The sequence below is a fragment of the Phyllostomus discolor genome, chromosome 8 (genome assembly GCF_004126475.2).
Source record: "Phyllostomus discolor isolate MPI-MPIP mPhyDis1 chromosome 8, mPhyDis1.pri.v3, whole genome shotgun sequence".
Classification (NCBI taxonomy): domain Eukaryota; kingdom Metazoa; phylum Chordata; class Mammalia; order Chiroptera; family Phyllostomidae; genus Phyllostomus; species Phyllostomus discolor.
The window spans coordinates 19,744,756-19,813,241 of NC_040910.2; the positions used below are offsets into that span (position 1 = coordinate 19,744,756).

General features: G+C 52.0%; 1 protein-coding gene across 3 annotated transcripts; it reads left to right on the plus strand.

The window, feature by feature from the left end:
• Positions 1 to 1,527: 1,527 nt before the first annotated feature.
• Positions 1,528 to 39,505, plus strand: FHDC1 (FH2 domain containing 1). 3 transcript variants are annotated; one of them, XM_036031914.1, is made up of 12 exons: positions 1,528 to 2,189; positions 8,608 to 9,239; positions 16,758 to 16,819; positions 17,486 to 17,588; positions 23,002 to 23,087; positions 23,174 to 23,274; positions 25,274 to 25,344; positions 25,444 to 25,551; positions 27,368 to 27,438; positions 29,683 to 29,800; positions 33,259 to 33,423; positions 35,262 to 39,505. In XM_036031914.1, the coding sequence occupies exons 2-12, from the start codon at positions 8,745 to 8,747 to the stop codon at positions 37,320 to 37,322; spliced, it is 3,441 nt and encodes a 1,146-aa protein (XP_035887807.1). In that variant the 5' UTR covers positions 1,528 to 2,189; positions 8,608 to 8,744; the 3' UTR covers positions 37,323 to 39,505. The 3 variants fall into 3 exon arrangements, with proteins under 3 accessions (XP_035887807.1, XP_028377860.1, XP_035887806.1); XM_028522059.2 differs by lacking the exon at positions 1,528 to 2,189 and adding an exon at positions 2,292 to 2,430; XM_036031913.1 differs by lacking the exon at positions 1,528 to 2,189 and adding an exon at positions 3,486 to 3,891.
• The last annotated feature ends 28,981 nt before the right edge of the window (positions 39,506 to 68,486 follow it).

The following is a 68,486-nucleotide window of genomic DNA, read 5'->3' on the forward strand; positions in this document are numbered from 1 at the left end:
AAAATATACATGATGTGCTGCTTGGGTGGAACGGGATGCTCCAGACTGTGGGAGATACAGGTAGGGAGCCGCCTGAGAGACCGAGGAATGCCGCTCTGTCCTGTGGGCACATATGTGAACCTGTAGAAGGTTTTGAGCAGGTAAGTAATGAGATGAAATCACATTTTTAAAGTTACTGAACTGACAACAGAATCAGAATGGGAGAAGAAAGGATGTTGAGGAAGTGGATGCGGGAATTCAGTGTAACTGCTCTAAGCTAGGACACAGAACGTAGGGTTTCTAGGCCCTGTCGTGATGCCCTGACTCATGGCCAGTAGCAAGTAAATAACAGTTTCCCTTTCTTCTAACTGGGGCTGGTGTGGTGGCAGTGAATATAAAGTACAGATGTAGGAGATAGTACTTGATCAGGGAAGGGCTCAACTGTAGCAAGTACTAGCTTGGATACAAGGGATTTACAAGAGAGAACCAGAGGAAGGCTGGGTTTTCAAATTTTAAAAATCAGGTCTTAAGTAAGGGGTGCGAACAGGAAGAGCACTAGTTTTGGGAGAAAAGATGAGTTGATTTTGGACACCGCATTTGGATTTGAGATATTGCAGGGGCAATAGATTCAAGAGTCCCTGACATAGTGGATTTGTCTCAGAGCTCAAACCTTCATGCTCCTGATTTCCCCTGGACACATACCTACTGTTGTGTTTGCAAGCTTTTTTTTTTTTTAATTGTTTCTACTTGAAAAGCTCCCTGAAGAGGTTTACAAGCTTCAGGCCCCCCAAAACCTGGACCTGTCCAGGCTGAAGTCAGAAGGCACTCCCATAGGATGAGAGCTGAAGGGTTGGGAGAATCCAGTGACTGTCCCCCAAGGACAAGAGGGATCAGCAGAGGAGGCCAGAGAGGCAGAGAGGAGGCCTGCAGGCCAGGATGCTGCAGGGAGATGAAAGGAATGTGGGCTGAGGATGGACACTGGACTTGACCTCTCAAAAAGGTGACTGATTTTAGAGCACATACTCAGTATGGGGGGAGGTGGGGGAGGTTCAGGTTGGAGGGGGCTTAAGGAGTGGGCAGTGTGCAGTGGGTAGAGGTGCCTCATCTAGGAGGCTGACGACACAGTAGAAAAGGAGAGGAGGTCATTCTGCTCCTTATTTTTTATAATCTATCATTTAACTGTTGTCTCCATAGTCACACTGACCGCTCCCTGGGATTGATATTAACTCCCTGAGCGTGGCGCTTTCTCTCCTACTACATTTCCCACTGCTGGCGACTTTCTGGGGTCTGAGTAAGATGGATTTCTCTTCCCGGTTAGTGTAAGCCTAGTCAGCCGCTAAGACATGGGCTATTGGCTGGGATGGGCTTTGTCGTGGGGATTTGTTTCTTTTGTTTTTCACTCTCCTAGCTTCTCTTTTTCTACCCACGCAGAGGTCGGAATTCTGCCCTGGGAGTCCAGGGGCTGAGGACCAGGGTGGAGAGGGTGATGTCATCGGGCTGGAGTAAAAGCACGGGTCTGTTATCTGGGCTCACGAGTCAAAGGTAGCAATGACTTCATCCCCGGGGAGGGCGCCTCCCCGCCCTGCAGCTGATTTCCGACCAGCTGGTTTGCCAGAGAGAAGTTTTCCTCGGTCTCCTCCTTTCCCACTGGTTGGCGTCACGAGTCACTTCGAAAAAAGATGCGATTAATCTGTTCCCCCCTTTCCTCCAGGGAAGAGCCTTTCCCAGACGCCGTGTGTTCGCGCGATCAGACTTGAATACAGCCAAAAGGTTCCTGTTTAATAGTCGCCATTGAGGAGTAAAGGGAGCTCCGCCCGGCTGGGCTTAGGCTACGTGGGCAGGGACAGTTCGCCCAAGTGCTGCCTAGCGCTTCGGGGAGAAACGAGCGCGAGGCAGAGTATGGTCTGGTGCACATTTGGGTGTGTGCGCGGAGTGTGTGCGTGCAGCGGTGTGCGCGCGCGAGTACACAGGCGAGAGTGCTGGGGAGGCTACCGCAGAGGCTCCTTGGTGGAAAGGCTCCGGCTTGTTCAGAAGCCAGCTTGGAGCTTCCCCTTTGCTGGTTCCACGAGGACACCTGGCTCTTCGGCAACTGTCCGTACATCTCCGTCCCCCGCCGCCCCTACTTCCTTAGGTGGTGGACCTCCGGGCCCCGCACAGAGCCCGGTGCAGCGAGCCAACCTCCAAGCCCCCGGGGCCCCGCGCAGGTGGAGGTGAGCGGCGCAGCGCCGACGTAGACGTTTGGAGGGTGGGAGGGGGATGGGGCCAAGCAGGAAGGGGCGTGCTGGCCTGGCGGCGGGCTGGGAGCTCGCCGCGTTGTTACCTGAGGCCTCACGGAGCCCCGCCCAGCGCCGTCCTGCCCCCTCGCAGTCCCGGGCAGCGCAGGCTGCAGTGACAGGGGAAGAGGCGGCCGCGCCGGGACCTCGGAGCGCGCGCGGGGAGCGCGGGTCGCGGGTGAGTGTCAGTCGCGCGGCCAAGGCAGAGCCGATTGCTGCTCCGGGAGCCACAAGGACCCGGCGGGTGCCTGCTCGGGAGGGCGGGGGGCGGAGATCACCCAGGACCCCGGGCTCGGGTGCTGAGTCTCGGCTGCCTTCGAGCCTCACTGGGAAGGCTCCGGACGTTAGAGCTCCCTACACACCCAGCCAGGTGACTCTGGCGACTGCATTTCCCGGGCCACTGAGTACAGCCATCGGTCCCTTGAGGCGAAAAAGCGCGTGTCTGGACCCGCGTCTGGAGAACAACTTAGGTTGAGGGCTGCCTCCGGGTTGGACCTGGGAGGGCTGATTTTACATTAGTTGCTAGGTCTTTTGGGTAAACTGCGCCCCCACTGGATTCCCACCTGCCCAAGAGCGCGCAACGGGGGGGCGCCGCGCCGGGTCCCTGGTCGCCGGACTTGCCCCTCTGACATTGGGTGCGGGGCTGGCGAAGACCGAGAACGAGCCGGCTCTCTTGCTCTTGCACACCGCTCTGGCCGTGCGAAGTTCAGGGTAGAAGGTGCGCCCTGCACTTGTAGAAGTTTGGGGGGGAAGCGGGTGGGCTGGCGGGTCACCTCCAGCCGTTGCGGTGCCCCAGCCTGAGGACAGCGGGCTCCCGGTTTAATTCTCCGACCAAACACCAGGAGTCTCCCTCTGCGGGTTTTCTCGCCGGTTGCTCCCGCCACCTTTAGCTGAGCCGCAGTGCGGCGACGAGGCTTTCTTCCCGGTGCCGGGGACCCCAACCTCGGAGGTGAGGGGGTGTCGCCTCCGAGGTGTGAGGAGGGGACGAAGCCCACGTCTAGGAACAAGGTGATCTGCCCTTTAGATTTAAGCACAGACACCCCCCTCCTAGTTAGCCCCCTCCCCCCGGTTCTGGGAGCTTTGTGCCGCTGAGGGGGCGGGCAAGGGGAGGGGTCGGCGGGGGTGGAGAGAGCGCTAAAGCCCGGGCCCCCGGGGTGAGGAGGCGGGGTCTGGCGATTCAGGCGACCCCCGGCCCCCCGCCGGTAGTACAGCCATCCGGTGGGGCTGCGTGGTGCGCCGGCTGCTCCGGTTGCTTCTGCCGGAGATGAGGCTCATGCTCCCGGCAGGCAGAGGATCGAGCCCTTCCCGAGCACCGGCCCCGTAGTCCGCGCTCGTCCCCGCACCGCAGGCGGCGGCCCCTCCCCGGCGCGCGCCCTCCCGGGGCCGCCGCGGACGCCGCGCGGCGCGTGTGGGCGTCTGCCTGCGCCTCTCACCGGCCACCCCGCCCTCCTGCCGCGGGTCCAGATAAGGACACCGCCGAGGGCTCGCGTGCTGTCCGCGGGGACCTCCCATCGTTGCGGTCCTGCTGCCGCCGGACGCGGAACGGGCTCCCCGGGGATTCCGGCGGACGCAGCTGTTGGGCCACCGGGGGCTCGCGGCGCTCTCCGAGGCTTTCGTGCGGCCGCGCCGGGGCGTTTTGGTGAGTGGTCGGGGCGCGCTTGGGGGTCGTGGTGGACTGCTGGCCAACGCAGAGACTTAGGGAACTGCTGTGTATCCAGACTTGTTGAAAGAAGTCTCGCCCCCGAAGTCCCCCACGTGGAATTTCTTCAGGAGTTGGTCATTTTCAGACGTGTGTTGGACAGAAACGGTTCGGCCGTCTGTGACCCCCTCTACTGACCCGCAGTTGTCTGCCTGCCTTTCCTTCCTTCTCTCTGGAGCATCCTTTGGCGCTGGGTGTGTGTGTGTGTGTGTGTGTGTGTGTTTCCTTGGTTTGGGGACACTGAGAGAAACTGAAAATGCACACTCAAAAACAGGCGTTCTTTCTCAGCTCGCAGGGTGTCCCGCTCCCGGGCATCTGCGAAGTGTTTATGTTTTGCCGCAGATTAAACACGCTGGCTGCAAACAGCCTTCGTTGCCAGCTCTGGTTGGGCTGTATGGTTGACACTGTGTGTTTCATAAAGGTATTGAAAGATAGGCGGCGGGGAGGAGCCTTTTCCCAGTGAATTCGTGGGGTGAGAGCAAAAACTCCTTATTTCAGAATTGCCTGTACTCTCCCCAGCCTTTTTTTCCTCTCAAATAAAACAGGGCTGTGAGTTCCTCTGCCTCTTCTCTCCAAATCTGACATGTTCTGCCGCCGACTGTCATCAGAAGGGTGTGGGCCAGCCCTTCCTGCTCCCACCTCCTCTGTGACACATGTCAGGAATCAGGTAGAAGGGATTTCTGGCGTGGCTTTTCCTTGGCGTTTGCTTCTGATGATTGGAGACCTAGGGGTGAGCCACCAACTAGCAACAAGGACCCACTAAACTATCCTTCAGGAAAACTCTAACTAAGCTCTCAACTGACTTTCAGGAACGTGTTTTCCTCCTAAATACACTGGTATAAAGCTTACACGCCACACTCTTTCTCTTCCCTCCCACCCTCTCTGTTCAGGAGAAGAGAGCTTTGGCTATGTTTCTGACTCCCAGAGCAAAGCAATGGGGTTGTTTAGGCAGGAGAGTTTAGGAAGTGGGCAGAGGGCTCCTTTGGAGACCCCAGGAATGTTCTTATTCTAAGACCTTTTGCTTGCCGATGAGCCAAAGGCCAAGTACATGGTCCTCTGTCCCCTTATTAAAAATCCACACAGTTGAAAGATGCTCAGCTGAGCTACAGCCTCCCCAGGAGTGTCCACCATTCAAGGCACACCTGTGCTGGGTCATGATCAGCATGCATGGGACTTAAAGTTCTCATCTTTGGAGCTTTACCGTGGAGTAAGCCTTTCCATTTTGCTCAGAGAGGAGCATTTGTCAGCCTGAGCAGCGACCCTCCCTGCCGCTGAGGCCCCCAGCCCGTAGGTGAGACGTTAAACACAAGCTTGTCTCTGTCCGTCTGCCCAGGGGAGATGGATGGATACTTGACATTTTCCAGACAGAACCAAGGCTAATTCTGTTGTCCCTGCTGGCCGTTGCCAGCCGTGAGAAACAGCCAGAGTCTTCAGATCGCCTGTGTTCTCCTCGCGTGCTTGGGGCGTACACGTTTGCATCTTTACCGGAGATAGTACCGAAGTAAATGAGATGTTCTTTGTGTAGCCTCTGTTTCCATGCCTGCTGAGGCTGTGGAGAGGGTTAGAATGTCCCTCTGCACTCTCTTTCTCCTACCTCTGTCTGACGTGAGAAATCCTGGCCGAGGAGGAAGCCCTGTTGAAGCCTGGTTGAGACCAGTGATAAAATAATTAGCATCTTAGCTAATCGTCGCTGGGCAACTCACTCATCAGAAACTATCCGGGGGGCCTAAGAGTCTTGTATGTTACCCTGGGATAAAATCAGCCAAACAACATGCCAGAAACAATGTTGCACATTTTCTTTTGTTCCTTGAACTTTTTCAAACAACATTTTTTAAAATCCCCACCAGAGGATATATTTATTGACTTTTCTGGTTTTTATTTTTTAGAGAGAAAGGAAGTGTGTGGGGGGTGGAGGGAGAGAAGGAAACATGGATGTGAGAAACATCAATCAATTGCCTCCCATACGTGCCCCGACCTGGGATTGAGCCCACAGCCTAGGCATGTGCCCTGACCAGGAATCAAACCTGCAACCCTTTGGTGTGTGGGGCCATGCTCCAACCAACTGAGCCACCCGGCCAGGGCTCAAATAATATTCTTTCTCAAGATGGGGGGGGGTCGTCGAATCATGCCAATGCATAGTTAACACATGTTACTTACTACTTTGACCAAGCTTTTATTTGGTACTTACCCTTTGTGATGTGTAATACTGCAAAGGGACTTGCATCTTTCCGAGGTTTGGTGCTGGAAGACGGCGCTGCTGCACGGCTCGGGGGTATGCAGTCTTTCCCACTCCTCACTGGGGTCTCTGCCTCTGCTGAGGGAGGTTCAGTGGCACACCTGTGCCTGTATCTACTCAGCACCGAGTGCGGTAGTGCTTTCTAGGATGGAGACTTTTGTTTTTTTAGCTTATCACCATTCTTAACAGGGATAATCTATAAACAAGACAACGCATTTGGAATTGAAGGATTAGCAACTCTTCTATACATAATGAGTGACTTGGAGGACCAGACCTCCTGTATACAGGAGATATTTCATGTACAGAAGTATTTTAAAATATGTGAGGATAAACTGCCAAGATTACCTGTGCTGTCTTGAAAAAAGAAGAGTTCAAATGTAACTATAAACTGTAATTGACAATGAGTCATTTGCTTTAGCGGTGCCAACTATGAAAACAGCCTAGTTATGCCCCTAATGATAATTATGAAAACTCCTTTTAAAAGCCAGTTGCATCCCAAGTAAGCTGCAAGCTGGCTTGGATAAATATTTTCCCTTTTACCTTTAAAAATATTATCTAGTGGTGATGGCTACATAACACTGTGTGTAAATTACTTAATGTCGCTGATATAACTTAAACATGATAAAAATTGTTAAAAATGTTATTCAATTAGTAATTGGAAATGTGATTTTCTTGCCATATATAATTTTCAGGATTTAAATATTCAAATATTTAATTAATAAAAACATCTGTTCTTGATAGAGATAACAATATACAATCACTGAGTATTAAAAAGGGACAAGTCTCCAAAACCTAGTAGCTTAGAGAGCAGGGAGTGGAAATATTGAAGGTTTCTAGCTCTCTGAGCACTTTATAAACCCAGCACATATCCTGGAGCAAATGTAATGCCTGAGAAAAGAATGCGAAATCATATGTACCCATGACACCAGTTGTTACTAATAGCTAATTATTATATGCAGACACCCTGGTAAGGGCCATGTGTGTGTTAGTTCGTGGGCTCCTATACGAGCCCATGGAACGGAATATCCTTCTATGAAAGAAGAGGGTTGGAACGTAGGGTTAAGAGCCTGCCTCACCTCAGGTGGTACATGCGAGGGTCTGAGGAAAAGCAGTCTGTTTCTGGAATCTGCACTCTCATTTCCAAGGCCGTCTGGCCTTTCATGTGCGGTTCTGTGTAAAACATTTCATAATATTTGAGTTGGTGAGAGCAGACGGTTTACTCCTGGGTAACCCAGTCTTGTCTGGCCACCGTGACTGTGTATGTGTGTGTGTGTGTGTGTGTGCAAGCTCTGGCAGCGATGCTGAAAACGGACAACCACGTTTCACAGTCCAGTGTGAAAAGCCCTTCCGTGTGGCCCTTTACGACCTGGAGGGAACAGCCCCCCTTTCCATTCACCCACATTGTCAGGCGCTCACCCCTCAGCCCGCAGAGGGTCCCTTCTTCCACATTCCCCCCTACCTGGGCTCACACCTGAAGAAATGGAGTTGCTCTAACCCTTCTCCCCGCAACAGGTCCATGCCCCCCCAACACCAGAAACAAACATTTAAAGGTCAGGGAAAATGCAGGCCCCTAAAGCCAGTCAGTGACCATGCGTGTGGATTGGGGGGAGCAAGTAGCAGGATCTAATAGTGTCACGGAAGAGGCAGATGGCTTCCAGAGAGCGGCTTAACTAGAATCCACAGTGATAGCATCGGAAGCGATGGTAGAGGTCAGGTAATGTATCCCAACCTCCTAATTTTACAGACGAGAAACTGAAGTCCAGTGGGGCGAAGTGACTGGTCTGAAATGGTGAGCGGTAGAGCTTGATTCAGAGTTGGAGTCTTTCATCTTCGCGTCCAGTGTTCTCTCCTCTGTTTTGGGGGAAGCCTTGTCACCAAGTAGAGCAGGAACGTGGTGACTCTGTCTCCAGGGAGATGAGTTCGGCCTCTATTTTATTATCTCCAAATCCCTGCCTATTACATGCACGGTGGAAGATGCCACCTGATTGGGAGGGGGCATGTCCATCCCGGAGGAAGGCAGGGTCACTGACACCTAACACTTCAGGCATTTGTGTAATTTCCCCAGGGCCCATGTATCCATTGTCCAGAGACACTGAGCCAGGTCATGAACAAGTAGCTTATTCATAAAGTGAGCAATTCTTGCTGAACCTACAGTGGGTTCTCAGCAGATATGTGTGTTATCGATTAATGGAAGGTTTCCAAGTTGGATTTACTGCTGCTGTGTTGGCACCCTTTCCAGGCAGTCAACCGTGGTTCACGTTTAGAAAAGTATCAGCTCCTTCGCATGCTCCCTAGGATGTACTGTCCAGCATTGATTTTAATGGCCAGTTACTCTGGGAGGACGGCACTGGCTTCCGACGGGAAGGGCTCACGCCAGACTGTTTTCCCAGGCTGGCTATAACATGGTTTTCTCTTTGCAGGTGTGGAAGATGACACACGGCACAGGGGCCGTTTTCTCTGCCTGCACACTAGCGGGTGAGCACGTATGACACAAGTCTGAGGTTTGTGTCTGCTACCCCAGAGTCAAGAAATTACCTCCTTGGAAGGCAACAGTACTATGCATGTTATGAATTGTGTCTCCTTGGTCGGTGATAAAGAAAATGGGACTACTGCCACAGCAGCTGGATTCATGATTGAGCAGACGCCACCCCCCACTCCTCCTCCTCCACCACCCCCTCCGCCTCCACCATGCCCATCATATTCAGCGGAAGGGTTTTCTCCCTCCCCACCTCCCCCTCCCCCACATCCACTCCCCGAGGGGCCTCTGGTCCCTCCTCCGCCTCCAGGACTGCCCCCCACTTCTCACGTGAATGGCTACAGCCACATCGGGAAGAAAAAGCGGATGAGAAGCTTCTTTTGGAAAACCATTCCGGAGGAGCAAGTGCGCGGCAAAACCAACATCTGGACCTTGGCGACCAAGCAGCAGCATCAGTACCAGATCGATGCGAAGACCGTTGAGGAGCTCTTCGGGCAGCAGGAGGATGCCACCAAGCCTTCCGTTTTCCGGAGGGGAGGACCCTTGAATTCGTCCTTCAGGGAAGCGAGAGAGGAGGTAAGACTGGGACATGGTTTTGAGTATGGGAGGGCACGAACCTTTCAAAACTTACTAGAATCACTAAGGAATAACATAATGCGAGGGAACGTGCTCTGGGAATCACTAAAGTGGCCTTAGATGGTGAACTTGAGCTGAGTAGGAATGAGTGTAAGGAGCCTGCATGCCGACCCTCCCAGACATCTCGGCAGATGATGACCTCATGCGGAGAACATGCCGTCTGGGGCCCCCGTCGCGGGCTCCTGAGCTCTGGCCTGTCTCCGCACATCCATCCGCGGCTTCCCCGCTGGAGCACTTGTGCTGGAGCCCAGGGTTGTCTGTCTCCAGTGGGGCGAACAAGCAAAAACCCCAACTAACTCAGTCACCTGTGCTGAACTGGAGCTTTCTGAGACAAAATGCCTTTTGTTAAACAGCATCACTAACTAATACACAGCCTTTGGATCTTATCCTTAGTTTTGCTCTCAGTTTTCCTTGCACAGGTGGTTGGCGGTGGCCTTTATTCCTCTAATATCTGAATTGAATTATGGCCATTGTGGAAAAGTCATTTCCAGAGAGCCAACGTGTGAAGCGATTTTCAGATGGACTTCCTAAGGAAGCGTATTTCCAGTTAAGGCTCAGTGTGTTACTTTGAGAAAAAAAAATAAAGCAACGCGTCATAGGAAGTAAACTGGAAGCTCAGCATCCGATCACTGTATATTAGATACGCTGAGTCCAAAATTGCATTTGTGTAAACTCTCTGTGTAGAGTAACATGAGAGTAAACATTGAAAAGCCTCCACTTGGTAGAAGAAAGAATTAGGAAACTAGGGATTAAAAGGAAAGAATGCTGCCTGCTAAAAAAAGGGGGTGGGGTGGGGTAGGCAGCAGAAATGCCTTGTTTTTTAATCTGTGTGAAGGAGCTGAGAAAATAGGTCAGAGATGGAGCTGGTGAGATAAGAGAGTAGGCAGGGCCCTGGAATGAAGTAGCAGCTCCCTGCATTATTGAATCCTCGAGCCAGCAATATTGACCTCTTTTCTGTCTGGCCCAGGAACGTGTCAGTGCCTCTCCCCGAATTCTCTCTGGGGGTCTTGAAGCCAGGGGGGTGTGGTGCCCCATTGGAACAACAAAGGGTCCAGTGGTGTGGTGCCCCGTCGAAACAGCGAAGGGGGTCTAGTTGTTATAAAATCTGGAGAAGGCTGGGATTAGAATTCACTGTAAACTGTGCCATAAATTTGAGAGGAGTTCTTCAGGACAATCCTTAGTGCTGAGCACACTCTGTCTCTGTCCAAGACTGAGAGTCTTGGAAGGGGCAAGAAGCCGCTTCCTAAGTACCCTGGCCTTCGCCCGGCTCCCAGCAGAGGTTTCTTCTTCTCCAGCAGGGCATGCCTCACCATTGTTTCTGAGCTCTCGAGTGCATTTCAGGAATTTTCAAGGAAAGGGAGGGGATGGGCGCACGTGGGGAAAAAGTGGTGTCTCAGAAAAGCACCGTGCTTCTGGGGAGGTGGCTGGCCTTTGTCAGTTGGGGATATTTATTTTGCCAAATGGCAATTCAGGGGGCGAGGAGGTACTTGCTGCTCTGTGTTGGTGAACGGAAGGGAGGATCGGGACCCCTCAGAGAGGGGAGGACGAAGCAGGGAGTGTGGCATCTTTCCCACCCGTGGCAGAAGCAGAAATGTCCATTTTGAGGCCAGATCTAAAATTCAGGGGGAAAAGAGTCTTTCCCCTCACCTCCCTCCACCCCTGTACTCCAGGTACACCTTTGCTTTTTTTTCCTTTAACTTAAAAAAATACTGAAAGCAAATAATTATGTTTTAAATGGTGGTAAAATAGGCCTGTACCATCTTAACCATTCCTAAGTGTGCAGTTCAGGGCGCTGAAACACGCACGCTCTTGCACGGCCAGCATCACCCTCCGTCCGTAGAAGTCTCATCTTGTAGTCAGCAGTTCTGGACCCATTAAGTGATAACTCCTCTGTTTCCCCCCGCTCCCAGCCCTGGGCAGCCACCCTTCCACTGTCTCTCTCTCTCTCTCTGTTTGACTACTCTGGGTGCTTTAAGTGAGTGTCATCGCACAGCATTTGCCTTTTCGTGACTGCATTATCGCACTTCGCATAACGTCCTCGAGCTGCCTGTGCGTGGTAGCCATCAGTGCGTGGAGGCTGGATGCCGCTCCATCGTCCGTGTGCCACGCTTGTTCGCCAGCCACCCGCCAGCGGGCACTTGGGTTACTTCCGCCTTTTGGCTGTTGCGAGTGCTGCTGTTCTGGACATGGGTTTGCAGTATCTTTACTTTTCACACTGGCAGGTCCTAATCTGAGAGAGAACATTCTAGAGAGAAAAATGAAATCACTGTAACTGTGTAATGGCACAATTTAACTTTTGAATTCTTCAGTAATCAGGTAGGGTAAGTAGTTTAGGTTGATGGATTTAAGTGCGTATTACGTAATATTGTCACACAACAGGGTTATCCAGACTGATTTTCAATTTTGCATGCTATCTCCAACATGGCTAGAAGTATTATATATACTTTTTTTTTTCCAGTAAAGAATACAGGTACTGTATGTACCTACTGATTTCTTCCCTCGGTTAGACTTTCTTCTAAAGCAGTTATAACTCAGCAGAGCAGTAGTCTAACAAGGACCGGGAAGAAGTCTTCCAGCTCACTCCATACAGTGAAGTCCAGGGTTGAGAGCAGCCGTCCTTACCACCTGCCTGTGGACGGGAGACTGTCCTGAGCCGGGAGACCTGGCATTCCCAGCATCCCCACACAGGCCATCATTCTGGAGGTTCACACGTGCCAAGGATCAGATTATGTCCCCTTGAAACATAATAATCTCCTGCAGAAATGGCCCACCATTATGTGGTTGGCTCATACTCTAAAGGGCGTATAAAGCATTACAAATAAGCTCCATTATACTTCAGGGGAAGAAGTTGCTGGTAGATAGGGAGGAGCTAGGTTTGGGAATCACTGACTTTAGGAAGAACAACACTTAAAGCAGTAAATTGGAACATTTAATAAGGGGGAAGAGGTTATGAAATATCACCATCCTCATATCTTTGTTACCTAAAAAGTCACTGCAGGTGTTACAATAATAAAGCTGTAATAAAGCGATTAGAAATACATTTATATAACTGGTAGTAATAATAAAAAGATTCAGCTCAAGCCCTCCACCCTTTCTCCCCCTACGTTGGCCGATCTCACCCCTGAGAAGTTCCCTGTCCAGGTGTTGCAGGCACTGCTCAGCCTCCTCCAGGCCCCGCACTGGTTTGTGGGTCTGTACCTGTCTCCCTCTGGAACCTGAAACGCTCTTAAGGAAGGGACAGCCTTAGCCATTTGGTAGCCTTCAAAGAAATTACAGGTAACCAAGCTGACAAACTGAACCAAGGGAGCAAAGGGACCATCTTACAAGGTGTCAGTCAGTAGGAAAGATCAAAACTGGGATTCACAAAGAAACCACAGTACGATGTACAAGGATCTGAGGATCTAATGTAAAACGTGGGGGCCACAGTTGATCACACTGTACAGTATAATTGAAATTTGCTAAGAGAGTAGAGCTTAAACGTTCTCACAGAGAGAGAGAGAGAGAGAGAGAGAGAGAGAGAGAGAGAGAGAGAGAGAGAATGGAAGTATGGAAGGAATATTGGTTTTTCTAAATTTATAAGAGGTAGTGTTTTATTCTCCTATACTATAATTCAGGCATCAGTCATTCTTTCTCAATGCTTGTGAAGACCCCCATATATTCTAACACTCTGGGACGTGCTCCATGCAGAAGTATAGAACCAGGTAGTAGTGTTTTAAATATATTTGAAAGGAGGAAAAAAAACCCCAAACTTCAACTGGGTTTTCATTTCTCACCCCCTCGTAGTGGGAGGAGGAACGCTTCCCACTTGACAGCCAACCAAAAAGAAAAAAGAAAATGAAGAACCATCAAAACCCAAAAGCTAAGCCCACACCGGGGGATACAGGCTTTTCGGAATTTGACATAGGATTGAAATAACCACTGCTTGCTGTTAAGTAAGGAAGCCCCCCTGACATACTGAAACAAAAGTGGTTTAAAATTTTATACGTTTAGCTGAAGACATTACACTAAGTGAAGTAAGCCAGTCACAAAAGGACAAGTCGTGTATATGATTCCATTTATATGAGGCGCCCAGAGCAGTCAAATTCCTGGGGACAGAAAGTGGAAGGGTGGTTGCCAGGGGTGGGGGAGGGTAGTGGGTGGTGGGGTTTAATGAACGGGTCCAGAGTTTCAGTATTGCAAGACGGAGGGTGCCGTGCATGACGGTGACGGTGGTTGCACAACACGCGGACGTACTGTGTGCCACTGAACTGCATTGTACACTTAAAAATGGTGACGATGGTAAACACGGTTAGGTGTGTTTCACTACAGCAGAAAACAAGCGTTCCCTCTGCCTTTAGAGAGTACGGGAGGCAGATTTGCCATGGATTGGTGCTAGGTGAAAGAGTACACTCATTGTAGTAGAAGGAACCAGGAGAGCTTTGAGGTTTTAACCAGAGAGGTGGCATAGCCATGAGCATCATTTGTGGAGTGCCTAGTGCATACTCTGGTCTCAGTGCCTCCAGGGGTGTTCGAACAGCCCCAGCACCCTGGCCAACTCAGGGGAGACTGTGATTTTATAGCAAATCCCCCTCACATTCTGGTGGGACATCCTCCGAATGGGATGAGTTGAGCACGTACCTGCCATGTTAGTGCAGGTATGGTGGCCAGGGGTGGTGGACTCCTCCACGGGCCTTTATGGAAAGCACAGGAGCTCTGTGGCTCGCTGGCTGAACCCACTGCTGCAGGCCGGGACTTCCATGGGGCCCTGTGTGCAGCTGCATCCAGGAAAGCAGATAAGGATTGACTGGAACTGGTGAGGGGAGGGAGGGGCTGGGCCGAATTATCCCTTTTCTTGGGGCAGTTTGTCTTAGCCTGTGGAGCCCACAAGTCTCATGGGGGCCCGAGTGTCGAGTCCACGGCTCTGAATGGTTGCAGAGCCCCAGCAGTCCCACACGCATTCATTTCTCAGTTGCCGGGCTGGTTGAGCTGGCCAGCATTTGGGAGCAAGATAAGCTAATTTACATGTGTAGTGATAACCCTCTTTGAAGGATTTCAACAAACACTTTATAACACTGCTTTAGAAGGATGGAGTGAGATAACCTCCAAGAAAGAGGCTGCTCGTGCACTAGACACATCTGAGGGTGCCAGAGAGCGGGGCGGCCCCTGCCGTGTTATCAGCTGTCTGGTTTTCTGTTCTTGGGAGGAGGCGCTGGGCTGTTTTCCCTGTGAGGTGCTCGGCCACGGCCAGCCCCGGTTTTCCCCTACGAATGAATATTGACGCATTCTCTCAGTGACCGGTTTCTGAAGCCCTGCCTCGGGCCGTAGAGCCAACAGCTGTCCCAGGCTGTGACTGCCCCTGGGTTGAGCCTGGGTTGAGCGTAAGGAAGCCTCTTAGAGGCTCCAGGAGGCTCTCTTAGCCGGCGAGGTTTCTAGCCCTCATCCCACACATGGAGCTCTGGGTTCCCAGGGCACTGGACCAGCCCTGTGGACGGACGGCTTTCTCCAGGTCTGCCCCCATTTCTTGAGAAACATCCCAATGTGAACACCAGGCTGGTGGGGAACATCGGCCACTTCTCTGGATTCCTGCATCTCAGTGATACCAAAACTCACAGGAACTAGAGGGCAAGGGAAGCAGAGACGCCCAGGCGCATTTCAGTCCTAGTCATGTTGCTTTGGCGAAATCGTAAAAATGGCATCTCGGAGCCTCAGTTTCCTTCTGTGGCAAATGGGAATAAGAGTAAAGTCCCCATCACTTTCCCACCAGCAATCACTATGGATCTTGGCCAAACGCATGGAGTCACAGAGGGCTGGAGGGTGAAGATGATGAGGGTGGAGTTTGGGGGAGTGGGGACCGAGGAAGGTGCTTCTATCGAGGGTTAAATATAACAGGAGGGGGTGATTTCATGACAGCAATTTAAAAGAAGTTATTCCCCCATTCTGGGTAGACGTGAGTGCAGAGAAGGTTCGTTGGGTATGTATGTAGCTGTATCAATATACATGTTCTTACTTGTTAACTTACGAATTGTGATAAACACATAGTTGTCTCAATGACTTTAGATTCCTCTTTTTGGTATGAGCTTTCATTAAAGGGTGATAACTTTGACAGGCTTTTCCCCCCATTCTTTCTTTCCCCCTTCCCACCCCTCCCTTCACACTGAACTTGAACTGCAACCCCAGGGAAAGGATTGCAATGAGGAGCTGGCCCTTTTAACTTGGGACTTTATTTTATGGTTGGCAGGTGATTGTGTTAGCATGAAATAAACCCCTAGGATAGTAAATAATCTGATTGTTTAAGATTAGTCTTCAAACGAAGGCAACCATACTCTTGTAAAAATTTAACCTTGTAGCCAGGAAGTGCCATTAACTTTGGTTAACAGTCTTGCTGGTCTTGCTGTTTCCTATAAACTTCGAAGCAGGCCCAGCGATCAGGAATTTAATCTGAAAGCTGATTCTCTTTTGTTCCCAATGAATCACATACATTTGGAAAGGAAGAGCATTATAACAACATTCCTATTTTAGCTAGTCTCCCCGCACCAAAAACCAGCTGGGAAAAGTGCAGCAGTTGTAAGGTTATCTTTCTGCTACACATCTTGGATATTTATTTCCAGAGAAAGAAGTGGCTTTGTATTTCATTTCCTTGCCAAAAAAAAGTTCTAATTTCTAGCCTGGTAAAACTCTTCCAAATTATGAATTTTGAACAGCTAAAAACCCGTTGGAGCCAAAACCTGGGTTTTGGGAGTACATTGGAATAGCCACCGTATTTCTTTAAATCAAAGATGTCATTCATACATTGTAAGACACATCCGGATTCCAGAGATGTTAAAATGTGGGGAAAAAATGTCTTCAACTTGCTCTGATACAGCACAGGGTTTGTTTTTTTTTTAATTCTGAGTCAACAAAATGTAGGGCACGTTTTTACCTCCTCCTGAAGGGCTGCTGTTGGGTTTATATATTCTTTTTGAATGAAAAGAAATTTTTCTTTTAGAAAAAAAGGAAGAATTTTATTACATTTCTGAAAATAACAGGGTTCCTTCTTTCATATCTCTAAATCAGGGTTGGGACTCACTCTGAAATCGCTTCAGAATTATGTTCTACTTTGTCAGTTCACAGCTCACGTGATTCTTGCTATGTGAAGACGGTTTTTCCAAATGAGGGCTTTTAAATGTGGACTACATTATTTTAAGAGGAAACTGCTAAGTTAAAAAAAATAATAAATATATAATTTATTAAAGATGATATAATGTTAAAGTAGATAGTGTATAATTATTACAGTAAGGGAAATATACCATTGCAGAAAGTTTGGGATAATATTTTCCTGTTTGTAAGACTATATTAGGTATATCACTTAATCATCATATTTACATATTCTTCTCTTATAAATTGGTATTATATTTTGATAGGTCTTAATTTTCTTCTTTCCTCCATTTCTTCTTATTTGTACTTGAATAACCTTCTGTGTCTCTATTTTTTTTTTTCTAGATTACTGTCTTGGATGCAAAACGGAGCATGAACATTGGGATATTTCTTAAGCAATTTAAGAAGTAAGATTTTTGCACACAGTTGCAACTTCAGTCCTCCCCATGCTGGTCAGTGTTAGGGTCCACGGGTGTGAGCTGAAATTCAGAGCCGCATAATCAGAGAAAGTCATCTCTCATGCCTTCAAATCCTTCTCAGACATGTGGCTTTGATGATGAATCCACAAGTGCCACTCTGTGCTCTTTTCCTTCACGAAAATCTAATCTGGTGGCTTGAAATACAGGGAAAACTGTCCTGGGCTGTCATGTCAGGGAATTTATAAATTCATCCGTAGGGTTGTCCCTTGAGTGCAGGTCGGACTGGTGATCCAACAGTGGTGAAGTTCAAGTGTTCCCCAGTGGCCAGGAAGGGGCTCTGCAGGAGCTTTAGGAGACCAAAGGGGGTAGTGTCTCTTCTCCCCAAGAAGACTCCTGTGGTTGCTGCCACGTGGGCCTTTCTGGATGCCCGGGGTGGTTTTCTGGGTGAAGGAGCCTTTGAGTGGGATTTCAGGATCCCCACTGCCTCTGGCAGTGGGTCCGTAGTGATCACTAACACACAAGACTACCCATTAGGTTGGGAAGAAGGCGGGATTGAAAGCAGGGCGGAGGTGATGTGTTTTAATTTCCACTGGCTTGTGTTTCTTTGGCTCTCCAGCGAGCGCGGAATGCAGTCTGACTAATTGTCTTTTCAAGGTCTCCTCAGTCCATTGTAGAAGATATCCATCAAGGAAAGAGTGAGCATTATGGATCAGAGACATTGCGAGAATTTCTTAAACTTTTGCCAGAGTCAGAGGAGGTAAGGAATTTGGCGTGGGAGTTTTAGATGTTAGGGGTGGTGATAAAAGCTTCGTATTTGTAGGAATGTCAAAAATCACATGGGAAGGGAACTCTCCTACCCAGAACCAGAGTTTTCTCACATAAAATTAAGAAGTGACCCAGCAGAAAAGAATGTGTGTTACGGAGTTAGAGAATCTAGGTTTAAATTAGAGCTCCACCCTTAATTGTGCAACATGGGCAAGTTTCTTAACTCCTGCAAACTTGAGTTTTCTCACCTACAAAGTGAGGGTCCGATGCTTATACCTCATTGAATAGTCAAGCTAATGAAACTGCAATTACGTGTCTCACACGGTACTCGGATTCATGGAAGCTCAGTAGATCTTCTTTCTACTTTCTGTCATCTGGCGGTGATCTTTGCCTAGGGTGTACCTGGGCTCTTTTATAATACATATGCTTTAAAAAGAAATAAAGACAAAGAAAACTGCTTTTGGATAAAGATTCTCTGAAATGTAGAGAGGCAGGTAATCTGTTCACGGATGCTCTCTGTGTGATGGACTGAAAGGTGGAGGTTGCTGGGGTCGCCGTCTGGTGCCACCTATAAAGTTCCTTTGGGAGCTTGGTAGGAAAAAACAGGACAACAATTTTGTCAAACCTTCCACAACTGTAATGTTGTCTTTTATTTGTGAAATGGGCTTTGAAAAAAAATTCTGTAAGAAATTACATGAATATCTGTGCTTGTGAACATCTGAGTAATATGAAGTAAAAAAGTATATTACCCTTTTACACATACTGCCCCTTTCTCCCTCCCCATCCTGTTGTTCTTCCCACACATGACCGATGAACTTGACATTATTCCCTTTAATAACAGTAAGAGAGAGAAGTGCATTTGTACTTTACATCAGTGATAAACTCACTATGCAGAATCAAGGGTCTTAGTGTGTATGTGACTAGGTGTTCCAGGTGCATCTAATAACCTTGGCCTCTCTCTCCCTTGGATGTTCTGTTTGCAAACTAGATGTAATTTATTTTAGCCGAGATGAGTGAATAGCATTTATTAATGTTGATAAAAGGGTCTTAAAGTATTGAGGGAAAGGGACATCAAATCATAATTTACCCAGATCTTATTCACTGAACACTCTTTACTTTTTCTTTTATTTAAAGAATGGGAGTTCCCACATTTTTAAATCAGGATGAATGTGGTAGGATTAATTTGGGTTTTAAAAAAATATTTAGTTTTTCCTCAAAATCTTACTGCAGTTTGGGTTGTTTCCACGACTCCTCCTCAGGACTGCTCTGGCCCCCACTCCTAACCGACTTCAGCGTGTTTTTTCAGGGAGGGTCGTATTTGCTGGCACAGGCCGAAGGGCTCTGCAGAGCTCTAAATGTCTCACGAAACAGAAGTCAGGCATGAGGGAGGCTGCCAGCTTCATGCCACAAAGAGGTGGGAGATTAAATGTGGTTTTCTTAATACCTTCATTTCTGATTTAAAATTCAAGGGTGATTCCAGAATGCAAAGGCTGTAGACGACTAAGGGATTTTTCAAAGAGGCAACTTAGCTGTCAATCCTCTCATGTTTTAAAGAACTCTGTTGTTTTTTGACTTGTGTGTGGGATATAATTCGAAGGGAAGTCACTTAAGGGCAAGGTGATTAAAACCCACCCAAGGCTTCCCTGAGTCAGGAGACGCTCTCACCCTCAGACTGCCAGCCAAGCTTGGGATAACGCAAATGTAACCCTAACCCTAACCCTTCCCAGCCCGGAGCCAGGCCCAGCCGTCTCTCGGTCACCCTCGAGCTGCCGGGTCATCCTCAGTCCGAATATCTGGCGAGCCTGGCCACCCTCCCCCTTGTTTACATTACTGACTGTTGGCTTCAGCTCGCCACACCCTGCAAACTGAACTGGGAGCTTCCTTCGGCAGGAACACCCTGACAGTCCCCGGGGCCAGTTGACACCCCTCCCTAAAGCGCTCCCCGTGAAGGCCGGAGCCACCTCGTGTCCCGGGCTGGCTGTGAGCACACACGGGCTGTGTTGTGGGTGCTGTGCAGCCTCTGGCGCCACACAGGCCCAGGGCCGACCCTAGAGTCTTGGGTGGAGGGTGGAGGGTGGAGACGAGGCCAGGAGGCAGCGCCAAGCGAGAGAGGTTTAGGAATGTGGCAGAAATATGCTAGTGAATGCATAAGTGCACAGGTAACCGTATGTGGCTGAGCCTGAGGCATAATGTTCTGAGCTCATTTTTAGCTCAAGATGGGACTGAGCATTAATGTTGAATGCCCCCGTGTTGCAGGTACTGGACAGGGCAGAATTCAACCAAGCGAGACCATGCATTTCAAGTGCTTAGCCCAGTGGCTGGCACATAGAAAGTCAGTCAGTCATTGCTATGATCATTTTGTCTGTTGTTTCCATTGAATCCTCACAGCAACGTAAGATAGTCCTCCTTGTACAAGTGAGAAACCGAGGCTTCCACGGGTTAGATAGACCAGGTCTAGTGTCCCACGACGGATTGGCCGCGGAGGAAGGCGGATGTGAACCCAGGTTTGTCTGACCCCAGAGCAGTCCCTTATGCTGTGCCTGGAGGAAGGAAGGAAGGGCAGAGGTTCTCAAAACTCTCAAAAGTTCTCAGGGGACCTCGCAGCCTTTTCATCACCTCCGCTGTCACAGAGCACTGGTGTGAGTGTCACCCTGATCCCCCCCGCGATCTTATCAGCAGGCGGAAAAATATGGGCGGAAAGAGGCCTTTTCTGCTCTGCGCTCTCAGCTGACAGGCCAGCTCAAGGTTAATTTGTGTTCAGGATCCCTCTTGCCCTTCGCCACAAATCTTTTACCTGGCATGTTTGTTCATCTTGCCTGAAACTCATGCTTAAAACTGGCAGAGGAAAAAGGTAGACCCAGAAATGAAAGAACTGGTATGCGCTCTCTGTCTAGCCTAGTGTTATTCTTGTGCCCCGAGAGGAGGCTGGAGCAGAAGCCAGGTGGGCAGTGGGAGGGCCCCCCGCCGGGCTGGTGAGCCCTTCCCTGGGACGGGACAGTGATACCCCGTCACCATCTCACTGTCAGGGATACAGGGCTGGAAGGTGGTAGAAATGTTCTCCTCTCTCTGGGGGCAGATTGAATTGTTTCCTCTGATGTCTTATCACCTCATTCCTCCCTTTTTCTGTTTGCTTTGCCCCTGGAAGCGGGGTGGGGGGGTGGCAGCAGAGGAGCCCCAGAATCTTCCCTTTGTCTGTGGGTGGGAACTCCTGCTGTTTCAAGGCCATGTGAGCGGAATTAGATGGGATGAAGGGGTCCTGCCCGGAGGAATGTGAGAGTCTGAAGGATCGTGCTGTTTGCGGTTGGGACGGCACCGGCCACAGCCAGGTCATAATGAGAGTCACTTGGCTCAGCCAACAGCACTGTGCCCAGCGATGTTTGATAAATGCTCTCTGACGATGATGAGAACGCATACTAATTATAGGGTTGGTTCGCCTCTCGTTTTGACCTCCCTACCACTGTGAAGTTACAGTAATCCCACTTAATGAACATAAATCCCATTTTGAAATGGAACTAAGAACTGTATACACGGCATTTAAATCAAATACTGTCTTTTCATCACCATTCTCTTGAAATCTAAACATTTTTAGCTCTTTACATAAGTGAAGGAGATTAATCCTTGCTCAGTTACAGTTTTGCACATGTCGAAGTGAAATATCCACCAAGATTCCTTAGCGTGACCTGCTCTCACGCTTCAGACAGAAAACGGCTGTTATTTCCAGCAGTTTTGCACAGGCTGCGTGTATGGTCTCGTAAAAGGTACGGCCTCACTCTGCCCCTGTCCATGTATAGTGCACTGTGAGGCTCGTTCAGGAGGGATCAGCATCCCTCCCCCAGCTTTCTCAGTTCAGAAGCCAGTCTCTGATTGGGGCTTAGCTGAGCCAGAGGTTCTGTCTGCCCCTTAGCAAGACTCAAAATGGTAAAAATCACTTCTGGGTGCCAGAGGTAGGGGGAATAATGCAGGTCTATCAATGGCTGTTTTCCATCCACTGGAAGAAGGAAATACAGTCAGTCATAAGGACCAGATCAAAACTAGGCCGTGCATGTGCACTGTCGTGATCTTTCTATCTTCAGGGAATTGGTGTAGGTACTTCAGTTTGTGGATCTTTAGATCTTTGCAGATACTTCCACCTCTGTGGTTTGGAACATCATTTCCTATTTTTTAAGAGGCTTAAAAACCATATTATTTTTATGGGCAGCCAACATCGCCCCGGGGTGGACGAGAGAAGGCTTTATGAAGAATAATAGAAGGTGGTAAGCGGCAACGGGAGGCTGTCTACTTGACTAGTCGTCTTAGGCCCTACTTCGCATAAATTGTTTTTGTTGGGAGACTCCGTGGACGGAGAAGTGTTTTGGCCATCGGGTTGGCCCAGTTTTCTGCCCATGTGGGGAAGGCATGACCTGCTCGCTCTCTGATGTGGAAGAGAACTTTCTCTTCGCCGCCATGCCCACCTGCTTAGCGGTTTGGCTGCATTCCTACCTCGGAACTCTCAGCTCTGTCCTACACGCGGAGGAATATTTGTGTGTTTGATTACTTTCAGTTTAATGTTTTGTAAGAGTAATGCATGTTCATCGTAGACATTTTAGAAAATAAAAGTAAGCAGCAGAAGGAAATAATTACCACTGGAACCCTATCCCTAGTGGAGGTGGGGCCTTTTTCTGTGTATAATTGTGCATGGGGGCTGGCGGGTCGTCAGCACTTTAAAAATAAAGTGACAGGAATGGGATTTATTTGCTCCGGTGTTACCTGATTTCTTTCATAGGAGGATCTCTTGACACTGATCTTTCTGTTAGGCCATGTCCCTTTTTCTCTTTCTGCTGGAGAACCAGAGGGTACTCACCTCAGCATACAATGGTCCCTCCCTGTAAAGTTAATATATGTGAAGGGGACCTGACCACAGAGAGATCTGCATTAGGCTTTACCCAGTCTAAACATTTTATATCCCAAGTACTAAACACTAATAAGATTTTTTCACTTACGACTTAAGGGCCATGTTATGACGACTGGTCAGTCTCTCTTCTCTTCTCCCAAGCAGTGGCCACCCTTCCGGGTCCTAACGTGCAGAACACGGTACTAGAACGGCCCTTCCTTGGTCTCCCTTCAGTGGCCTCGCCGAGGATCCCAGCTCTCTGGTTGGAGAGGGATTGCTCACGCCCACGCGAGTGACGGGGCTCCTCTCTATCTGTTTTGTTTCTTTGGCGTTTCTGCTTTTACAAACCAAACTACTAGACGCGATGGTTTCCTTTCCTGTCTTTCTTAGGTCCCCACTTTTACTAGTTTGAATTTAGCACTGAACTCCTATTTGCTTACAGGAATTCTAAGAGGAAATGTAAAATCATGGTACATTGTAATCGTAAGTTTGTTTTTTTTTCTCTCTACCCCCTTTTCCCTGCTTGTCTTTTTAGGTACAGAAATTAAAAACATTTAGTGGTGATGTGTCCAAGCTGTCACTGGCGGACTCCTTTCTGCACTGCTTAATTCAGGTGCCAAAGTAAGGACCACGGGTCGTTGTTCTTTACAGACTGAGGCTTTTCAACCAGTGACATCAGAGCTTATCATTTGATTTTTGCTTTTCAGCTATTCGCTTCGGATTGAAGCCATGGTGCTAAAAAAAGAGTTTTTACCCTCTTGTTCGTCTCTGTACAAGGATATAACAGTTCTAAGAACTGCTATAAAAGGTAGGTGAATTCACGATGCTCCACGTGATTGGTTTTTTATTCATGTGGGTAGCAGTTTATTTTTAAAAACTATTCAATTGAAATCAGAAATGCAAAGTCCCATCTCTGATGCACCCTAAAAAGGGAAATGAGATCATTACTAAGGATGGCATTTAAGGTTTGTTTACATTTACTGTTCCCCAATTAGTTAAGTATTGACTAACCAATCGATCAATTAATTAGCATAGTATCCTCCCAAAGAGAAGATTTCTTTCATCTCAAGCTTTGGAATGAGCCTTGCCGTGTGCGGCTCATTCTTGTTCCTCTCGAAGGTTCGCTTCCTGTGTGTGTGGGCAGGTGTCTGTGCGGAGACACGCCCTTGGACCAGCTGCGTCTCTCCTCTGTTGGTGTTTAGGGCCCTGCTCTCCCAGCAGAGCCCCTTTCCTCCTGACCTCTCCTGGGCAGCCAGTGTGACTCTCCAGGGTTGCTAGTGCGCCCGATCCCACCCACCTCCCCTCCAGACTCTTAACACCTGGTGGGCTCACTACGTGTGGGAGGGGTGAGGTGGCCATTTCCACTTCTTTGAACAACTTGCTAAATGTTTTGGCTGACCCAGCTTGGGCAGGCTGCTCAGAGTTGCTCTAATGTCTCAGCTCACGGGGTGGGAGCTGGGCTTTCTGCCATCTGTGACCCTGAGCATGCAGGTCCGGGGCAGGTGCGGTTGCCTCCTTGTCTTCTCTGGGGCAGCCTCTGGCCCTCCCCGACCCTCACACTCACTCCCCAGCGTGCAGCAGCACCACCCGCATTTCCTCTCAGTCGTTTTCTGGATTTCTAGCGATTATGCAGAACTGTCCGCTCCTGTTTGGGTTTTCCCGTTCAGTTGCTCCAGCCTGTGTTGAGATCAAGTTTTTCTCTTCAGCCTGTTACAGTTTTCTTCATTTTAGAAGGGAGACTGAGAATTTAGAACCTTTCTTCTTTCAGTCTAGAGGTCCTTTAAAATTTCTTTCTAGACCCAGGCTTTTGCAGCAACCTCAGAGGGGTGGTTCCTCCTGTCCCAGCGGAGATGGAAGAACATGTTTTGATAGGGAGCGGGCAGACTTGTGTACGCGGCACAGACGTGTCTTATCTGGTTACCCTTCAGAAACTGGCCTCCCTAGATAACACGGTGTAGGCAGTGATCCAAACGTAACTTTTTGAAAGTAATACCAGACTTCGGGGAGAAAATGAACTTAAAAATATGTAATAGGTGACATTTTATATATTATCTATATATACTGCATTTTAATCATCAAACTGTTTCAGCCTTCCAGATACATTAACAGTTTTTGATAATTAATTGTGCATTTAATAATTATTTGTGTAGGTGTAAATATAAGAGATTCTGTAATTAATTAAGGAGGTAATTTACTAATATATTACAATGATGAGTTTCTTTTTCATCCTTTGAGCCAATCCAAATGAAATGCGTAGTTTTAAATAAAATAGGAAGATTCTCTGGGTGCCTGGCCCCTAAGGGTTGGTGCTGTGCAGCTTATTTACATGTCATACCAGCCTGTTTATTTTTTATCTCCTCCGAGCTCATTGACTACGCAAAATGTTTCTCACTAGTAGTTTGCGTATGCCATACATGTAGTCAAAGGCTAGTGAATATAAAGGAAAAAAAAGAAGTAACTGCTGAGAGAAAACTTATTCCCATAATACAGTGTACTGCTTTTTGTAAGGCTTCCTGCATTTTCCACTACTTGAGTAATTTTGTAATTGAAGTATTTTGTGATATTCAGGTGTTGCACATATTTGATTCCCAGTTAAACACCAGGGTGTGGACTGGCAGTAACAAATGCTGCATTAGGAGACACCGTAGATGTGCTGCTCTATTTGGAGTTCTCAGTCTTTGAATGCAGTTCAGGGTCAGAGCTTGCTTCAGACACCCTTGAACTTGGATGTGGTAGCTGGTTTGCTGTCTTTTCTGCATTTAAGCTGAAGGCTTCTCTAAGGTCCTGTGGCGTGTTCTTTTTGACAGAGCTAATGTCTTGTGAGGAGCTGCATTCCATATTACACTTGGTGCTACAGGCGGGAAATATCATGAATGCAGTAAGTAAAACTAAAAATAATTAAAATGTTGTGTTTCCAACTTTATTGGTCTGTCTAAAGATATATGTGTATTTTTTCCTTCTGATTTGTCTTTTTTAGGGAGGATATGCTGGCAACGCAGTAGGATTTAAACTGTCTTCTTTGCTCAAATTGGCTGACACAAAGGCCAACAAACCTGGCATGAACCTTCTGCACTTCGTTGCACAGGTATGGGAGTGATTAACTCAGAGAGAGAAGGTGTGTGAACCCCCATGTGGGCTGCGCAGCTATTCCAAGGCAGAAGGTGGCTATTCCAAGGCAGAAGGTGGCCTCGGAATTAGGAAAGGGCGTGGTGGGCTCCAGGAAGGTTCTTTGTGCAGCTGCACTGTTTGCAAATTGGGGAGCTGAGCTGCATGCCTCAGGCTAGAGGACTGGAGGGGAGTGGGGTGGTGGGGGGAGTGAGGGGGAGGGTTGGTGAAGACAGATCATGCAGGATTCAGATCCATGAGCTAGGGAATTTGAATTTCAGGCTTTAGCAGTGCGGAGCCAACCAGAGTGTGTGTGCAGCGTGGTATGAGTAGGGTTTTTGTTTTTGTTTTTATGAAAACAAGGCCATGAGGAGGGTGCGTTGGACTGGAGAGAGAACTAGAAATCGGGGTTCCCCTTGGTGGCCGTTGGCACTAATGCGTTGGTGAGAGCTGAGAGTCAGAGTAACGGCCGCAGGGACGGCAAGTAGAGGCCTGGGCGTTGAAGCGTTTCTGATGCTGAATTGACTAGATATTTGCCCAGTTGTGTGTAACGAGTGAGTCAGGGCCGTGAAAAAGATCGCTTCTCCCCTTTTCCCTCATGAAGCGTGGGTGAGCGTGCCTCGCGGGGAGCCCAGGGTGTGGGCTCTTGAGCCCCACCCATCACGTCCCTTTTCGACGGGGGTCTGTGTGATGCCCAAGGAGCCAGTCACAGAGTGAAAAATCGGCCACGGACAGTTATTTCTTTGTTGTGAAATGATCTCAAGTGACAAATTGTTCTGGTTTGTTTTTCCTTCGTTGGACCGCTGCGTTGTTTTGACAGCGAATACAAAGACTGGAGCTTTAGTCTGGGGAGGAAGCCGCGTTACGTGCTGGTTTCCGGGGGGAGCTTCAGAGCAGGGCAGAACCGAGGGGTTCTGACTAGTCATTTGCTATCTGGACTTCCTCACCCAAGGCATTTATTTAATCTGCAGATCCTGAATCTCTTCCTCTAGTGATGGGGCAGTGATACTGCGAAACCAGGGAACTGAGAGGGCTAACAGATAATCCCATCGAGTGCTTATTAGCTTGGTGTTCAGCGTATATTACATTCTCCATAAATCAATATGTTCAATTATTACTGTAGTCTTCAGAAGATGGAGGCCATGAGGACCTCAGGACTAATGCAAAAGTTAATTTTCAGGACATTAAAATCAGAAAATATGTTCCCCCTCCCACGTGCCTTGCAGGGAGTCTTCCGGCAGCCCTTTTAGACTTGTGTATCCAGGTGTGCTCTGGGTGACTTGGTCCCTGCCCTTGTGGGGAAGTTTCCAGGCTTGCTAATTGGTCCCTTCATACCTGCCTTCCTCATGCCCCGTGAACAAGTAGAGAATCCAGAATCTCCCTGGCTTGCGCACCTTCTCATTAAACTCAGCTCGCAAACTGGTTTAACAACTGCAGGTATCTCGGTCGTTGTAAGGCACGCTCGTAGGTATGGGTGGTATTTAAGCAGGATGTATTGGATTCTCTGGGAAACAATGGGCGCTGCTAAGCCACCAGCTCCTTCCACTGAGTTTTCAGGCACATTCCTTGTATTTCGTGTCAGAATCAGTTGCTCTTGGAAGTTAAATGTATCTGGAGAGTCATGACTTTCTGGTAAGTCTTACTAAGAATATCAGAGTTCCTGGTTCAGGGAGTTGTTTTGAAAGTATCAAGCATAAGAATGGGAATGTTGATTTTAAGGTTCCTTTAAGCCCTGAGAAAATTATTTCCTTCCAGTGCTATCTGTATAATAAGAGAAAATTCTGGTTTTGTTCCAGGAAGCCCAAAAGAATGATGATGGTCTTCTCCACTTTTCTGAAAAATTACATCATGTTCAGGAGGCTGCTAGGTAAGCTAGGAAGACTGAAAGTGAATTGTGAAGGTTTAAGGGTTTTCTTCTTTATCTACCTTTTTATGAAAACTGATGACTATTTTATAGCATCTGGATTCAAGTGTGAAACTTAAAAAGTGTGTCTTGTTGAACTTTCAGACCTTACTTTCATTTAGTGACAGAGGTGTGTGTGTAAACCTTTGGAAATTAATCCTTATTTTAGCCTAAAAAAGACCTTTTACCGTCTCTTCCAATGAATATCATCAGTGTAAAAAAAATATGGATTAAGAACTTCAGATCCCTCCACACCCAAAAGATAGAGCTCAAACAACACAGCCTGTTACCTCGGGAGCCGGTGCATCATCAGTCCCACCTGCAGGACCGTCCCTCCGTGTTTGCTTCCTTGTAGAATCTGACATGGTCCATTTATTTTCTATCACATTAGAAGTTGGAAGGGTACCAAGGGCTGTGAAGGGATTTTGTTTTAAGTTAGTCACTCAGCTTTACAGAGAAAGTATCCACCGAGCATAAAGCTATACTTGCAACACTTTGATTTGCTTGGATCCTACTACAGGTGTGTATTTTAATGTCTCTGTAATCTGTGGCTGCGTCCCATCTCGAGTTCTGTGTTTTTAAATTTGCAATACACATCCCTGCATCAAAGCAGTAAACATGCAAAAAAACTAGCTTTTCAGGGGAGAACAGAGTTCTGAGTTGTGTTGTTTGCTGATTTCCACGGTGCTACCGAGGCTGATTTTGAGCTGCTGATGTGGCGTTACTAAAGCAGAGTTGGGAAGAGGTGCCTGTGCTTGCAGTCACCTCCTGTGATCTGGCTTCCGCACACCACCAGCCTAGTTCATGGGCTTCGGTGCAATCGAGTTTATTGCATATACTTAATTATCCGAGTGACTGTGTCCAGTTAGGACACAAACCACATGCATAAGCACGTGAACCACCGCTTGTCAGGCCAAGCCCTGTCATTGGCCGGTGTCTCAGTGTTATGGCTATGAACACAGGTCACGTGTGTTTCCCAGAGTGAGGTTATCAGTCTGAAGGTGTGAACAGTTCATAGTTCATGTTTACAGATCACCAGATTATCCCCCCAAGAGAATGAGCACCTTCCTTAATAAGATAAAAGCTGTTTTGGTTTTAAATTACTACAAGAAATTTATGTGGGAATATTTTTTTCCTCTGACTGGTATAGGAGTGTTACCAAGAGACAGAAATAGAGAAATAACCATTACATTTTTGAACTGACATTTCTGGACAGAGTTAGATGGGGAAGTTTAGTGAGCTATGTATTGTCTTAGGAAAAATCCTGGTTGGTGATGTCAGTTTATTTGAATGGAAGGCGAAGCACCAACAGATCGTAGGCAGGTGTCAGCGACCATTGAAGGTGGAAGATTTATTGCATAAAGAAAAGTTAAAATTGACAATGGCAGCCTGAACGCATCCTAATATATGAATTTGCCGATTGACTTCCCCCTGGATCTGGGGGGCTCATCTATTCACTTTTCTGGGTGACAAAAACATCATTTGTGCTCTACTGATGTGGATTTGGCATACATAACAACGGCCTTTGCAGAACTGTTAGTTTTCTCATAAATACAGTGCTCACTCTGGCCGTCAGTGGCGAGCGACGGGACGTCAGCTCAGTATCTCCATGTTACCCTTCACGTCAGGATTATCAACAACGTGGCCTGCCTTGCTGTTCGAGAGTTAGCGCTTTTGTGTTTGTGTCTAGTGGCTACAGGACAGTGTATCTGAGTCCCCTGGTTTTCAGTTTGTAATGCTTCTTGCATAAAGGTGATCAGACGAGGCCCACGGTTTGGGTTGCCGGCGAGGACACAGGGACACGCAGCCTGTTCTCGGACCGGTGTGTGTCTCTAGGACGGCCTCTCCTCTGAGAAACAGCCCAGGAGGAAACGCTGACCACAGGCGTGGGTCAGTGTAGCCGCAGTGGCTCCCCCTCCCCCCTTGTGTTTGGTTTTATTCTCCCCCCCACCCCCACCCCCGGTTTCTTTAATGTCTTAACTTAGTAGAACACAGTGGGACCCTGGTAACTGCTTTTGCATTCAAACCGACATATGACAGCCAGTTTGTGTGTGGATGTTCTTTACATTCGATACTACTTTATATTACGTTCAGGCGCATCTCCCCTTTGCCTTGTAAGGTTGACGGGTGGTTAGACTTGTTTGACGGACCCACGTGGCCCATGGCTTCCCTGTTGCCAACGGCCCGCTGTCCCCTTTCTTCTTCCAGATTATCTCTGGATAACACGGAGGCAGAGCTGCAATCGCTCTTTGTCAGGACGAGATCTCTGAAGGAAAACATCCGGCGGGACGACGAACTCTGTCAGCAGATGCAAGATTTCCTTCAGGTCTGTGGGTGACTCAAGTCCCTTCATTTCGTCTTGCAGCAGCTCCTCCGAGCCTGGTTACATTTGCATGGGCGTGTTTGGGGAAGCAGCAGGTTCCCATTCATATTTTTCCCACCAGTCAGTGGAAGGAACTCCATATTTCAGTGCCCGATCTCTGCTGGATTCACAACAGGCACTGAATGTGGTCTAAACGAACTAAGGTGTTCGTTAGGGAGTGGGCCTCCGTTTGTCCCCTTCCGATGTTCACGATCACGATCGCGCCGTGCTGTAGTGGACCGGTGTCAGTGTGTGGTGACTACTTAACCCTGGCGTCGCGCGTTGTGGTTCTGAACCGTGGCTTAGGCGTTCCCGTCTCCCCATCAATCTTGTGGACGACAGGACAAAGCTCCACAGCAATCGTAAAGACACCTGAGAACCTGGGCTGTTGTTCCTTCGCTTGTGTTTGTTGGAGACACAAGCCGAGTTTTGGCATGTTTTCTGGTGAGAGCAGAAGAACACGATAGCCGTGCCCATCACCACCCAGAATGCCTCAGCCCAGCAGGGCGTGGCAGGAGCTGCCCCGAATAACAACACAGAACCGCAGAGTGGACATGTTTGTGACAGCTCCCTGTGACTCACTGATCACATAGTCTGACATACCTCTTCTGTCTTCCTCGTTAAAAAAAAAGAAGTGGCACCTTTTTGTGCTTTCTGTCCTCGGGGAGGTGGCGTGCCACCTTCAATGTCAGTGCTCGGAGGTGAGCGGTGTGGGGGGCTGTCCTTGGCCCCAGGAAGGAGCCCCGTGCTCCCCAGGCCCTTGCAACCAAAGCCTTTGCTCGTTGACTCGTAATTAGGCTACAGCTATTATGAGCTTCAGCTTCCATCAGTAAGCACTGAATTTTGTCTGGCTCTGTTGGGCTTTTATTTTTATTAGTAAACATGTGTTCTATGCTTTCTTCTACATATAACCAGTCTCTGACTTTCCCCTTAAAGGGCACAGATTTTTCTCAAAGTGCAGCAACGCCAGCACACAGGCACCTAGCAGTAGGTGGGAAAATGCTGAGTGGTGAGCACGTGCACACAAATGAAGCAAGTCCAGAAAGTCGGGGGTTCCAGATGCCTTGAGCCCCCATTCTCACGTTAAAGATTAGTGTCATGTGCTGAGCGGCCGAGCAGAAAGGTTCACGATGAAAAGCAGCTGTGTCTCAGCTGCACCCCTAGGCCGCTCTTCACAGGCACCCCCGTTTTAACGCTCGGCACTTCTTTCTGGCGGGCATTTTTATCTCTGTAAGTAAAAACATCCACCCTGCCATGTAGTTTTCTTCTTCAAGTTCTATGTCTTTAAATAGGAGAGATACAACTTTTAAAAAATCGTTTTTAATTCTCATCTGAGGATATGTTTTCATTGATTTTTAGCGAGAGAGCAAAGAGGGGCAGAGAGAGAGAGAGAGATCCATGTGAGAGAGAAATATCAATTACTTGCCTCCCTTACGTGCCCGGGCCAGGATCAAAGTCACACCTTTTCTGGACTCTGGCCTGAGAGACGGGGCTTCAGTTAACTGAGCGGCCTGGCCAGGGCAAGATACAGTGTTTGAAGGTGGATCAGGGTCAGGCCGGGAAGGGCTCTGAATGCCAGTGTGAAAACTGTGCACTTCGTGCCCTAAGCTGTGGGGAACTGCTACAGGGTTTTGAGCACAAAAACGACAGATCTCTTTCAGTCTTTTGACCGCGTGGGCGAGAAACGCCAAGGAAAGTGGTCTGGACCTTGGGTCTGTGGCAGGCAACTTAGACATGGAAAGCTGAATTTGCTGCCGCACCTGCTCACCTGTTGTCGTTGGTGTGCTGCCCGTGTTGTTGGCCCTGTCGTGACATTATTCAGAAAACAACTTCTGATGAGTGACTCTGAGCGCGGTGACTCGTCGGGTCCACACTCGGGGGTTCCACGTTCCCGAGTCCCAAGGGTGACTGCTGAGCCCCGAGGGTGACCGCGGTGCCTTTAAGTCACTCCTCCCCCTCGTCCCCGCAGCCCCCTCGGACTCGAACAATGAGACACACGAGGTGGAGTAAACGCCTGTGTACTTTCTTGTCAAGAGTCCTGTTTTTCTGCAGTTGAGCTGTTCTTGGCCGGACTCCATCCTTCCTTCTGTGGAAGAATGACAGGCAGCGATCTGGCCTTTCATTAATGCCCTTCTCTCCATAAAGGAAAACACGACGTGAACGCACACACCGCCCTGGGCCACTGACTCAGATGGTTACTTTCTCTGGTATTTGGTTTCCCAAATAGTTTTGGTTCCTGCAACCTCTTGAGTATGTTTGGTGTAAGAAGAGGGCTTTTAAGGGAGAGAGTGGGAGGCGACGCATCTTCTCGGCTCTCTCCTCAGGCTCTGTAGCTCTCCAAGCATGTCGAGCAGCGGTTCGACTCCTTGAGGGAGGGCAGCCTGTAGCTTCACCGTTGCCTAGGCCTGTCCCCCGACTCAAAGGCAGCTTCTCAAATATAAGCCTTCTTTAAAACATGATGTGTGTGATCTCATAAAGCGGTACACTCCATACCTTCCTGTGTTGTATAAGCTCGGTGAGCAGCGGGAGACTTCAGCGGGGTGCCCGTATGCAGGGCCCGTGGGGCCGTGGCCCCTCGAACCACGACGCTGCCGCCTCCTTTCAGCTCAGCATCGGCTGTCCCTGAAGGGCCGGCAGGGAAGCGTGTGCGTGCCCCCCGACCCTGGTAGATCCCATCCTGAGAGGGCTGGCGTGCACTGGAGGAAAGCAAGCTGCTTCCACTTTGTGGCTGAGGCAGTACCCGAACCTGTAGGGGCCGTGGAGACTTTGTCCTAGAAGAATCAGGAGACGGTGAAGAAGTAAAGAGGACAGATTTGCGTAGGGCACTGATTCCTAACCGTGGGTACCTCTCAGAATTTCCTGGGGAGGTTTAGTAAGATACTAAGGATGAGTCCATCTCAGACGGAGCTACTGAAAGGCATGAACTGTAGACAGAGTGCCCCTGCTGACTTAGATAAGCAGCTGGATAAGGAGCCCGGTTGGGGCCTCCGGGCATGAGGCCTTCAGTCCTGCTCCTTCAAGATTAAATCTGACCTCCCTGTGAACCGAACACCTCATCAATAGAGCAGGTGACTTCTGGGATCCTAGAGTTAGCCCTTGGCCGGAGTAGGACCCAATTTCACCTAGGTCACTTGTCCCTTGTCAGTGACGTTAGAGGTGAGCACTCTGTGAGTGGCGCCCTGCAGGCCAGGGCCCGGCCGTGCCTCCTGGTGCTCCCAGGCCCCACACACGAGTTCACCTGGCTTCCCCACAGGTTTGGTTTGGTCTGAACTGCTTTATTTTCCTATTGGTTCTGAGCGCACCGGACTTGCAATAAACCTCCCCTTTTCAGAGACCTGAAATGGAGACCTGAAACTGAGCCCAGGAGCATGCCTGCCGGACCGCTCACCTCCGCGTGTGCTTGTTTGTTTGCTCTCCCACAGTTCTCTCTGGAAAAGCTGTCCGAGCTGGGACGCTGCAAACAAGAGCTCCAGGAGGAGGCCCACACCCTCATAGACTTTTTCTGCGAAGACAAAGAAACCATGAAACTGGATGAATGCCTTCAGATATTTCGAGACTTTTGTATCAGATTCAGCAAAGCGGTCAAGGTACGGCAGGTGGCATCTCTGTATTTTCTGGGTTGTTGGATTTTTAATTTCTTTTTTTTTCTTCCAGACCCAGCCCTCTGCCCATGGCAGAAAGATGGTGGAACTCCACCATTTCTGGGGTTTGGGGCACGTCAGGCCCAGGCAGGGTCGCCAGGCCCTGGGCTGGGATTGGGGGGAAGTGGCTGTGCCATCCCTGCCCACCACGACTCTGAGGCTCACCCCAACCCTCACTTCAGTGCCCTAAAAGCATTTTGTTAGTCAGGTTTATTTATGATGGCAGTCACAATATTAAAAAGTCTCTGTGAAGCTCCTCCCTGGGAGAAAATCCCTCCTCCAGGAGACCTTTGCTGCAGTGGGAGGGGCAGAAGGCCCCTCTCAGTGCTTGGAGCACTGCAGCCATCACCAGGGGTTGCCAGCATGGGAACCCTCTTGTGCTCGGCCACAGCGGACTTGGGGATTCTCAGATGTCCGGGGTGCGTGTGCCGTTGGTGGTCTGAATACAACCATCAGTTCCAATAATCTCTGAGTTCATTGCAGAAGCCAGAAAACTCTCGGGGTTGCTTGGTTTTACAAATAAGACTTTCATTTCAATTAAAAACAAAACCACTCCCCTCCCTTCATTTCTGGTGCTGAAAAGGAGCCTCATTCTTGGGCATCATTTCTGCCTCTGTATTTCAGGAGCAGAGTTGTCCATAACCAGATTTCTTTGAGGGACTGGTCAAGTTCCTCTCCACCCCTAAGTGAGTAGGCCAGAGTCCCTCGAGTTCTTAATTCTTCCTTCCTCTGTGCAGCTAAGAGACGGAGGTTCAGCCTGTGGCCACGTTTACTGTCCCTTGTCCAAGCAGTGAGCTCAGCAGGGGAAGGCGGTGGTGGGCGGGAGATGCCAAATTGGCTCCGGCCAGGATTCTATAGGCTCTCGAGGCCACCTGTGTGATGCTGTCAGCCCTGCTGCCCCGAGAGCCAAGAGCTGCCCCGCCCACCCCGAACAGGCAGCCAGCCAGAGCCAGGGCCTCACAGAAACTTGGACAGGAATGGCCACCGTTTGAGGATATTGATTTTCAAGTAAAAAGTGCTACCCAATAACAGATTCGGGTTGTACTTCCATGACACAAGTTCATTTCAAGTGCGTGGCCAGCGGTAACGTGTACTTCGTTGAGTGCACTTGTTCTGGTTCCGTGTTACTGGTGGAGGGCTGGCTGCGGGCAGCAGGGTGGAAGGTAGAAGGATTTGCAAGGCAAATCCTCTTCTCCGGTTGTGGGGAGGGCATGGGGCCACCCCGGCCTTTCTGGTGGGTTTTGTTATTGTTGTTGTTTTTTACCAGGGAGTAGTCAGAACAGAGATTTGAATGGCCTTTCTTAATATCTTGGGTGTACATTTATACATCCACATCCTTATTATGTAGAAGGCGCTGCACAGGGGCACACATGTGTGCATGTATGTGTGTGTGTATATTGCCGTATCCTGGCACGAACCAGGTCGGGTTTCCTCAGAGTTGAGGTCACAGGCACATGCAGAGTCACAGCCCACACTGAGGGCACAGTGCCTTGGCTACAAAGCTGGGAGTTGGGCCCAGGGGTCCGATGACACCCCTAGACAGACTTTTGGGTTCAGGCGTAGTGGGCTCCTCTGGTCATCCCCACAAAGCTCCGGGAGGACCTAGCCTCCCCCCACGTGCACGTGTAAGCACACACAGTCTCTCTCAGTGACGCCCATGGCCCAGCCCTCTCCTGCACACATGTGTGTGTCTTACTGAGGTCTTGGAGTAGGTGGCTCTGCAGTTGCACACAGGTCCCCTGTGTCTGATGCATCTTTGTGCTTTTTCTCCACTGCTCGTTCAGGACAACCACAACCGGCAGGTGCAGGAGCTGAGGCAGCTGCGGCGGAAGGAGCAGGAGCAGAAGCGGCGTTCCTGGGCGGCTGGGGAGCTCATGGGATTCAGCCGGAGCAGCAGCGAGAATGACGTGGAGCTGCTGTTCAAGAAGGATGCAGAGGACCTGCCCTCCTTCCTGCACCGCAGGCCTGTCAGCCCCTCCCACCGGCCCTCCAGCACCCGCCGCTCCCGCCTCTCCCTGGGCACCACCGCTGACCGGGAGCTGCTGACGTTCCTGGAGAGCTCTGTGGGCAGCCCCGAGGACCCCAACAAGTTCAATAGCTTGCCCTGGAACAGCCCCCGGCAGGCCCGGCCCACGGTGGCCTGGATGGAGTCTAGGGATCCAAGGGACCAGGACTCCAAATGCACACACAGGCCTCCGGCCTCGGAGGGCCGGGCAGGAGCCCCTGACCCACCCTCAGCTGTGTGTGGCCAGCTCCTCGTCCCCCAGGTTGAGGAGCCTGCTCCGGTTTTGCTTCGACCTCGGCGCAGCAGACTCAGCGTGCCCCAAAAGAGGAACAGTGAGCCTGTGGGCCTGGCGTCTCTCTGGTCCCCTCCACTGTCGCCTCTGACTCTGGAAATTAAGGAGCATGAGCTGGTGACTGGGCTGGCCCAGTTTGAGGTTCAGGTTCCCAAGGACCCAGAGGAGACACCCCAGCAGAACCTGTCCGACTTCAGCCCAGTGGAACCGGTGTCTTCAGAGGATGGGGCCCTGCAGCCCCTCGACACCGGTGCTGGGGCTGGCGCTGGTGACGGCAGCCTGATGTTTGCGGACGCGGGGGCCCAGGGTGGTCTCAGTCCAGCCCTGGAGGGTGACGGGCCTGTCCCTGAGGAGCCCAGCATCAATCCAGAGAACAAAGACCCTGGGCCTCTGTCCTGCATCTCTGATATCACCGATTGCTCGCTGACCTTGGACTGCTCGGAGGAAACCAACTCCAGACCCGGCGGTGGGGAGGCAGGGGAGAGGGGCGAGGAGGATGGCTCTGTGTCCTCCGGGGTAGGGGAGACAAGTGGTAGCCAAGTGTCCTCTAACCCCGTCTCCAGCCCCCCTGAGGAGACCCCTGCTCTCGCCTCTGCTAAGAGTGGGCCCGGTGGCAAGGGTGGTCTTTCCAGAGACAGATCCTATAAAGGGAAGGATGGGGTGGCAATAAAGAGGAACTCCCTCAAAGAGGCGTCCCAGGGAGCGCCCAAGCCCGGGACTGCCCCACGAGGCCAGGGGGCGGTGCCCAAGCCCGTGCGCACCCTGACGTCCTCGGAGAGTGAGAGCATGCGCAAAGTCGTGCACATCTCCAAGGCCAGCAGGGGCTCCTCGGGCTGGAAGCAGCCCCCTCGGGAGCCGCCCAGCAGCAGCGGCACAGACGCGCCGTGGTCCCGCCGGAACTCTGTGAAGGGTACCTCGGACACGTCGCCCAAGAGGTCCTCGAAGGGGCCTGGGGAGGTGACCGAGGAGCAGAAGCCGCTGCCGCGAGCGAGGCTGGGCTCCGGCAGCACCCGGCCGGGGAAGGAGCCCACCCCGCAGCCCAGGGGCTCCCTCAAGAAGCCCAGCGCCAAGCCCCTCCGGAACGTCCCCCGGCAGAAGTCCGAAGAAAACAAGATCTGCCGCTCCAGCTCCCCGGGCCCCGAGAGCCCGGAAGAAGAGCCCAAGCCCCCTCTGCCCACGCCTGGCGCGCCCCACGTGCCGAGCTTTGCCCGAAACACAGTGGCCTCCTCGTCTCGGTGCATAAAAACAGACTCCCTCCCTGTGAACAAGGCCCCCGGCCTCACTCGGGCAGTGTCGCACCGGCAGCTGAGGGTGAAGAGCGGCTCCGACGACGCGGGCTCCAAGGAGAGTGGCACCTTGCGGCGAGCCAGCAGCACCCGGGCCAGCAGCACCCGGGCCTCCAGGAAGTGCCCCGAGTCTCCCGAGGGTCCCAGTGCCAACACCGAGTCCCCTCTGAAGGGCAGAGGGGCTGGGGAGAGGGCCTCCTTCAGACAGAAAGACTCCAGCCGGACCACACTGGGGAAAATCCTCAATCCCTTGTGGAAGTGACACGTGCCTGCGCCCTCTCCTCTCGGGGTGTCCACGAGGACTGGCTGCTGTGGGAGGCCAGCACCCCATGCCTCCGTTCCACAGCGCGTGAATCACTGGTGCCACCTGCTAACGCTCATGTCGTTGGCCATACCACCTTCCAGTGGACTGCAGCCTGCTGTCAAGTCCCCGGTCTCGGTGCCCCGTCTTGGAACGCCTTCCTCCGCACACACGCCTCAGGCTGTGCACGCGCACCCTCTCCCCCAGACAAAGGCCCCGTGAAAGACTGGGGCGTGTAAGGTGACATTCTTATGTAATGAGCAAAAAAGGAATTTTGGCCAGTTTTTATAGATCAAAGGCTTATTTTTTAATATAAAAATTCAGTGTTTTAGTTGGTTCCTTTTGCAGAGCGAATGCCTCCTGGAGGGGAAGAAGGCAGAAGAGAGACCCCTTTGTATGAAGATGTTTTTATCTTCCTGTGCACCCCGGCCTCAGGGTTCCACCTGCCCACCCGCCGTCCATTGCTGGCAACTGGACTTCCCCACAAGCCCTTGGTGTTCTGGGGTTGGCACCACGTCCTGGAAGACTCTGCCTTGCTCACCTCTGCCTGCGTGACTCTGGGTGAGGGTTTGTGTGTGAGCGGGAGGGAAAGTGAGACCTCTGGACAGAGCCTGGTGCTCCTGCGAGCCCCGGGGGCTGTGGGACGTGCACTCAAGGGCCCACATGGCTGCAGGGCCAGCCTTCCTGCAGGCAGGTGGCAGCCCCGGGGAGAATGCCGGACCTTTCAGAATTGAGAAGACATCGAGGGCTGTTCAGCCGGTCACACCTTTCCCGTTCCTTGTTTTCCTGTCCGTGTATTATCTGTTGTACAACCGATGAAAGCTGCTATGACTTGTGGTCGCTGCAGGTGCAGGTGAGGATGAACCTGCCTGTCTCCCAGTCCTCTTCGCCGGCTCCCGGCCGTTCCCCCTTTTTGGACATGACCTGGATGCTGGGGGCTCTCCGTCTGTCTGAACCGCGATCCTTTTAAATGTGGGCATCTGTTCTTTGGTGCAGTGGTTTTGAAATCTGGAGAAAAACCAAATCAAGTTTTTAAAAACAGACTAGAAAAATGAAATTACTTTCAGAAGAATTTATATCATCAGGAAAAATGAGGCTTAGGGAAAAAGGCCTCGTTCAAAAGAAAGGGGGAAATGTGTACTTTTTCTACCCAGGGCCCACTTCACAACTTCTCCCTGAGACTAGTAGGGAAGTGGGGGGGGGGGGGGAGTGACTGGAGCTTTTTGGGTTTCTACTCTTGGTCACTTGTTAGTGTAAACCGCATTTCAGATCCAACGGTGGTAGGTGGGTTTGGGCATATTACACTCTTTCCTGTACGACTTTGCCTTCCAACCAAATTAACTGGAAACTCAACTTGGGCGAGTCAGCTAAACTGAAAGGGTAAACTTTATGGTTGAAGAAGAAGGCACCTGACCACACAGCCTCTTGTAAAAATAGCCCCAGTGGGTGTTTCCAGGGCTCTGCCGAGATGGGTGATGGGAACCCCGGGCTGTGTTCCACCATGCAGGCGCCAGCATCCAGAACATAGGGCCCATGGGGGGATGGGGGATGGATAGAAGAGAGAAAAAGCTCGTGGCTCTGTGGGTAATGAGAGTCAGGACTCCTAGGTGAGACCCAAAGGGCCAGGATTCGAGTCCCTGTTCCACCGCTGATACTATGTGACTTGGGCAGGCCACTCCCTCTCTCTGAGCCTGTTGCCCCGCCTGCAGAGGTCCGGGCATGGGCTCCTGACGGGTCTCCAGGGGTCCTAGCTCCAACAGTCCGAGTCATCGTAAACAACCAAGCACCCCTCCCTGCCCTCAGAAGCAGCCCCCAGCACCTCCACAGCAGGGGACTCGCTCAAGGCCTGGTCAGAAGAAAGCACCTCCAGAACAAGTTGTTGCTCTGAAATCTAATAACCTGGGAAGTGGTGTTTTGTTTTGCTTAGCCCTGTGGACAACTTCTGTATTTGCATCTGTGCGAGCAGGTGATCATTCTATTACCTTTTATCGGTAGTAAGCTTGGAAAAATAATTTAAGTATATACTGGAGAAATGTAAATAAGTTTCTATATAAAATTGTTTAAGATGAACTGAATGTATTTAAAGGTCCATTTATACGTTCTTTTACGTAACACGTAGTTGAATAAAGCTCCTGTTTATGGGATTGTGTTTTATCCTGGACTTTTGTGGGTGACATCTGGCAGGAGAGGAAGACGGTGGGGGCGGGGGGAAGGTAGGAGAGGGTTGGCCTACCACAGTCTTGTTCTCAAAAGGTTCAGGAGGCAAAACTAGGCCGTCGGTGTGTCTCGGTAGCCCAGAACCTGCACTTCACCGAGGGCCTTGCGCCAGGCCTGTGGGAACGCAGGCAGGCACGCATCTGACGTGCAGGCCCTCGGTGGAATGTTCGGCGCCTCGTACACACTCACATGACTCCGCGCTGGGGGCCGAGCTTTGTGTAATCTCCACGGGGCCGGCAAGTCTGGATCTGCCGCCGCGTGTCCTCATGCGTTTTGGCTCAGGACACTATTGGGAAATCGCAGCGCACCTCGGAGCTGCCTGAGGAATGAGCAGAGGGAGGAAGGTGGGGTTTTGTTTCCAGTGCAGGGTTGATGCCTCTTTGAAAAGAAAGGTGGGGTGGTGAGTAAGACCCACCTCATACCTTGAGGTTTCATATCAGGTTTTAGTCCTGGCTACTCTCCTGCTTTATCTGGCAATGGGTTAGGCTAAGAGGAATTAGACCTGGGACAGGCACCAGTGGACGACGGTGCAGATGACGCCCTTGTGAGTCGCTGCTGGCCTCGTGACACTGAGAGCCTGGTTGTGCCTGCTAAGACCTTCTGTGTTCACAGCGGGTCTCAAGTAGTTCTCTTCACCTCTTGTGAAACGGCTTTCACAAGGACCCTGTTTGCCAGTCCTCCACCCAAAGATACGTGTGGAGTTTAAAGGGACCAGTTTCCTATTGTGCATTCCAGATTCTGAATGTTCGTGTGTGATGGTGAGAGGCTGTGGAATAAGGTCGGCAGAATCCTTAACCCAACCTCCTGAGGTGTACAGGTTGCCAACTCCCACCTCTGTGGGTGTGGAATCCCTCCATCTCCCCTCTGGCAATGATGCCATTTTGCAATTTCAGAGTTTTCTATGGAAACTTAAGCTTTATTCTGAATTCTTCATGATCGCCTTGCTTCGTGCTTCAGCCCTGCCAAAAAGATTTTTGTTGTTTGGTATGCATCCCCAAACACATACAGGCATGAGGCATGAGTGAGGGACATCGCATCTGGTCCGTGAGCACTTCCTTACACTGTGCCCCGAGCACAAACGAGGCGGGAGACAGTGGGTCTGCGAGTCACGCCGCTCGGCTCCGGGCGGGTGACGGTGCCTGCAACAGGGTTCAACACCCAGAGCAACCTCTCACTGCCGGGCTTTTCGTCTGCAAACATCTCCCAGTAAAGTGTCCCAGGCCTCACAAGGTCACCTGAGTGAGGACAAAAGCAACATCCCCGCAGCTGAAGGTCATGGCTTTTCTGTCTGCCAGTCCAGAGCTCTGCAAGTTGGCACTTGGCTTCCTGGTTTGTAGGCAGGGAAATCGGACCCCACCGGGAGATAGATAGGTCAGGGGCCTGAGCAGCCCTTGCAGTCTCCTCATTCCTGGGCCCTTGGCCGGGGGCCCACCTGGAGCCCCACCCAGAACCTGGCATCACCGCCCATCAGCCTGTGGGGTGAAGACGGCTGAGTCTTTCAGTGAGGACTCTGCTTGAGGCGCACTCATGCCGGACCTTTGGACTCAGGGCCTGGGCTTTGCTCCAGCCTCCTTGGAGACGTGCAAGGGCTGAGTCATACACGCAGTCCCCAACGCAGCAGGCAGATGATGTTCCCGGAGTTTGCCGGCAGTGAGGTTTGAGGAGTTCGGAATACACGTTCCCAGAGCACGATGTCGTGCACCAGAGGCAGGTTCCCAGAACAGCCTGCTGGGGACCCATCCACCCACCCACGGGCAGACTGTGGCACCCGCGTGTCCTCACGTGTAGCAGTGTTTCTAGAGGAACATGGCAGGGTGCCAGGAGCATGCCTCCTGATGCCTCCCCTGCTTTGGGACATCAAGTAGAGGCTACCGCAGTGCCACCTGTTATGTTCACTGTCCTCTGCTGGGTAAAAAATGTCCTGGCCACATTTGAGGTCAGACACGGGGGCTCCCCTCTGCTTGGCCAAGGCCAGTGGGTGCAGACCATTTCTCTGTTAGGAACGACCTGTTGTCTGTTCCCTCTAATAGAGAGCACACTGGCCCCCCAGAAGCGTGCCTGCCCTCTGCTTTCAACTTCCCAGGGGGAAGGCTGCATCAACCCCCTGCCTTAGCCTCCCGAGAACCAGTGAGAAGATGGCAGGGCTGTGGGGCGGCTGCCCAGGTAGCCGGGGCCATGGCCTTCTGAGCCAACGACAGCAGGGGGCTGGGTCAGTGGGCAGCTTCAGGGGCAGCTGGATGTTCACTGCAGGGTGTGAGCTCTGCAGGGTGCCCCAGGCCTCTGACAGTATGGGAGCACCTAACAGCCCCCACTTCCCACAATGGGGTGTGCTCCAGTGCGCAGCAGAATCCCCCGCAGCTGTGGGCGATTCCTGGCCCCTTCCCAGACCTATCCCAAGTCAGAGTCTTTCTGGTAGGGCCCCAAAATTTGCATTGTGAGTAACTCCCCTGTGGTTCATTTTTCACCCTGCTGTTGAGACTGGTGGGCTGGAGAGAGGCCGGAGGCTGGGGTTCTGATGTGGCGCTCAGGAGCTGTTCTCAGGCCCCAGCACCTACCCCTGCAGGCCTGGCGGACAACGCTGCTGTGTTTTCTTCCGGGCGAGTGGTGCAGAGACGATGGGTCTGCCCTCAGCAGCACCCGGTGAGGGGGAGAGCTACCTTAATGGGACCGGGGCAGGTGGTCTGGCTTGCACCTTAAAACAGAAGCGCCTGCAATCATATGCCTGGCCACTCCCATGAGTCTGCGGCAGTCTGTGACGCAGCAGCAGAGCTCTCGGAACCATGGCAGCCGTGGAAGAGAGGAAGTGATGCTTCATGAGTCTTGCATGGCTGTCCTCATTCAGTGTCTATGAAGCAACTTGCTAATGAGTGCTGAACAATGTCACAGCCCTCCGAGTGTCCACCATGAGATTTTGTCAGCAAAGCTGTGCTCTGGAGCCCAGTTCCCTGGGCCCCTTGGGTTCCGGGGCTTTCTACGGCCTTCCAGAGCACGCCTTCAACTCAGTTCCTGGGAGCTTTGCCTGGTGGCTGCGGTTCCTTCTCCCGCTGGGCGCTGGGGCCTGGGCAGGCCAGCATCTGTGCTGACCTCACTGCTCAGGAAGGGGGTGGGGCGCAGCTCTCCAGGGTGCTGACTCAGTGCAGGCTGGGCGCAGTGCGCAAGCTCACTCGCAGCAGTCAGAATGCAGGCAGAAGGAGGAAGGCTGGAAGGCACCCCCCAGCCTCCACCCCCACCCCTCTTGGAGTGTGGAGGTGTTCGGGGAAGGAGCGCTGGGCCCCGGTGCTTTCCAAAGCTGTCAGCATAGATTAATTTACCTTTCACCGCTTCGGGCCATAAACGCCGAATCAGACGGAGAAAGCAGCTGAGACAATCTGGACAGGTCTTACCACTTTCGGGGACAACCATTTTGCCGGTTTGGGCAGGTGCAGTGGAGGGGTTTAAGCAATATTTGGATTCAAACGATGGGTCGGCCTCGGAAGTGGCCCCAGCAGAAAGAACAGTGCCTCCATTCAGCTGTGGCTGAACAGCAGCGTCAGCCTCCCCGGTCAGCGGCGTTTTCCTCTTTCCCAGGACACCAGTGGTTCCCACCAGCTGACTGACTCACCGCCAGGGAGGAGGGGGGAGAGGAGGGCTGCCTGCAGGGGAGGCTTCTTGCCTCGGATGAGAGACAGACAGCAGAACGGCCTCCCCGCCCCCACAGAGCCTCCTGCTCCCCAGTTGAGGTTTGACTCCCATACAGTAGCAGTAAGAGTCACTCGATGAGAACCTGGACAAGATGCCCAATGCTGTCAGCTCTTTCCCAAGTCCCTGCTTTTCTCACCTGGCTCCTAATGGGTTGAACTCTGGCTCGTTACTCTCCCCCAAGAAGCTCACAGCTTTGCAGACGCTTACTCAGTACACACCCCCTGTCCCAGTGACCCAGAACTTGTCATTCCCACTTCTCGGTGGAGGAATTCATCCAGAGACAGGGGAAAGGGAAGGGTGGGAGCCGGTGGTCTCCCATGGCTGCCCAAAGCACCACTTTGGCCACATTCGTGGAGCGATGCCACCCAGCGTGAGGGCCAGCAGGTCGGCCCACAACTGTTCCGTCCTGAGCCCTGGGACAGCTTGCAGGATGGACTTCGATGAGCTGGAGCACACTGGAGAAAAACGACCGGGACAGCCAGGCTCTGGGCCCCGTGGGTGAGGATGAGCAGCCTAAAGGCGAGGCCGCCGAGGTGGGTTAACTGAAAAAGGACAGTGAAAGCCCGGCAATGGGACTGATCTCCTTCTGTGTTGTTCCACAGCAAGACAGAAACAAGTCACCAGGACAGGAGGCCTCACTCCACAGCTACTTATCCACCTCCCTGGGCGGAGGCCTCTGAGTCCTGTCCACATGGAGACCTTGACCCTGCAAGGTGACCTCCCAGACTCCGTGCAGACCCCGAAGGCCACTTTCCCTCATAGAGGTCACCTCTTGGGGGGCTCAGCAGCACCTGGACAAGTCACAAGATGACGCTTCATGACAGTCACTGTCATCATGGCACTCACTGCAGGTCACGTCTCCTTGGCATAGGGCCTGCTGTCGCCATGGCAGCGTTTGTCCATTCCTCCTGGATTTGTCCACAGGGCAGGGCTGGGAGCACGAGGACAGTCGCCTAATGACAGGCGCTCGTGGGCGCTAAAGGAAGGTGTGGGATTCCGGGCCGCTCTGAGTCTGGCACGGGTTCCCAAACGGGGTGCCCAGGCCGAGGAGCCCGGCCGCCCTCCAGGTCCAGGAGGAGTGCCTCCTTCCCTCCATCCGCTCTCCTCGACTTGTGCTGTGGGAAGCGCACTCCCCGCACTGTCCCACTGCCGAACTCTCAGAGCACACGCAGCTATAAACGCTGATCCCCGCCTGCCTTGTGGAGCAGCTGCTTACGTTTGCCTGACTCCTGAACTGGGCTGTGAACTCGGGGTGTGTGTTGGGGGGGTGGGTGTCTCTTCACCCGTGGAGCCCCCCAGGACCCAGCAAGGACCCCCAGGACTCAGCATAACTGCACTGAGGTTATGCTGAGCACGTGTGGGCTGGTGGAATCGGATGGGTGAGGGGAAGACTCAGGGCCCTGTGTCCCAGAGGAAGGGGTGACTGAGGACCACTGCCCACAGCCCCTCCCTCACTGCGGGTCTCTGCCTCCGCCTGGGCGTGGCCTCGGCAGGGGGAGGGGTTGGCACCCAGGGCTCCCCACTGAAGGCAGTTTTGAGCCTAGGCTTTACATCAGGAGCAATGGGAACCTCATGGCCACCCGGCAAACCCTCAGGCCCATTGAAAGGCCGGTCCTTCTGGGGTGGCCAGAGCCCCACTGCAGAGCTGCCATCTTCTGCCCTGGGCACCCTGAGCTACCCGCTTGGGCACTGAGGGCAGGGAGGAGTGGCCACTGGCGTTTCACACGTGAGCGACATCCCGGATTTGCAAAGGACCCCAACATATCCCAGGGGACTCAGGGAGAGGGATGGGCTGGGTGCTTGCCCTCCACTGGCAGCCAGGCTACTTCCTGCCCCACCCTGTATTAGCTGTGTGACCGTGGCAATGTGCTTAACACCTCTGCTTGGGGACCACAGCCCTGTGTGACTTCTGACCAGTTTTGGGGGTTAAATGACTAAATATGTTAAGATAGTGTAAGTATTTGCCATTATCACTCTTCTAGGTCAGAGCCCCCCCTGGCAACTTCTCAGGGGGCTGAGTGAGGTGCTGGAACTCACCAAGAAGTCTTTAAAGGCCACTGTGCGTCAGGCAGGGGGCAGCAGGCTCGGTGGGTCCTCACCCGGAGCCCGTCCCTATCTGGCTGTGTGACCTTGGACAGGTCACTGAACCCAGCTCTACCCCTACTTCTGCTGCTCCTTCCACAGCAGAGCAAGCAAGGCCGGGCTCCCTGGCACCTAACCGCACATCAAGAGTCAGCTGTGTCTGATTTATTGGGTCTATAAAATGCATTTGCTTCTGAGGCCCATGATGTCACCCCCAAGGCCAAAGTCTGCAGAGGGTTCCCTCCTCCCCGACTCCTGATGCCCCTCCTCCTGGAGAATGTTTGCCCAACACCTGCGTGACGGGAAGGTGCTCTCCTCACAGCAGCAGGCTGTGGGTTCGGGGAAAGGCCACGGGCATGCAGTGTGCCCGGAGTTCCCCTCAAGGTCAACAGAGTCCCGTGCAAGAAAGGGGAGCTGGAGGTTCCGTGTCCACAGAACAGCATACCCCTTCCTGACTTCCCCTTGGCACCCCCTACTTCCCTGTGGTCACCTGGGGGGTGTCTTCTGCCCACATAAAACCTTCCACCTGGCTGCAAGGAAGGCAAGACAGAAAAAGGAGGCTGCCAGATGCTGAGGACAGAGTGGAGCCCTGCGTGTCCTGCCCTGGGGGACACTGGGCCGGTCGCATGTCCTTTCTGAATGTCTGTTTCTGAATGTCCAGGGGAGGTGGGGCTCTGGGTCCTCCAAGTTGCCATCAGGGCTGCGGCCTTTGACTGTGACAGCAGGGCCCTTGGCGAGTGTTGGGGCTGCCTGGTATGTACGTAGTCCACCCCTCCCGCTCCCTTCCCTCACATCGCGTGCTGGCGGCCTCAGCCATCTACTCAGAAGGGGCTCTCGGAGCCTGCCCTTCTCAGGTCTCCGGGGTTGCCCCGCAGAGGCTTTCTGGGACCTGGGACCTGGAAAGATGGGTGGGGGAGGGTGTGGGCCTTGGAGACCCCGACTGCTCCGGACCGACTCTGCCTCCCGGGCTCCTGGGGAACGTCTCGTCCCATCTGAGCTCCGTCTCTCGGCTGCGAGACGGCGAGGGGCGGGGAGGGGGGGGGTCACGCCTGCCTTTGGGGCCGCTATTGAAATGGGAGACCCATCCTGATGCCTGGACGGTGCTCCATAGGCGGTCAGTGGGACCGTGGAGGAAGCTGTTCTGCGGACACCTCCCGCATGCTCAGGGGCAGTGGGCGGAGCTGTCTTCCCACAACGCGCGCCCAGCGAGCAGGACGGAGGGTCGGCAGACAGGCCCGTGCCTGCCGCTCCGCACCGCGTGATCAGCGCACCGCGATAAGCCCCGGGACGAAAGAGCGGCGCCTGTCAGATGGCTCCGGAGGAATTTCTACAAGAGAAATTCCGCACTGCTGTGCGCACACCAGACCACCGCGTCTCACTGGCGGCTGCAATGTTCGGCTGTCGCTCACGGGCCCTAAAACGTCTTCAAGGCTCTGGGGCTTGTCACCACCGAGGCCTCTCCAAGGACGAGGAGCTTGTCCCTGTCACCTGCATTGTGTCTCAAGCCCGCACCCCACCAGCAGGACCCAGGGGTCCAGCAGAGAGCTGCAGCCTGTTGCGTGAGGCCCGAGGATGTCACACGGCTCGGGGCGAGCTGGCTGAGTGGCCAGGCGCCTGCTGCCCTGCAGGGCCCGGAGACCGCCCGAGTCACTTGGTTTCCTTGTGACTCAGCCGCCCTGGGATAGAAATACTGCCTGTCACCTGCCTGTCCCACTAGACAACCGTGGGGTCAAGGGAACTAAGATTTTAAAGGGCCTTTTAAGAAAACCACCTATGGCCTCTGTTGCTCATGGGGTCAAAACGGGGACACACAAGTCACCTCTGCTGTCGGAAGTCAGCGTGGCGGGGGCCCCGGGCGGAGGCCGGTGACCGGAGGGGCTCTGTCGTTCGCTCAGGGTGTTGGCTCCGTGGGTGTGTGGGGCCCTCAGGTACAGGCAGTTTTCCCTTGGAAGTGAGTGGTCCTGTGACACTGCAAGCTGGGCCGCTCAGGACGGAGGGGGCGTTGGCAGAGTGAGCCCCCCACGAAGGCTGCTCCTCCGAGAGGCTCCCGCATGCTCAGGGCTCGCTCTGTCTCCCAGGGGCGTTGCTGTCGAGAGCCGGCACCGACTGCCCGCATGAGTGCCCCGGTCAGCCTTCTGGTCCGCAGTGCTGTGGGCCCGCGGGTTCCAGCAGACCTGTTGGCGTCCACACGTCGTGCCCACCCTGTGCAGGGGCTGTGCACATGCCACGGCCAGAGTGCGTGCTAGACAGGCTGCGGGGAAGATGGGTCCTTTAAACACCAGCTCCCGCTGCCCTCAGCGCCACACTGATGTCCCTTCCCCCAAACAGGACTCACTCCCATTCCAGCCCTGTCCAGGTTCTGCACTTACCTGCCCAGGTGAATCGATGAGGTCATCTGAGCTTTGAGGCCGTTGTCCTGGAAAGAGAAAAAAACACTAAACAACAAAGATAAAGTAGTGCCTGAGCCTTCCGGCTCAGCTCATATTGAGGTTTTCACCTTGAACTCTATGAAGGAAGGGCCAGTTAACACCAGTGTGTCATTTCAGACCGGGCCCCCATGTGCTAACAAAAACATGGCCAAGCCCTTTACACAAACACAGAGGGGAGGTTGGGCTGAGCGGTCAGAAAAAAGAACCAGACAGGGGGAGGGACACAGAGCGCCAGCTTAGGGCTGGAACGGGCACCTTGCCACCCAGAAGCTGTGCAATCAGAGCAATGCACATGCCCTCTCTGGGCCTTGGGCTTCTCAGCCTTAACGCGGGGAGTTGGGTTGGAATAGGGCCCCTAAAACAATGGAATGCATCACCGTGCCCCCACGATGCATCCTCAGCCAGGGTTTTTATTGGTTGATCGGTTGGTTTTGTGCTGTCCTGGTCTGTGTTGGACCACAGGGGCAGGCAATAAAGCTGACCGTGCCCAGTTCTTGGCACACAGTTCCTTTCTATCAGTCTGCGTAAAGCCCTTTCATGCTGAGTATTATGCTACCCCTCCCCCATCTCTAATCTCCATTTCCCTTCCCTCTCTCCTCAGTAGGCACCCACTGTATTATATTTGATAACTGCTTGAGATATGTGTGTGTCTATATAGAAATATATCCCTTTAAAATATGTAGCACTGTTTTAGAGTGTATTTTTTTTTGGAGTGTGTTTTTAATTTACATAAGTGATGGTGTTCCGTAATCTCATCCTGTCTCTTCACTCGACGCTATTTTACTGTCCTTTCACGTTGCTACGTGTGCATTGTGCTTGTTGATTCTTACTGATGCGCGACAATTCCTGGGCGCGCGTGTGACCACCGCAGTGCTCGTATCCATTCCCCTGCTGACGGGCACCTAGGCTATTTGTGCGCGTCACCACGCAGGGCACTGCCGTGGACACTGCCACACACATCCGCTTGAGAACCACCGAGAGTTTCTCGGGCACAGCCACCACAGGCCGTCTAAGAGGAGTCACGGTCGCTAGGTGCTGTGGGGGTGGGGACAGAGGAGGCAGCTCCGCAGCGCCGAGGAGGCGGGGCCTGGAGGGGGCCTGTGAGCAGGAATGCGCTGCTTGGCGGGGTTGCCTGGTGCTGGCCGGGGATAGCTCCCTCGGGGGGTAGGGGGGGAACACATCTTTCATTGATTAGAGCCGGTTCTGAGAGCCACGACTCCCCATCCTTCAGACCACGCAGTGGTTTCTAGTGCGATGTGATTTGATTTACTGGTTGATGTCTCCTCCCCTCCTAGCCTGCAAGTCCTGCAAGGGCAGGCATGGGGTGTTTCTCACTCGTGGTGGTATTGCGCCGTGTGCCCGAGACAGAGCTGAGTCAGTAGCCGCCCGGCACACAGCCATTGGATTTGTCGACCAGTGAGAGAGAGCGTGGGCTGGGAGGAAACGAATGGAGCTCGGCAGGGCCAGGAGCAGGGTGCGGGAAGAGAGGTGCGGTGGGCTCACGATTCAAGGAGACCTCACCCTTGGGCGCTGCCCTGCAGGGCACAATCTGAGTGTCAGGGGTCTCCCTTGCCCTATCCTAGACCCTGCCCTGATCTTAGAAACGTTTGCCTTAGGAAAGCTTTTAACCTCAAGTTCAGCATCTAACCTGGTACCTTCCTCTCCTTTCTTCCCTCCATTCCTTTCCCTTTCCGTGAGCATCTCTGTTTGCCGGATGGACCCTGTGTCACGGTGTGGCCTAGAGGAGCTCTCGGCGTCGCTCTGCAGGAGGGGAGGACATGAAAGGTCATCATAATGCAGAAGGATGAGTTTAAAAATAAAAAGGGCCACCCTGGCTGGCATAGCTCAGTGGATTGAGCACGGGCTGCGAACCAAAGTGTCGCAGGTTTGATTCCCAGTCAGGCCACATACCTGGGTTGCAGGCCACGGCCCCCAGCAACCACACATTGATGTCTCTCTCTCTCTTTCTCCCTCCCTTCTCTCTCTAAAAATAAATAAATAAAATCTTAAAAAAATAAAAAATAAAAAGGAAGAAGTTATCCCCAGGGCACTGGAGGCCCGAGAAGAGTGGGTGGGTGACTCTGGCAGCATGGAGGAGGCTATGGAGGGGGGCCAAATTTTGCCGAGAAAGCAGTGGGGGAAGAGCGCCCCAGCAGGGCCCCCTGTGCCAAGGCCCCGAGTCAGAACAACACGATGTGTGTGGTCAGTGAGTGTGTTTCTGGAGCATGAGGTTCAAGGCTGGGGGAGGGTAAGATGTGTCTGCAGAGCAAGGAGGAGAAGCTGCAGTGGGGAGGGAGTAGGGGGGAGACCAGAGGGGTGGGGGGGGGTGGCACAGGGACTGTCAGCAGGGTGGGCAGCAGGAATGGCGCGCCCTGGGGAAGGCCCAGCAGGTTTGTGGACGTGTGTAAAGCCATGGCCCCGGGCACCCAGAGCCCAGCTGAGGCCTCTGGAAGCCAGTGGGTGCAGTGTCCCTGGGGTCATGCAAAGAGAGCCCTGGAGCCAGGGAGACGCCCCTCCTCCAAAACAGGGCCTCACCCAGCACCCCCTCCCTCCGGAGAACTGTCAGCTTTGTCCTGGACGGGCAGGACCGGTCCCTGTCCCACTCAGCCCCTAGGAAAGCCAGTCCCCTTCTCAGGAGGGACAAAATGTGGGCACAGCCCCGGGCAGGGCTCCTTCTCTCAGTCACCACTGCTCGTGGGCCACAGTGGGGAACTCTCCTTCCCTTTCTCCTGAAACTAAAGCCTAACATGCAGCCTTGAGGTCCGTGGGACCATCTGGACCCCACCACCCCGAGGAAGCCCCCTGACCTGAGGGAGAAGTGATTATCTTCCTGCTTGCTTCAACGTTGGCTGCTGGCTCGGCCAAGGGGAGATTTTTGTCTCCCCTCCACCCATTTACCGGACTGGGAACTGGACTTTCAAGGCTCGGCCGCTCTCCGGGAAAGTGTCTGGGGGTTACTTGGGCCTTCAGGTCTCCATTGACCTCCTCCCGTCGCCTCCCTTCCCCCACCCCCCACAGACCAGTGGGTTGGTTCTCTCTCACTTTCCTTTGTCCCTGACCTCGGACCCCATGCCAGGTGGCCGCAGTGGAAAGCTCTGCGGTCCCCCACACCCGGGCCCTGCAGTCCCCAGCAGCTGCAGCAGCGGAGGGCGATGCCCCGAAACCTGTGTCAGCACGGCCCTGTCCCACAGGGAAGACCCAGGGCTGGACCCAGCTTCCTGGCAGAAATGAGCTCCCTGGGCTTAGAAATGGTGCCGAGTTGGCCCCTGACCTCACGGCAATGTTGGTTTCAACCCGCTGTCCTCCTGCTGTCCTCCCGCAGCCCGCCCGCACCTCCCTGCCGTCTGGAAGGAGGTCCAAGCTCCTTCGCTCTCTGTGGAAGCAAGGCCTGGGGACGAGTTGCAGCCCAGATTAGTCAGAGTGACACGTAGCGTTGGCTCTCCTCCTGGGGAGATGTCCAAGTCACCAGGGAGCATTTTCTTTAAAAATTTTTTAAATAATAAATTCAGACGATTTTTATAGAGAGAATTTCAGCCTGTGACAGCTGAGCTGACCCACTCCTTTCCTCCCTCCGCCGTCTCTCCTCTCACTTCCCACCCCACCACCTGGGGCGTCGGGAGGCCTGGGGGTGGGGGCAGTCCTAGAGCGTTCCCTGGGGACTGGATGCGACCCATGGTTTGGGAGGTGCTGTCATTTCACATATTGTCAGTGCCCTGTTTGCTCTAGGAGGGGACAGGGTCATTTAGGTGTTACATGTCCGCCCTGGTCTCCCAGGAATTGAAGGCCTGGGAAAGTGGATGGAAAAAAAAAGAGGCGGTTTTTTTCTTGGTGTTGGAGGGGCAATTTGTGTCCATGGAACCCAGAGAGCTATTTGACCCCATTGGTCCGTGAAAATTTGACCTCATTCCTCAGGGGTCTAAACAAGGAGAGCCAAGACCTTCTTCAGCATCTTGGAGCCCAGCTGTTTTGCTGTAGCATGGCCAGATGTTGCTAGTTCTGCCTACAGCCCAGGCAGAATACAGAGAGAGAAGGAGAAGGTGACAGACAGCACAGCTATTTTGAATTCTCAAGGAGAATATGTTTATTTTTAATTATTTTCAGGAGTTTTTTAAAAAAAAAATTGACACACTCATGCTATACTAATGCATACACACAAAGTCAGAGTCTTCCCCCGGATTACCAGCCCCCAAGCCACTCCCCCCGTCAGGAGTGCCCGCTGTCCGTGGCGCTCCCTGGAATACAAGGCTATCTCAGCCCCTCTCTCTCCGCACGTGTGCACAGGCTGCACAGGTGTGCACTATCTGCAGGGGCTCCGCTCCCAGGACCGTGCTGTCACCACCTCCGCTCCCCACACACTGCCTCTCGCACGTTCCGGGAGAACCTGCAGCTGGCTCCGAGCTCTCCAGCGGGTGAGTCACCCCGGAGCTCCTCCTGCCTTGCAGTAGGTGAGGTCACCTCTGTGGTGCCACAGCAGGAGCCAAGAGAGTGATTCACGGAGCTCTCCCCTCTGTTTGTCCAGTGTGCAGCTCGCCCGGCCCACTTCACGTAAGGGTCTGCTGAGGATAAGCCATGTTATTCACCTGGGTGTCTCCGATGGGAGGTTTCTCCTTAAATGCTTGGTCCCTAGCTGTGGCGAGCGCTCTGGGCTTGTACCGAAGCCCCGCTCAGCACCTGGGTGCTCAGGCACAGGGGAGGGGTGGAGATGAGAACAACAACATCCCAAGAAGCTGATGAGCTGGTGGATGTGTGGGCAGAGGAGACCGGTTATAGTCATGAAAAGGTAGAAGGCATTTTAGACACTCGTTACCGTCATACAGAAAACACGGGAGGGCGAGCTGATGGTGCGTCCAGGGTGGCTGGGAGTCAGCAGACTCGGGGCAGCTCTGGCCCAGCCAGGAAGCCATTGTGGGACCTGGGACAGGGCATGTGCTTCACTGGCCTCCGCTGCACAGCAAAGATGCTGGTCCTGGTCACCTCCTGTCTCTTTCCAGCCATGGAAAGAACACACAGAAGTTTCGAGCACAGTATTCTGTGACCGGTCCCTGAGTCCCCTTTCGGTGGCTGCAGGCTCTGGGGGTAGATCTGTGTTCCATTAATGGCCAGATTTTTAGAGAGCCCAGAACAGCAGGAAGAGGAACCGCCTAGTGGTTCCAGAAACTGATACATTCTGTACAAGTTCAAAGTGTCTCTGTGCCCTCTGGGCCTTCGCTGAGAGCCCAGGAGGGAGGGAGTGCAGCTGGGTTCACAGAGCCATAAACCGCAGGCAGGGCAGAGCGGAGGCACCTGGGGAGGGAGGCGGTGGAAGGCAGCTCTGGAACGGAGGGTGGCAGAAGCTTCGCTGGCCCCTGGGAACCAGAGCCGCAGCAGACCCGAGATCCCACCCTCTGGCTGAAGAGGATCCCGGCGCGCTTGTCCTATCCCGGCCCCACCAAGCAAATCCCCCTTGGCGGGGCTCCACTGCAAACAGGGCGAGCCCATCGGGTTTGCCGAGTGCTCTCAGGGCCAGCCCGAAAGGGGACCGGGGTTCAGGTACCACCAAGAAAATCCTGCTCTGCAGAGAGGACCAGTTTAGCCCTTGGGAACCAGGAGTGGGAGGGAGGAGTGGAGAGATCTCTGCCTTCCCCTCCCTCAAAGCACAGTGACTCATACAATTTTTTTTTTTCTTCTTAAGTTCCAGGTTCACGTGTCATTGGACAGCGGGCCCTGTGCCTGGGGGTCTGGGATGCTGGGCTTTGTGGACCCCAACAGGAGTAGGGCTTCAAGCTTCCATCCATGTCCAGGTTTTCCCAGCTCAGCCAGGCAGGAGGGATGGGCACCTGAGAAGGCAGCCCCGGTGGTGCTTCTACTTCAGGGGAAGAAAGCAGGGCTCCCTGGAAACCTCCTCTGCTCTCTGATTCACGCTCGTTCATAGTCCAGCAGGCTTAGGAGCTGCGAATGACATATTGGTGCCAGAGAGCAAGCCGGTCAAACAGACTCATATATCACCACCGCTCCTGTGAACACAGCTGTTCACCCAGAGAGGCTGCTGAGTCTCCAGGGCGAGCCGGATGGCCAGCGCCCGAGGCAGCCTGGGGTGCGTTGAAACAAACGAAGGGGTTGAAAGTGTCAACCTGCACCACCTTCAGGTTCTGAACCCAGGACTTGTTGTTGGAGGACCATTCCAGATCACAGGTGTTTGCCTATAAAGAGCAGGGCACCTGGCCGCTGTGGGTGAAGCCCCGTGTGTGGTGCTGTTCCAGGGAGTGACAGGAGGGAAAGGGGGAACAGGAAAGCAGTGAGCTCCCAACCTCTGAAATTTCCCTGCCGGGCCAGGAATCTTGGGGATCTGCCCGACCCCACCAACGGCAGAGCTCCAGATGCTCAGCCAAACCTTCCCGACCTTCAGATGGGTGAGCTGGACGGTGCTGCTTTGCCTCTGCTTTTCCACCGAGCTGTTCTCATCTGATGGCAAATTCAGTGGGACTTAAGGGTGGGGGTGGCACCGACAGGTGCCATCGCACTCTTGGGGCTTGGTGGGGGTCTCCAGAGTTGGGCAGAGGGTTAGGTCTCTTCACACTGCCCCCCCTTCCTGCCACCCATGCAGACTCTTCCTGGTTACTGTGGGAAGGCGCATGGTGGGTGCTGTTCGGGCTATGGTCCCAGCGCCCTAGCTCAACTGCCTGTAGACTCCCCCTATGACCAGAGGTGGGAGGGGCCTCAGAGAGGTGGGTGGTGGGCCCCAGGACATCTGACACTTCCCCTCTGCCTGGGGCTAAGTCACAGACTGTGAGAAGCTGGCACATTCATCCTTCCTGATTCTACCCTAAACCTCCACCCCTGCGCCCCCCATCTTGCATTCCTGCTCCCCGTAGCTACTTTGGCAAAACCCTTTCCTACAGCCAGGGAAGGAGAGATAGCTGTGGGAGGGTGAGTGACTGGGGCAAGGAGTCCCTTCCTTCCCATCAGGAGCTACGCCCCACCTCCACCCACCCCGTCTCCAGGCAAAGGAACCTGCCCTCAGTCCGGGACTGGCCCTTCCGCTTCCCTGGCTGCTGAGAGATCCCTGTCACCCTTTAGGGCCCATTCAAGGGTCATCAGCTCTTCTGTGCTGCCCCTCCCAGCAGCAGAACACACCTGCACGCTTGCTGTTACTCAGAGATTAGACAGTCCCTTTACGAGTCCCTTTTGTACCCTGGCAGTGTCCTGTGCTTCTTCGTGCCCCTGGCACTTAAGTCAGCGGGCACCCAAGGTGTGAGGAAATTTGCTCACCTGTGAAGCAAATTTCCCTCAAGGGTTACAAGGAAGGAGTGCTGGCTCGGAGGCAGGAGATCCTGCAGTGTCACTTTCTGGTGGCGTGACCCTGGGAGAGTCGGTGAACCTTCCAGAGCCTCACCTGTTGTGTGAAGAGACGCCCATCTCAGGGTTATGATGAATGTTACGTGAAATAATGTTAAGTACAATCGTAAAACACTGTGACTGAGTGCTGACCACATGACCCGAGGAATCAGGGATCTAAATAAAAGAATAAACGTCAAGACACACATTTATCGCCCATGGGCAGGGCCCTGGCAGGTATGTGCTTGGCCGTGTTCATTTACTGAGTTAAAGGCCTGGGGTCCAGAGGCCCGAGCTGACCCGTGGGCACTAATGGCTGGTGAGGGGCACTAACGGAGTGTTTCAGGGGCAACAGCAAGCCCCCAGGACACTGCCTTTTACTTTTCCCAGCGGCCTAAGGAAATCCTTTCTTGGAATTATAGAAAAGACTAGAGACTCCTCCACTTTACAACTCAGAGAAATGAAATAACATGAAAGAAACGTTTCCCTGAACTTCTAGCAAGGACTAGAGAGGTGTTCATTCTGCAGCCACAAGAGATTAAGAGATATCCTTGGGACATTTTGACCTGAGGTCCTGACCCATCCAGCGACGCCCTTGGCCTACGCTGGTGGGAAGTGTGTTCCCAGCTCCCTAAAAACTTCCCTGTCGGTCAAGCACTGGCACAACCACAGGGAGAGTGAGAAAAATGTGCTTTCACTGGGGGTGCTGAGGCCTTTACTCTGACTTTTAAAGGCTCACAGAGATTTCTTAATGGGCCTTGGACTTGGTCTTTTTTTCAGGGCAACCCCCGTTCCGCTGTATCCAGAGGAGAGCTCAGCGTCGTGTTTCTGAAAAGGCTACACCCAGCTGTCTCAGCCGAGTCCCTGCTAGGGACGAAGGATATGGAATGTGGAGTCGTGACCCAGAGGGAGCTGGAGCCCTGCTCCTGGGAGATTTATGGATCTCAAGGTTTAAATGCATTTGTAGAAGCTCGATAGGATCTCTTCCCCGCCCTTCTGTTTTGAAGAGCCAGGTCTCTCCCGTCGTCCCCCAGCGGTGGTGGGCTGGGGACACGTCAGGGCCACCTGGAGAGCTTTCTAAAAATGCCCTCGCCCCCTCCACCACCTGTCCTGACTCCCTGGGGTGGAGGGGAGTGGCCGAGGCAGATTCTCAGGCCTTACTTTACAATTGTCTAATGACCACCCCCCCAGCACCCCCACTCCCCACACCGCCAAGCCCACACACCCTTTCTGTCACTTACTTTCCAGAACAGGCCCCGGAGTTTGCCTGACCAGGGTTTACATTCAGACTCATCGTGTGTTTGTGGCTCATTGTCCTCATTCCATAACCTTGGCAGGCGGGCCGGTTGGCCAGAGGAGCAGGTGAGACAGTGACATGTGGGTCTGGTCTGGACCAGCTGCTGCAAAAGCCCCCAGGCCAGGATGACAGAGAGGCGTTGGGGGGGGAGCCCCCTGAGTCCCCAAGGAGCTCCCTGGAAAGGGGAGGAGCCTGGGTAACGGGAAGCAAATCCAGTGTGAGAGCTGGCTGTCCCTTGGAGCCTAGGGGAGCCTGCTGAGAAACCCCCGAAGCTAGAGGGGCCCTGAGGAAGCTTTAGGGTGACCCTAAATTGAAGAGATTTCTGGGTTGTGTGACTTTTGTTGCCCCAAACAGGACAGTCCCTGGCCAACTGGACACGGGGGTCCCAGTAGCAGCTCTCGTGTTTTGGGGGATGCTGGGGCCTTGGCCCAAGAAGGGTCAGTCACTGGCTGAGGACGAAGCAATGTGGTTCCTTTGGGCATGCAACACAGCAAACAGGACCCACCTCTCAGCCGGCGTGCCGGAAGGAGCGGTCAGTCAGGCTGCCTCCTCTCCCTGGCACTTCTTCCCTTCCCTTTCCCCTCTTTTTCATTCAAATGGTCACCTCAGTAGAGGCGCCTTCGGCAGCTGTTCCTGGTGAAGCCAAAGAATAGAACGGCTTTGACCCCCACAGTGGGGGTGGGGCGGAGGATTAGGGGGCCACACCTGGCTCCCCCTGGGGGTGGCACACACAGTGGGGAGTAGGCAGCTCTCGTCCTGGGCAGAATCCCAAGGAAGCCCTGTTTGTCCTGCGTTTTTCCTGCCGTGAACACGAGTTGTCTGCAGCCAGAGATTTGGCCTTGGACCTGAGGTTGAGCAGGCCGGCGGCCAGGGACTGAGGCCTCTGCCCTCCGTGTCCACCCTCTCCCTGGCCTCCTCAGGTCTCACGGATCCAATCCTCTCCCCCTGGCTCCCCACCCTGCTTTCTTCTCTTTCTTTTTCCCCTTCTTGCGTCCGTCCAGCACTGTCTCCTGATGGGTAAAGGAAGGTCTTAGAATGTTCTTTGCCCCAGGCTTTCTCCATGCCTCAGAAACAAATCTTTTTCAATTACAGTTGACATACAATATCATATTGGTATCAAGTATACACCCAAGCGATTAAACATTCATACGCCTTATGACATGATCACCATAAGTGTAATAACCAGCTGTCACTGTACATGTCATGATGTTATTGACTATATTCCCCAGGAGAGGCTCTGAAATGTTTAAGGGGAGGCGCCTTCTCACGAGTTAACTGGCGTTCCTTCTCACGGGGCTGTGCGCCTCCCTCGTGCCCCACAGCCCCCTGGAAGCGGCACGCACACCCACAGCAGAAGACTGCTTCTCACAAGGGCCGTGTGTGGCGGCAAGGGGGGCAGAGGGAAGAGAGGAGATGGTCATTATTTGTTTCTGAGTTTCTTCTGTCGAGTTGTGGGTCTGGTCAGGCCCTTTGGTCACATGGAACCCAGGCGTGGGTCCAGGTCCCCTCAAGAGACAGGAGCTGCAAGGAGGACCTGCCTGGCCTCCGGCCCCTGAGAAGTCCTGTTAACCCAGGGAGTGCGATCCGGGAACTGAGAAGCAAGAAAGTGGGACAGAGGCGTAAATGTAGATGGGCTTTCTCTATCACTCCATCGAGCTGGCATCTGTGTTCTGTCTGTCCTGCCTCAAGAAAAGCTACTCTCTACTCTAGAATCCTGAGGAGCGGAGAAGGGAGAGGAGCTGATTTTATTGCACATCTACAGGCACTTTGCATATATTATCTCACTGATTTATAAAAACCTAGTTTGATGATATTGTCCTTCTTGGACAGCATGAAGTTCAATAATTCGCCTAAACTTACCCCCAGGAGTAGAAGCAGGAGCTAACTGACCTTTTGGTTCTTAAGCCTGTGACCCTCTTTGCCTGGTATTATGCTACACTGGTTACTAGTATAAAGAAGAACAAAGCAAGCAGAAGGATCTTTTAAAATCAGAACCATGTTTGTAAATGTGATGGCTTCGCCTGGGCTCTGGGCTCATAGCCGGCGCGTGAAATTTTGGAGTCATTCCCCATGGATGTTTTGAGTCCCAGCTATGCCTCACTTAGGTAAACTCATATTCCAGGATCGAGTCTACGGACTTAAACTTTTCAAACCTATTTATATCATCACCCACCTGCAGTATACCTTGGGCTAATAAATTCTATGTTCACCACCTATTCTAAAAGCTGTACTGTCTTTTATTTGTCCTACTACAGCTTTTTCTAAGTTTCAGGGAAATGCGTGTTCATTCAAGTATTCCAAAATGTTCTCCTCTAAGATGTCCTTGAGCTTTTAAATGTCAAGCATGGTCTCTCTTCAACTTTCATCTTCCAAACCAGAGGTGCCCTCGCTGTCTGGCCCAGAGAATGCTCAGGGCTCATCTGAATGCTTCCCTTCTAGTGTCCTTCAAAGTAACCTTTTGTGTCAGCGATATCTAAGAAGATGCTCGCGCCAATTGGGTGACTCGTTGAGGGCCAGCTGGGCAGGCAGTCTGAATAAAAAGCTTTTTATTCCTGCTCTGTTTCTTGGGATGAGCAGAATCCAGATTTCTGACAGGCCATTCTTCCCCAAGGAAGCTTTGATCCCCTCCGTGTCATGTGTGGGCAGAGGGCAGGAGGCCGTGCGGAGGTGCTCAGGCTGGGTCGCGCTCAGCGAGGCCCGCTCACTGCTCAGTGGCTCCTATTCCAGTCCCACCGGCCGTGTCAAACTCATGACCCCAACCTTGACACATCTGTACATGTCTCTGAGCTTCAGTTCTGCTTGAATTCTGTAAAGTGTGAATGCCCAGGGGCCGCTGAATATCAAGAGAGAACTGATCTTTCTTTCCCCAAGGCAGCAGGCAGTGCTGTAAGTACCGCCTCCTGCCAGTGTCCGGCGCTGGGATGAGAAACAGGCCAGTGCTGGGTGGTCCTGTTTCTCCTCCAAGCTGGGGTTTAGGCTGCCCCTCGTTGAGCCCTGGGGCCTCAAACTGCTCCTGTCGGGGCTGCAGCCTGGTAAGTGGCAAGGGGTGGGAGGTGGGCGGGCGAGGCCCAGAGTCTCTAGTGACACTGAATTTGGGGGAGGCTCAAAGTCAGGGGCTGGTTTTTCCCAGGAGAGTGTGTTCTGGTTCCCCGAGCTATGCCATCCACTCCTTTCTGGAAGGAACAAGCCCAGCTTCAGTGTGGGAAAACCTGGTGCTGTGGGGTGAATCATGCCCCCCCTCAATGCATCTGTTGAAGTTCTACCCTCAGTACATCGGAATGTGGCCTCATATGGACATTGGGTTGTCGCAGAGGTAATCATATAAAATGAGGCGATCGTAGAGTAGGGTGGGCCCCTACTCCAATATGACGGGTGTCCTTATAGAAAGGGGACATTAGGACACACACACACACACACACACACACACACACACGGAGGACGCCATGGGAAGATGAAGGCAGAGATGGGAGCAGTGCTTCTGCGAACCAAGGACACCCAAGATCGGCAACAGACACCAGCTGCCAGGGGAGAGGCCTGGACCAGTCCTCCTCCGGCCTCAGAAGGAGCCGACCCCCGACGCTTTGCTCTCCGACTTCCGGCCTCCAGAACAGTGAGACCACAGACTTCTGTTGTGTAAGCCACCCTCCCCTCCACCGTGTGGGGGCCTTGGTTCCTGCCACCCCAGCAAAAGAATACACCTGGGTTAGACCATTTTCTTGACTTCAGATCTTATCAAAGCCTTTAATATAAATTAAATTTCCAAATGTGACCTTAGGACACATTCCACCCCCTCCCCCACCCCCACTGGGCGCCTGGGAGGGACGGTGTTTACAGAAACACGCTCTGGGAAACAAGTGTTTACTCCCGCGGTGAGTCTTGTCTAGATCAATCAAACCTACTTCTCAGAAGGAGGAGGTGCTGTTTCCAAACCACCGCCCGAGACTTACATCCAGGGTTTGGCACCCAAATAACTGAACTTCTCGGTGGCCCCGTTTCTGCCTGTGTGCAGCCCGATTAGGTGTGGGATGCTCAGAGTCCAGCCCAGGACATGGCGTGCCCCGGGGGGCTCTGCAGGTGTTGGGGGGACTCCTGTAGGGCTCTTTTCAGGCACCGCAAATGGCGCTAGGCTGTGGGGTGTGGTGGAGCTGGGGTCTCCTGTCACTCCTGCTGTGGATCTGGGAACATGGGTGGTGGGGCCGGTAGGGCTGGAGAGGCAGCCCTTGCTGTCTGGCTTAACTCCAACAATAGCAGCGTGAGCCAGACCCCTTTCAGGGAGGCCTCAAGGGCAGCCTGAGACAGGCATTTCCAGAAGCTGGAGTCCCATCGTCCCGATGGAGGTCAGCCCCCATCTGGCCCCTCTGCTTCCCAGCTGCCCTAACTGCTCCCCGTTCACCGAGGGCTCTCCATTATCTGTGCTGCCCACAGCTTCCAGACAGAGACCTTGGCAGTGGGAGCTATAGGAAGGGGCCAGGGTAGGCGGCATGGAAAAGGGTGGCTGAGAAAAACACGCACACACAGCTAGGGAGTGTCACTTCCTAATTCCTAGCTCGGGATGGATCTGGCAGATAAATGGGAGGAGCAGGAGATGTGAGGGCAGAGGGGTGAGGGACTCTAATTGTTGTGCTGCAAATACCCCGCCTCCAAAAGCACCCAACTGCACCGGGGCCCCTGAGTTCGCCTGATAGTGGTTATGAAACCGATGCACGAAAGCTCACACCCAGGGGAGGAGGGGAGAGGGTGGGTGGCAGGGTTTGGCAGCAACCATGCCCAGGAGATAAGTGCAGAACTCAGGTTAATAATCCGCCCCCCGCCCCCACACACACACCTAAAAAAAGCCCCTGAGAAGTGTCAGGGGCAGCTGTTTCTGGCTGGGGCGTGGTGAGGAGGCTGAGGGAGACCAGCTTGGGAAAGCAGGCCAAGGGTCTTTGAAGTTCCTATTTGTTTATCTGTAAAGAGTCTCAGGTCATATTTCTAAGAGATATGGGGAAGGGAAGTTCTCTGCACAAATAAGTGACATAACAGAGCAAGGTTTCCGATGGCTTGGAGCAGTGGAGGCTGGAAGTGAGGACCCAGAAAGCGATGAAGACAGGAAAGTCCTTTGTTGGGCTTGTGAGTTGACTGGACACAGCTGAGGGAAGACTACCTGAGCTTGAGGCCATCTCAGAAGAAACTCCCAGAATCAAAAAGCAAAGAGAAAACAGACTGAAAAAAAAAAAAAAGCCACAACTGCCCAGTGACCTTGGGCCAACTACAAAAGCTGTGGCGTGTGTAATGGGAAACCAAGAGAAGATAGAGAGAAAGAAACAGAAGAAATATCCAAAACAGTGATGATGGAGAATTTCCCCAAATTAATGTCAGACCCCAAACCATGGATCCAGGAAGCTCAGAGAACACCAAAAATACCACACCTAGGCATATCATTTTCAAACTACAGAAAGTCTAAGATAAAATCCTAAAAGAAGCCAGAGGGGAAAGCACCTTACTTAGAGAAGAACACAGGTGAAAATTACGTCTGACTGACTTTTCCTCAGAAGCCATGCAGGCAAAAGGGGAGTGAAGTGCTGAGAGAAATAAACCACCAGCCTAGATTTGTGTATTCCGTGCAATTATCTTCCAAAAGTGAAGGAGAAATAGACTTTCTCAGATGAGCAAAAATGTGTTGCCAGTAAACCAGTCTTGCAAGAAATGTTAAAAGTCCTCCGGAGAACTTCTTGAATCTACATAAAGAAAGAGCATCAGAGAATAAGCAAAGAGGAAGATAAGATTGTATCATAGTTTTAATTTGTATTCCTTTGACTATGTTTAAAATGAAACTTTTCTTTTTCCAAAGTAGAAAAACAAAAGATTTTAAAAGTTCAGCAAGATGAGCTGCGGTCTGAGCTCCTAGCTTCCCCTTGTCCTCCACTGGACCTTAATCAGAGCTGAGTTTGCAGCGTTGAGGGGCTGGAAGACGCCTAGCCCCTTCCTCCCTTCCTCCTTTTCTTGTACAAGCTTTGACCATCTCTCACTTGCTTCCCAAGGAGCCAAGTGAACCACCCAGGAGAGAGGATGTGAAAGACAAAACACAAAGGCTCTATCTGTATGTGCAGGATGTTTTCCCCACTTTATTTCATTTAAGCCGCAAGGCAGGCCCTTGCGGTGGCGGGATAAACATTGCCCCTCTGCTACAGATGGGCGCATTACCCGGAAGTGTCAGAACCTGGACTTGAACCCAGGTGTCCTGACTTCCTGCGGCCCCTTGCACGCAGAAGAGTTACAGCGGCAGTGAGAGCTGTTCATCTCAGTTCCTGAAAAAACGGTGAGTTGCTAGGACACCCGTCCAGGAAAGGGGGTTATTTGCATGCAAACAAATGGGAATTGAGCGAGACAGTGGCCCCCTGAGAGAAGCCATTACAGGCCAGGCCGCCTTCCCTGAGCAGGTTCGAATTGCAGGAGGCTGCCGCTCGGATCCCGCTCTCCTGGGCCGAGTGTGGTGATCGGGGTGGGGACGGCCCAGGTCTGGCAGGCTGCAGCTGGCCGTGCTCCGTGTTCGTGGGACCCTGTTCCTCCCTTTCATGCCTGTTCCTTTGGGAGTCCAGATGGTGGAAGCCAGCACATTCTGGAAGGTGCATTAACTTGGAGTTCTCTGGAGGAGCTAAAAGGGTTCTGGGGAGTGGGCTTTGTTAGAATCAGTCCTGTCCACCAGACAGACAACCGGGTTAATCAGCTCTTTCCACACGGCCGTGGTGCTCTGTGTGGCTCAAAATCCAGTGGGCCGGTGCCCGTGAATACTCACACTCCTGCCTTCCTTCCCATAACCGACTTTGGAAGGTTTTTTCACTCTAATTGCTCACTGAGCAACTGAGGTCTGACGAAGGATCAGGAGCATCCCTCAACCACAGGCCTCCCCGGGAGATGGTCCGGCCCGGCTGCTCTCTATACTTATGCAGGAAGGGGCTTGTCGAGAGCCGGCACCTGGACTCCTTAATCTTCGTCGGCCTCTCGGTCTGAGAGCGCATGTAAAAAAATAGCACAGTGCGTGGGCTCTGGGCTGCTTGGGTTTGACACCCAGCTGTGCCCCTGGCAGTGACCTTAGCTGAGTGTGTTGTCCTCTCTGTGCCACGCTCCTCAACTGCACTGATAGGGAAGAGCTGAGTCAGTGTGTGGGAAGGCTTTCTCTCGTGCTCCGTCCAATGGGGCTATAATACTCTTGCTCTGCTTCTCTCCTCTCTCTCACCTGAGTCCATCGTCCACCGTCCCTGTGGTGCCAGTCACTGTGCTAGGAGGGGGATGTCAATGCAGGGTGACTGAGCCCTGGTCCTAGCGTCTTTGTCTCGTGAAGATTAGAGTTGTTTCAGTTAGCTGTTGCTACATAACAAAATACCCCCCAAACTGAGCACCTGAAAACAACAACAAGCGTCTCTTTGCTTGTAGCTCTGCGGCTTGAGCAGGGCTCGGTGTAGACAGCTCGTCTCTGCTCCACATAGTCTTGGCCGGATGGCTCCACCGGAGCTGGAGGCTCCCAGATAGTGTCACTCACATGTCTGGCACCTCCACTGGGGCAGCTGGAACAGCCCGGGGCTGGCTGGGCTGAGCCCTCTCTCCTCCAGCGCCTCTCTCCTCACATGGCCTCTCTTTAGCAGGACAGTGGGTTTGTTTACACGGCAGCGTGCTTCCGTGAAGGCAAAAACCAAACAAACAAAAAAACAGGAGCAGGAAGATTCTTCATGCCCAATCCCAGAAATTATACTGTGTAACTGCACTCTGTTGCCAAAGGATTTAAGCGGAGGTAACATAGTCTCTGTGTCCAATGGCAGGGAGCGTGCTCAGGGAGGGAGGTGCTGGGGACGGTCACCTCTGCAGGCAGTCTACCACGGGGAGGGGGACAGACAGTGGGAACAGCTGGAGAGCAGGCAGCCGGCCTGGCTTCTTCGTCCTTTACCACCAGAACCTACAATGATGTTGGAGACACTCGAGAAATCCTTATTTCTGTGCTGGTCTGGAAGCGTTCCCTTCGTTCTGAAATTTGTTATCTTTTAAAAACTGTGTTCATCTTACTGAAAAAACACTAAGATAATGCTATTAAAAAATAAAGTTTTAATCACTCATCCCTTCATAGCTCATAAAATTTTGCATGTCACTTTCTATTTGTGTCCATTCCACTTTTCTCGTGATAAACATTACGTAACGTGACAGGAATGAGAAATAGAGACATCTTTTATATAGTCTGTTCACATATATAATTCTGTAGCAGCTATTTTTCCTTATCACCATATCCAACATTTTTTCCATGTTCCTACATGGTCTTCATAATTACCCCCCCCCCTTTTTTTTAATATAGCTACTATAACATTCCATTGTGATGCTCTGTCCCAGCCCATTAAATCTTTCCTTTCACGGTCATCTAGGCTGTTTCTGCTGTGAAACATTTTTCCATATTTTGACATATCCTTCCTCAGTTTTATTAAGTGGCTGAATGATATTCCATCGTGTTTGTCTACCACAGTCTGTGAACACACGGGCCCCTCGTGGCGCCATCTTGGCTGTGAGTGCAGACTGGCTCAGGGTGACCCTGGTCAGAGAGACACAGGCTGGGACGAGGACAGGCAAGTCTGTGAGCTGGAGGCAGGGGCCCTAAGCATGCGGGTGGGGCGGGGGGTGGGGGGGGATCCAGGGCTTCAGGAGCCGCTGTCACAGGGTTGTTTGATCAGCCCTGCATAACTTTTACCTCTGCTCCTCTCCATCAATCAGTGGCACACTCCCCAGCTTTTGTCCCAGAGTGTCTAAAAACACCTCTTGCCTCCTCTTGGTTTCCTGTTATTTTTTAAATGCTATGCTACCTAAACCTACAGTACCATAGTTCTTTTTTTTTTTTTTTTCTGTTGAATGGTTTTATCAAGATAAAGTCCCAGGAGTGAGTGACTAGGTCAAAGGCCACGGATCACAACATTGCTTTTTCCAAAACGGGCTCTGTGTCCCTGTTGGATATTAGGGTTGGAATTCAGCCCCGCTCTTCCCTTCTGCAGCCATCACAGAGGCACCGGGGTCAAAGTGAAGTGCAATCCCTTGTGACTTCTGACTGGGCAAGAACCATAAAAGGCACTGCCGTGCACCTTCTCACCTTTGCAGGAAGATGACGTCTTCTCCTCCGAGACAGAAGTACAATGTTCCATTCATGCCCAACTGACTGACTGAAAGAAAGGATGATGAAGTTCAGTTTGTGTGAGGGCATTACAAAGGGCAGTAACTGGCAACGTAGTCCAGGGTCACAGGAAGACATATGTCATCTACACTGAATGAGTGCAACGGCAGAGAGTTAATGGTACAACTGTTCATGTGGGCATTCACCCCGGCAAGGTGGTTGTCGCTAGACTAAGCTGGACAAGGACCGCAAAAAGGTCCTTGAACGTAAAGCCAGATCTCGCCCCTTAGGAAAGGGCAAGGGTAAATACGAGGAAGGGCAACTGAGAAGATGCAGGAACAAAGTCATCTTACCTACAACTTTCATTACAAACTTAAAATGAAAAAAAATAAAGTCAGCCCAAATGCAAGTGGGAATCTCTGATATCTTTCTTCTCTCTCTTTCTTCCTTTCTTTCTTTCTTCCTTTCTTCCTTCCTTCCTTCCTTCCTTCCTTCCTTCCTTCCTTCCTTCCTTCCTTCCTTCCTTTCTTTTTCTTTCTTTCTTCTTTCTTTCTTTCTTTCTTCTTTCTTTCTTTCTTCTTTCTTCTTTCTTTCTTTCTTTCTTTCCTTTCTTTCTTTCTTTCTTTCTTTCTTTCTTTCTTTCTTTCTTTCTTTCTTTCTTTCTTTCTTTCTTTTTCTTTCTTCCTCCCTCCCTCCCTCCCTTCCTCCCTTCCCTTCTTCCTTCCTTCCTTCCTTCCTCCCTTCCTTCCTTCTTCCTTCCTCCCTTCCTTCAAATTTATTTGGGTAACCTCGGTTAATAATATTATAAAAGTCTCAGGTGCACATCTTCATAACACACCATCGGTACACTCCATTGCGTGTCCAGCCCCCCAGGTCTAGCCTCCTTCCATCGCCATATGTTTGAGCCTCTTTACCGTCCTCACCCTGCCCCCATGCCTTCCCCTCTGACAACCACCAACCTATTGTCCATATCTATGAGTTTGTTTTGTTTTTTGTTTGTTCATTTGTTGCATTTTTTAAAGATTTTTTTAAAGATTATTTATTTATTTATTTTTAGAGAGGGAAGGGAGGGAGGAAGAGAGAGAGAGAGAGAGAAACATCAATGTGTGGTTGCTGGGGGTCGTGGCCTGCAACCCAGGCATGGGCCCTGACTGGGAATTGAACCTGCGATGCTTTGGTTCGCAGCCCCAGCTCAATCCACTGAGCTACACCAGCCAGGGCTTGCATTTTTTTTTATATCCCACATGTGTGTGAAATCATACAGTTCCGGTCCTTTCTGTCTGACCTGTTTCCCTTAGCATGACACCGCAGGCCCCTCTGAGCCAGCACCGGCGTTTCCGTGCCTCTCCTCTGTGTGCTCCGATCGCAGCGCTCACCACTGTCTTCCACGTGCCCCTGCCTGCCCCTCCCCCAGCGTCCAGGTCCCTCAGGAAAGAGACGCATCTTGTCTTTCTCTGTGTTGTCAGTCCTAGCACAGCGCCTGGGCCTACAGAGGAGACGTAAAATAAATACTAATTTAATACAGTAAATGAGTGAATGGTTACCTGCAATGATAATTACTTTCTCAGACTCAGGCTCAAATTTCATCTCCCTAAGCTTTGGTTACACGCCCTGGGACTCAGTTTATCATCTATAAAAAGAGGATAATAACACCCACCTTGGAGCAGATTAGTGTACAGATTTGAGATGATGTTTCTGAAGACTCTAACTTAGAGCCCGATGCAACAAAAAGCAACTATTTTTATTACAATATCATGTGGTCATTCACTGAATTTCTCATTGTGAGAACTGTTCGTATGTTTTCTCTATCTACGTGAGGGTCTAGCTGTTTTTCTAATAAATTTAAGTGAATTCCTTATGTATTTTAGTTTTAGTCTTTTGTCATGTAAGTTCTAAATATTTTAGCTTGTCAGTTTTATTTTGGAGTTTTAACAATGTTATATGCTTAAACTTGTAGATTTTTTTCCTACAAATTTCTGTAATTTCTTTAAGAACATAGTCTCATGAATGGGATATATTTTTTATTTTCTACTGGTTTTTCAACAATTTCATTGTTTTAAAAATGTAATTCTTGAATCCATTCATATGTGTAGTGTAAGACATGCTGCTAACTCAGTATCCCCCCCCCCACCCCCCCAGCTGGCACACTACTTATTAATTTCCTGGGGCTTCATAACGAAGCGCCATAAACTGGGTGGTGGGAAACAACAGAAACTTAGTCTCTCACGGTTCTGGAGGCCGGAAGTCCAAAGTCAAGGTGTTGGCAGGGCCGTATTCCTCCGAAGGCTCCAGGGGAAGATCTGTTCCTTGCCCCTTCCAGCTCCCGGTAGCTCCAGTGGCTCCTTGGCTTGTGCTGGGTAACTCCACTCTCGGCCTCCTGGCCACATTGCGTCCTCTTCTTTTCTCTGTGTCTCTCAGAACCGGGCTTGTGATGGCATTTAGGGCCATTGTAGACAATCCAGGGCAATGCCACATCAAACCTTAATTTAATCACATTTGCAAAAACTCTTTTTCCAAAGAAAGTAACATTTGCAAGTTCCAGGAATAAGGACTTGATATCTCTGGGTAGCCACTAAGAAACATACTACAAATACTTGAAAACAAACAAACAAAACCTCATTCTTTATTTTTTTAGGTGAGAGAAGAGAATGTGTCTAAATAAATGACTTGAATATAAGGGAATAAAATCAAAGGAAAGTTGAAGGTTGGCTCTGGTGGAGGGTGGGGAGCAGTCAGCCTCGGAATTCCGATGTACATTATCAGTGCCACCCATGGGGAAGGTGTCCCATCCTAAGTTCTGTCCCACTGATATTGTCAACAGAAGCTCGTGCTCTTGGGATCTGGAGTAGCAGTGTCTTTTGGCCTCTGGAAGTGGAGATGACTCCTTAGCTACCCATTATCTTAGTAGCAGAGTCCCCAGCTCAAAGCATCTGCCTCCCTGACACCTCGTGACCATGAAACAAAGTTCTGGCCAAAGATCTGTG

Excerpts from the sequence above, each read along its gene's own strand:
- FHDC1 (XM_036031914.1), top strand. The coding sequence starts at position 8,745 with ATGCATGTTATGAATTGTGTCTCCTTGGTCGGTGATAAAGAAAATGGG. Across the intron at positions 17,589-23,001 it reads TTTTGCCAGAGTCAGAGGAG|GTACAGAAATTAAAAACATT; the intron begins GTAAGGAATTTG and ends TTGTCTTTTTAG. Across the intron at positions 25,345-25,443 it reads CGGGAAATATCATGAATGCA|GGAGGATATGCTGGCAACGC; the intron begins GTAAGTAAAACT and ends TGTCTTTTTTAG.